This window comes from Zea mays, chromosome 1 (assembly GCF_902167145.1).
Source record: "Zea mays cultivar B73 chromosome 1, Zm-B73-REFERENCE-NAM-5.0, whole genome shotgun sequence".
NCBI classification, from domain to species: Eukaryota; Viridiplantae; Streptophyta; class Magnoliopsida; order Poales; family Poaceae; genus Zea; species Zea mays.
In genome coordinates this window covers 254,493,420-254,565,508 of record NC_050096.1, presented here as the reverse complement: position 1 = coordinate 254,565,508, position 72,089 = coordinate 254,493,420, and the positions used below count along the sequence as shown (strand labels likewise).

General features: G+C 46.4%; 1 protein-coding gene across 4 annotated transcripts; it reads right to left on the bottom strand.

The window, feature by feature from the left end:
• Window positions 1-57,550: 57,550 nt before the first annotated feature.
• On the bottom strand, window positions 57,551-64,780 carry LOC103643664 (Transcription factor jumonji (jmjC) domain-containing protein). Of its 4 annotated transcripts, none has more exons than XM_008666829.4 (15): window positions 64,265-64,780; window positions 62,421-62,600; window positions 62,215-62,342; window positions 61,829-61,928; window positions 61,560-61,692; window positions 61,427-61,490; window positions 60,565-61,345; window positions 59,783-60,115; window positions 59,296-59,491; window positions 58,954-59,189; window positions 58,812-58,884; window positions 58,644-58,729; window positions 58,428-58,547; window positions 58,278-58,342; window positions 57,551-58,154 (listed from the first exon to the last, which is right to left on the bottom strand). In XM_008666829.4, the coding sequence occupies exons 1-15, from the start codon at window positions 64,670-64,672 to the stop codon at window positions 57,890-57,892; spliced, it is 3,168 nt and encodes a 1,055-aa protein (XP_008665051.1). In that variant the 5' UTR covers window positions 64,673-64,780; the 3' UTR covers window positions 57,551-57,889. The 4 variants fall into 4 exon arrangements, with proteins under 4 accessions (XP_008665051.1, XP_035820195.1, XP_008665049.1 ...); XM_035964302.1 differs by having other exon boundaries at window positions 59,305-59,491; XM_008666827.4 differs by having other exon boundaries at window positions 62,421-62,615; window positions 64,265-64,778.
• Between the last annotated feature and the right edge of the window lie 7,309 nt (window positions 64,781-72,089).

Below are 72,089 nucleotides of genomic sequence, written 5' to 3'. Positions count from 1 at the left end.
TTTCCAGAGCGACTCGGCTATAATTCACCGGACTGTCCGGTGTACACCGGACAGTGTCCGGTGCGCCAAGGGAGGTCGGCCTCAGGAACTCGCCAGCGTCGGGAAACTCCAACGGCTAGTCCACTATTATTCACCGGACTGTCCGGTTTGCACCGGACTGTCCGGTGCGACTCCAGAGCAACGGCTACTTCGCGCCAACGGCTACCTGCTGCGGCATTTAATGCGCGCACAGCGCGCGCAGGAGTCAGAATCGCCCATGCTGGCACACCGGACAGCCAACAGTACCTGTCCGGTGTGCACCGAACACCAGGGCAGGCCCACAAGTCAGAAGCTCCAACGGTCTGAATCCAACGGCATTGATGACGTGGCAGGGGGCACCGGACTGTCCGGTGCGCCATCGAGCAGACAGCCTCCCAACGGCCACTTTTGGTGGTTGGGGCTATAAATACCCCAACCACCCCACCATTCATTGTATCCAAGTTTTCCACTTCCTAACTACTACAAGAGCTCTAGCATTCAATTCTAGACACACCATATAGATCAAATCCTCTCCAGCTTCCACACAACGCCATAGTGACTAGAGAGAGTGATTTGCTTGTGTTCTTTTGATCTCTTGCGCTTGGATTGCTTCTTTTCTTTCTCACTTGTTCTTGAGATCAAAACTCCATTGTAATCAAGGCAAGAGGCACCAATTGTGTGGTGGCCCTTGCGGGGAAGTTTTGTTCCCGGCTTTGTTTTGAGAAGAGAAGCTCACTCGATCCGTGGATCGTTTGAGAGAGGGAAGGGTTGAAAGAGACCCGGCCTTTGTGGCCTCCTCAACAGGGAGTAGGTTTGCAAGAACCGAACCTCGGTAAAACAAATCTCTGTGTCTCACTTGCTTATTCGCTTGAGATTTGTTTTGCGCCCTCTCTTGCGGACTCGTTCCTTATTACTAACGCTAACCCCGGCTTGTAGTTGTGTTTATATTTGTGAATTTCAGTTTCGCCCTATTCACCCCCCCTCTAGGCGACTATCACAAACGTCGGCCACAAGTGCCTCATGGCAAAGGACGGCAAAAGGAAGAAGGTAAAATCAAGATCCTCCACTAAATATGAAACCTCTAGTGATGAGGATGATGCTAGCAATGAGGAGGATAACTTGCGCGTTCTTTTTGCCAACCTTAACATGGAACAAAAGGAAAAACTAAATGAGCTAATTAGTGTCATCCATGAAAAGGATGATCTCTTGGACTCCCAAGAGGACTTCCTAATCAAGGAAAATAAAAAGCATGTTAAGGTTAAAAATGCTTATGCTCTACAAGTTGAAAAATGTGAAAAATTGTCTAGTGAGCTAAGCACTTGCCATGAGACCATTGATAACCTTAGAAATGAAAATGCCAGTTTAATTGCTAAGGTTGATTCTCATGTTTGTGATGTTTCAATTCCCAATCTTAGAAATAATAATGAAGAATTGCTTGCTAAGATTAAAGAATTAAACATCTCTCTTGCTAGCCTTAGAGTAGAAAATGAAAATTTGATTGCTAAGGCTAAAGATTTTGATGTTTGCAATTCTATTATTTCCGACCTTAGATCTAAGAATGATATGTTACATGCTAAGGTTGTTGAATTAAAATCTTGTAAACCCTCTACATCTAATGTTGAGCATGTTTCTATTTGTACTAGATGTAGAGATATTGATGTTGATGCTATTCATGATCACATGACTTTAATTAAACAACAAAATGATCATATAGCAAAATTAGATGCTAAAATTGCCGAGCATAACTTAGAAAATGAAAATTTTAAATTTGCTAGAAGTATGCTCTATAGTGGGAGACACCCTGGCATCAAGGATGGCATTGGCTTCCAAAGGGGAGACAATGTCAAACTTAATGCCCCTCCTAAAAGATTGTCAAACTTTGTTAAGGGCAAGGCTCCCATGCCTCAGGATAACGAGGGCTACATTTTGTACCCTGCCGGTTATCCCGAGAGCAAAATTAGGAGAATTCACTCTAGGAAGTCTCACTCTGGCCCTAATCATGCTTTTATGTATAAGGGTGAGACATCTAGTTCTAGGCAACCAACCCGTGCTAAGTTGCCTAAGAAAACTCCTATTGCATCAAATGAACATAGTCTTTCATTTAAAACTTTTGATGCTTCTTATGTGTTGACTAACAAATCCGGCAAAGTAGTTGCCAAATATGTTGGGGGCAAGCACAAGGGGTCAAAGACTTGTGTTTGGGTACCCAAAGTTCTTGTGTCTAATGCCAAAGGACCCAAAATCATTTGGGTACCTAAAGTCAAGAACTAAACTTGTTTTGTAGGTTTATGCATCCGGGGGCTCAAGTTGGATACTCGACAGCGGGTGCACAAACCACATGACAGGGGAGAAGAAGATGTTCTCCTCCTACGAGAAAAACCAAGATCCCCAACGAGCTATCACATTCGGGGATGGAAATCAAGGTTTGGTCAAAGGTCTTGGTAAAATTGCTATATCTCCTGACCATTCTATTTCCAATGTTTTTCTTGTAGATTCATTAGATTACAATTTGCTTTCTGTATCTCAATTATGTCAAATGGGCTACAACTGTCTTTTTACTGATATTGGTGTCACTGTCTTTAGAAGAAGTGATGATTCAATAGCATTTAAGGGAGTGTTAGAGGGTCAGCTATACTTGGTAGATTTTGATAGAGCTGAACTCGACACTTGCTTAATTGCTAAGACTAACATGGGTTGGCTCTGGCATCGCCGACTAGCCCATGTTGGGATGAAGAATCTTCATAAGCTTCTAAAGGGAGAACACATTTTAGGATTAACAAACGTTCATTTTGAGAAAGACAGGATTTGTAGCGCATGCCAAGCAGGAAAGCAAGTTGGAGCCCATCATCCGCATAAGAACATAATGACGACCGACAGGCCACTGGAGCTCCTACACATGGATCTATTCGGCCCGATCGCTTACATAAGCATCGGCGGGAGTAAGTACTGTCTAGTTATTGTGGATGATTATTCTCGCTTCACTTGGGTATTCTTTTTACAGGAAAAATCTCAAACCCAAGAGACCTTAAAGGGATTCTTAAGAAGGGCTCAAAATGAGTTCGGCTTAAGGATCAAGAAAATTAGAAGCGACAACGGGACGGAGTTCAAAAACTCACAAATTGAAGGCTTCCTTGAGGAGGAGGGCATCAAGCATGAGTTCTCTTCTCCCTACACCCCACAACAAAATGGTGTAGTGGAGAGGAAGAATCGAACTCTATTGGTCATGGCAAGGACCATGCTTGATGAGTACAAGACTTCGGATCGGTTTTGGGCGGAGGCGATCAACACCGCCTGCTACGCCATCAACCGATTGTATCTACACCGAATCCTCAAGAAGACATCATACGAACTCCTAACCGGTAAAAAGCCCAACATTTCATATTTTAGAGTCTTTGGTAGCAAATGTTTTATTCTTGTTAAAAGGGGTAGAAAATCTAAATTTGCTCCTAAGACTGTAGAAGGATTTTTACTTGGTTATGACTCAAACACAAGGGCATATAGGGTCTTTAACAAGTCCACTGGACTAGTTGAAGTCTCATGTGACGTTGTGTTTGATGAGACTAATGGCTCTCAAGTAGAGCAAGTTGATCTTGATGAGATAGGTGAGGAAGAGGCTCCGTGCATCGCCCTAAGGAACATGTCCATTGGAGATGTATGCCCTAAGGAATCCGAAGAGCCTCCAAATGCACAAGATCAACCATCCTCCTCCACGCAAGCATCTCCACCAACTCAAAATGAGGATGAGGCTCAAGTTGATGAAGTAGAGGATCAAGCAAATGAGCCACCTCAAGATGACGACAATGATCAAGGGGGAGATGCAAATGATCAAGACAAGGAGGATGAAGAGCAAAGGCCGCCACACCCAAGGGTCCACCAAGCAATTCAACGAGATCACCCCATCGACACCATCCTCGGCGACATTCATAAGGGGGTAACTACTAGATCTCGTGTTGCACATTTTTGTGAACATTACTCGTTTGTTTCCTCTATTGAGCCACACAGGGTAGAGGAAGCACTCCAAGATTCGGATTGGGTGGTGGCGATGCAAGAGGAGCTCAACAACTTCACTAGGAATGAGGTATGGCATTTAGTTCCACGTCCTAACCAAAATGTTGTAGGAACCAAATGGGTCTTCCGCAACAAGCAAGACGAGCATGGTGTGGTGACAAGGAACAAAGCTCGACTCGTGGCCAAGGGTTATTCACAAGTCGAAGGTTTGGATTTTGATGAAACCTATGCACCCGTAGCTAGGCTGGAGTCAATTCGCATATTATTGGCCTATGCTACTTACCATGGCTTTAAGCTTTATCAAATGGACGTGAAAAGTGCCTTCCTCAATGGACCAATCAAGGAAGAGGTCTATGTTGAGCAACCTCCCGGCTTTGAAGACAGTGAGTATCCTAACCATGTCTATAAGCTCTCTAAGGCGCTTTATGGGCTCAAGCAAGCCCCAAGAGCATGGTATGAATGCCTTAGAGATTTTCTTATTGCAAATAGATTCAAAGTCGAAAAGGCCGATCCTACTCTATTCACTAAAACACTTGAGAATGATTTGTTTGTATGCCAAATTTATGTTGATGATATTATATTTGGGTCTACTAACGAATCTACATGTGAAGAGTTTAGTAGGATCATGACACAAAAGTTTGAGATGTCTATGATGGGGGAGTTGAAGTATTTCTTAGGATTTCAAGTAAAGCAACTCCAAGAAGGCACCTTCCTAAGCCAAACGAAGTACACTCAAGATATTCTAAGCAAGTTTGGAATGAAGGATGCCAAACCCATCAAGACACCCATGGGAACTAATGGGCATCTCGACCTCGACACGGGAGGTAAGTCCGTGGATCAAAAGGTATACCGGTCGATGATTGGTTCATTGCTTTATTTATGTGCATCTCGACCGGATATTATGCTTTCCGTTTGCATGTGTGCAAGATTCCAATCCGACCCTAAGGAATCCCACCTTACGGCCGTAAAACGAATCTTCAGATATTTTGCTTATACTCCTAAGTTTGGGCTTTGGTACCCTCGGGGATCCACATTTGATTTGATTGGTTATTCGGATGCCGATTGGGCAGGGTGTAAAATTAATAGGAAGAGCACATCGGGGACTTGCCAGTTCTTGGGAAGATCCTTGGTGTCTTGGGCTTCAAAGAAGCAAAATTCGGTCGCTCTTTCAACCGCCGAAGCCGAGTATATTGCTGCAGGTCATTGTTGCGCGCAATTGCTTTGGATGAGGCAAACCCTGCGGGACTACGGTTACAAATTAACCAAAGTCCCTCTGCTATGTGATAATGAGAGTGCAATCAAAATGGCCGACAATCCCGTCGAGCATAGCCGCACTAAGCACATAGCCATTCGGTATCATTTTCTTAGGGATCACCAACAAAAGGGAGATATCGAGATTGCATATATTAATACTAAAGATCAATTAGCCGATATCTTTACCAAGCCACTTGATGAACAAACCTTTACCAAACTTAGGCATGAGCTCAATATTCTTGATTCTAGAAATTTCTTTTGCTAACTTGCACACATAGCTCATGAATATACCTTTGATCATGTCTCTCTCATATGCTATGACTAATGTGTTTTCAAGTCTATTTCAAACCAAGTCATAGGTGTATTGAAAGGGAATTGGAGTCTTCGGCGAAGATAAAGGCTTCCACTCCGTAACTCATCCTTCGCCGACACTCCGAGCCGCTCTCTATCTTTGGGGGAGAGAGCAAAACAAAAGGACTCCTACCTTGGTATAATCTTCACTCTTTTATTTATGCCCAAAGGAGGAGAAATGAACTCTAAGGGCTCTAATGATTCCGTTTTTGGCGATTCATGCCAAAGGGGGAGAAAGTATGAGCCCAAAGCAAAAGGACCGCACCACCACCATTTTCAAAAACTTAGTGTTGAATATTTTCAATTGGTATCCTATTGTGTTCAAAAGGGGGAGAAAATAGTATTTCAAAAATGACATATCAAAACCCTCTTGAACACTAAGAGGAGGATTTCATTTAGGGGAGTTTTGTTTAGTCAAAGGAAAAGCATTTGAAACAGGGGGAGAAAAACTTATTCATTTACCTTTGACCATTTGCAAAAGAACTTTGAAAAGGATTTACAAAAGAATTTGCAAAAACAAAACATATGGTGCAAAGCGTGGTCCAAAATGTTAAAAATGAAGAAACAATCCATGCATATCTTGTAAGTGTTTATATTGGCTCAATTCCAAGCTACCTTTGCACTTATATTATGCAAACTAGTTCATTTTCGCACTTCTATATTTGCTTTGGTTTGTGTTGGCATCAATCACCAAAAAGGGGGAGATTGAAAGGGAATTAGGCTTACACCTAGTTCCTATATAATTTTGGTGGTTGAATTGCCCAACACAAATCTTTGGACTAACTAGTTTGCTCTAGTGTATAAGTTATACAGGTGTCAAAGGTTCACAACAAGCCAATTAAAAGGACCAAAGTTGGGTTCAAAATAGATTGCTAAAGGCATCCCGGAAGCCTCCCTGGTTTGGCGCACCGGACTGTCCGGTGGCGCACCGGACAGTGTCCGGTGCACCAGGGGGCCTCGCGCTAAACTCCTTAGCCTCGGGATTTTCCAAGAGCCGGCACACTATAATTCACCGGACTGTCCGGTGTACACCGGACAGTGTCCGATGCTCCAACCGGTCGCGGCTCTGGAACTCGCCAGCCTCGGGATTTTTCGAAGGCTGCTCCGCTATAATTCACCGGACATGTCCGGTGTGCACCGGACTGTCCGGTGCATCCTCGGAGCAACGGCTACTTCGCGCCAATGGTCGCCTGCAACGGCAATAAATGCGCGCCAGAGCGCACAGGCGTCAGGCTCGCCCATGCTGGCGCACCGGACAGTGAACAGTTCATGTCCGGTGCGCCACCGGACATCAAGGCGGACCCAGAAGTCAGAACTCCAACGGTCAATTTCCAACGGCACTGATGACCTGGCGGGGGCACCGGACATGTCCGGTGTGCACCGGACTGTCCGGTGCGCCATCGAACAGACGGCCTCCACCAACGGTCAAGTTGGTGGTTGGGGATATAAATACCCCAACCACCCCACCATTCATTGCATCCAAGTTTTCCACTTCCCAACTACTACAAGAGCTCTAACATTCAATTCTAGACACACCAAAGAGATCAAATCCTCTCCAAATTCCACACAACGCCATAGTGACTAGAGAGAGTGATTTGCTTGTGTTCTTTCGAGCTCTTGCGCTTGGATTGCTTTCTTCTTTCTTGATCCTTTCTTTGCAATCATACTCACTTGTAATTGAGGCAAGAGACACCAAACTTGTGGTGGTCCTTGTGGGAACTTTGTGTTCCAAGTGATTGAGAAGAGAAAGCTCACTCGATCCGTGAGATCGCTTGAGAGAGGGAAGGGTTGAAAGAGACCCGGCCTTTGTGGCCTCCTCAACGGGGAGTAGGTTTGCAAGAACCGAACCTCGGTAAAACAAATCCGCGTGTCACACTCTTCATTTGCTTGCGATCTGTTTCTCACCCTCTCTCGCGGACTCGTTTCTTTATTACTAACGCTAACCCGGCTTGTAGTTGTGTTTATATTTGTAAAATTTCAGTTTCGCCCTATTCACCCCCCTCTAGGCGACTATCATTAAGCAAGTGTCGAGTTTAGCTCTATCAAAATCTACCAAGTATAGCTAACCCTCTAACACTCCCTTAAATGCTATTGAATCATCACTTCTTCTAAAGACAGTGACACCTACATCAGTAAATAGACAGTTGTAGCCCATGTGACATAATTGGGATACGGAAAGCAAATTGTAATCTAAAGAATCTACAAGAAAAACATTGGAAATAGTATGGTCAGGTGATATAGCAATTTTACCCAATCCTTTGACCAAACCTTGATTTCCATCCCCGAATGTGATAGCTCGTTGGGGATCTTGGTTTTTCTCATATGAGGAGAACATCTTCTTCTCCCCTGTCATGTGGTTTGTGCACCCGCTGTCGAGTATCCAACTTGAGCCCCCGGATGCATAAACCTACAAAACAATTTTAGTTCTTGACTTTAGGTACCCAAACGGTTTTGGGTCCTTTGGCATTAGAGACAAGAACTTTGGGTACCCAAACACAAGTCTTGGAGCCCTTGTGTTTGCCCCCAACAAACTTGGCAACTACCTTGCCGGATTTGTTAGTCAAAACATAAGATGCATCAAAAGTTTTAAATGAAATATCATGATCGTTAGATGCATTAGGAGTTTTCTTTCTAGGCAACTTGGCACGGGTTGGTTGCCTAGAGCTAGATGTCTCACCCTTATACATAAAAGCATGGTTAGGGCCAGAGTGAGACTTCCTAGAATGAGTTCTTCTAATTTTGCTCTCGGGATAACCGGCAGGGTACAAAATATAACCCTCGTTATCCTGAGGCATGGGAGCCTTGCCCTTAACAAAGTTAGACAATTTTTTAGGAGGGGCATTAAGTTTGACATTGTCTCCCCTTTGGAAGCCAATGCCATCCTTGATGCCAGGGCGTCTCCCATTATAGAGCATACTTCTAGCAAATTTAAATTTTTCATTCTCTAAGTTATGCTCGGCAATTTTAGCATCTAATAATGCTATATGATCATTTTGTTGTTTAATTAAAGCCATGTGATCATGAATAGCATTGATATCAACATCTCTACATCTAGTACAAATAGAAGTGTGCTCAACGGTAGATGTAGAGGGTTTGCAAGATTTTAATTCTACAACCTTAGTGAAAGTCGCCTAGAGGGGGGGGTGAATAGGCGGAACCTGAGAATTAAAGCTTTATCCCCCAACTAGATCCCTTGATTAGTGGTTAGAACAAGATATACAAATATCGGAGAATAGAAACTAAGTTCTTGCTTGAAAGGAGTATTGCTAAATAATGCGGGAGAGATAATACAACTAATAAGTTATAGAATAACAAAGCAAGAACCCTTAGATGAGAAGAGCACTAGAACAAGTTCTTTCTTGCAACGTGTTGCTTCACTAAATGGAAATTTAACTTGAAGCAATACCAAATGAAATTAGCAAATAATGGTGCAAGAAAATTTAGAGAGAGGGAAAGCAAACAAATCATAAGCAATAAACACAATGGACACGGGTGATTTGTTTTACCGAGGTTCGGCCCTCGAAGGCCTAGTCCCCGTTGAGGAGTCCACTTAAGGACGGGTCTTTTTCAACCCTTTCCCTCTATCCCCCGATCACACAAGGATCGGTGAGCTCTTCTTCTTTTCAAGGATCACTCTCGATCCCACAAGGACCACCACAATCTTTGGTGTCTCTTGCTAGCTTTTACAAGCCTCCAAAACTTTGGAGGAAGTTCAATGGGAGTCAAAACTCCACGCGCAAATGAACACAAAGATGAAGCACACACTATCTCTCGATGAATCTCACAAGGCACTAGTGCTAAACTCAAATGAGTAGCTCTCTTTTGCTTGCTCTCTCTTTTGTGGCACTTGTGTTGGTTGTAGTGGTCTAAATCTTGTGTATAGGATGGATCAATGAATATATGTGGTTGGGAGGGCTTGAGTATGTCAACTAGATGATTTGGAATGTTGCTTGGACTCCCACCCCTTGAAGTGGCCGGTTGGGGTGGTATTTATAGCCACCATCCAATTTTGTAGCCGTTGGAGAAGCTGCTGGTCGATGGGCGCACCGGACAGTCCGGTGCACACCGGACATGTCCGGTGCCCCTGCCACGTCACCCTATCCGTTGGGGATGGAGCTGGTCGACCGTTGGAGGCTTTTGTCCTCATGTGGCACCGGACAGTCCGGTGCACACCGGACAGTCCGGTGCCTCCCTGATCCTCTGCTTTGACTTCTGCCGCTTGTACTGTTCTGCACTGTATACCGTCAGAGTCGACCGTTGGCGCGAAGATGACCGTTGCTCCGCTAGCACACCGGACAGTCCGGTGCACACCGGACAGTCCGGTGAATTTTAGCGGGGCAGTCTTCGTGAAATCCCGAGGCTGCCGAGTTCCTGAGGCCGCGTTCCGTTGGAGCACCGGACACTGTCCGGTGTACACCGGACAGTCCGGTGAATTATAGCGCGCCGGCCCTGGACTTTCCCGAAGGTGGCGAGTTTGAGTCTGAGTTCCCTGGTACACCGGACAGGTACTGTTCACTGTCCGGTGGCACACCGGGCAGTCCGGTGCGCCAGACCAGGGGTGCCTTCGGTTGCCCCTTTGCTCCTTTATTTTGACTCTTGTCTTATTCTTTTTATTGGTTTTATGTTGAATCTTTGGCACCTGTAGAACATATAATCTAGAGCAAACTAATTAGTCCAATTGTTTGTGTTGGACATTCAATCACCAAAATCATTTAGGAAAAGGTTTAAAGCCTATTTCCCTTTCAATCTCCCCCTTTTTGGTGATTGATGCCAACACAAACCAAAGCAAATATATAAGAGAATAATTGAACTAGTTTGCATGGAATAGGTGCAAAGATTACTTGGAATTAAACCAATATTCATTTCATAAAATATGCACGGATGCTTTCTCTCTTTATTTTATTTAGTATTTTGGACCACGCTTGCACCACATGTTTTGTTTTTGCAAATTCTTTTTGTAAATCCATTTCAAAGATCTTTTGCAAATAGTCAAAGGTAAATGAATAAGAGTTTGTAAAGCATTTTCAAGATTTTAAATTTTCTCCCCCTGTTTCAAATGCTTTTCTTTTGACTTAACAAAACTCCCCCTAAAAGAGATCCACCTCTTAGTGTTCAAGAGGGTTTTGATATACCATTTTTGAAATACTACTTTCTCCCCCTTTTTTGAACACAAAAGGATACCAAATGATAACTACTTTTGGAAAGCACTAAGTTTTTGAATTTGGTGGTGGTGGTGCGGTCCTTTTGCTTTGAGCTCATTTCTCCCCCTTGTTGGCATGAATCGCCAAAAACGGAATCATTAGAGCCCTTGAAGTGCTATCTTCCCCTTTGGTCATAAATAAATGAGTTAAGATTATACCAAAGGCGAAGTCCGGTCTTTTAGCTTTGGGGTCTTACTCTCTCCAAAGACGAAGCCCTTTTCTTTGATGCTCATTTCTCCCCCAAGGAATAGAGAGTTGCTTGGAGTGATGGCGAAGTATGATATACGGAGTGGAAGCCTTTGTTTTTGCCGAAGACTCCATTTCCCTTTCAATCTACGACTTTAGCATGGTAATATACTTGGAAACATATTAGTCGTAGTCACGGTACGGGAATAATAGGATATATGCATTTGTACCAAAATGAAAGAGATATGATCAAGAGATATGTCAATTAAGCATGATCATAGTTCTATACAATATAGATTTCTCCCCCTAAACATGTGCCTTGAGAGGAATACATATTTTGGCCTTAAATGCCAAGGGCACATAATTAGGTTAATGAGAGCAAGTCTATATCATAGAGAAAGTGAAGTGCATTGTGTCATAGTATATGAGTGATGCTCAAGACGGTTTATGCACTTATGAAAGCATGTTGCAAATATTTTAAGCATTTTCCTTTAAAGATTTCAAAGAGACTTAAGGACCATCCACCTTTGGAATAAAGGTAGCTTATCCTCGTTACAAGGTTAAGCTTTAAGCTCTTTGACAACAGAACCACTTCATCTAGTTTTAGCAAAGATGCAATAATGCATGTGTGAAATTTTAAGAGGTTAAACTAGGTATGAAGCAGGGATAAATGCAAAGGACATGCTTTCTCTTCCTTTTATACAATATATGCAAAGAGTGTATATAAGAGGAAGATTTAGGTACAAGTTTAAATGAAAGGAAGTGGTTTTACCCTTTTGTACCTTCTCATAGAGACGCTCTCTTCATTGTGCTTTGTCCTTAGTCTTAGTTGCTTAAGACCTATACTCAATGACAATGTATGGAAATACTTTGCACAAGAGAGAGTTCTACAACTAGTGATCTTTTTCAAGTTATTGTTAGCATATATCAAATGGATCACAAGTTGCATAAATGAATCATGAATTCTCCTTTTTCCTTAGTGCTTATCAAGATAGATGTCAATTAAAATTACCAATTGAAATCAAATTGAAATTACATGAGGCACTAAGAAACATAAGTGATACTCGAAGTTGTTTAATGATCAACCAATATGTGATCAAGAGAGCAACAAGAACATTAAACTTTCGATCAAGCTTAAAAATAGGAGAATCCAATAAGCATGCTACTTTTAGAAATGAAAGCAACAATCCTTGATAAAAGCGATATTACTTTAACAAGTTTGATTGATGTGAAGTAGCATACTATATGAGAAACATTATTCTCATGCAAGAGACTATATGAAATTACTAAGATAAAGCAATAGTCTCAACATAATCAAAATATAATAATGGACTCCCCCTACAGATATGCATCAAATAATTTAAAGAATTGATTTCGATGCATTCACTTTTAAGAACATAAAGGGAGAAGCATTATACATTTTGATCAAGGCTCATAAATTTAGCAATAAACAACTTGAGCCTGGAAATCTCATAATGAAAAAGGATTTAGAATGCTTACAACCACATCATTGATTGTTGTGAAGACCTTATTGTCCAGGTAGATGTTGTTGTCCTTGATGCTCTTTCTTTTTCATTTGAGTGTCCTCCCTTTGTAGTTGTCTCTTTTTCCTCCCAAACTTATTGAAAATACTTAAGAGAGATGTCAATAGCGCAAGGGAGTATATGATGAATGATGATTTCTTTTAGAAAATAAATATGAACAATTCATCATCCATAAGTCACACAGACATGAAGTAAAATCCCTAGCATTAGTGCACATCATAGTAAGAGAGGAATATGCACTATTTAACCATTTGATCAATCATAGGAGTTTACTTCTTCATATTTAGTTTATTAATCATTACTTTGAAAGCAAGTCAATATGAGAACATTTATAGCAAAGGTATGAAATAGATTCTAATGGACAAGTGCATTAATGAGATTGAGGTTGAATGTACATCTTAGCCAATTAAAATTTAATAAAGAATCTATTTCTTCACAAAGACATAATTTAGAGTAAACAGGTATTGATGGGAACTATATTAAAGAGATGAGTTCCCATACCTTTGCTTTTTACCTTTCTTCCTTTGGGTGAAGAGCAACCCATGAGGCTTGTGCACTTTCTTTTGTAGATATTCAAAAGTAAGCTCAAGAGATGCTTTGTTAGTAATACAAGCACTAGTTTCCAATTTTTGTAATCATTTTGGTAAGGAATGAGAAGTTAGATTAACAAAACATGGAAACTCCATAGCATGAACTAGATTATTCATAGATGATGTTATGCTCAATTTTAACTCATAAAACAAGCATAAATAATCCTTTGAGATTATAGGAATAAATCTAAATCATGATTTGGAAAGCGATAAATGTGAAAGAATCATATCCAATTAAGCAATAAGAGATACAACATGAATTATTGGATAGAATTTCCTAGACATGACGAGATACGCATTTCCATAGAGAAACTTATTCTCTACAAGTGAGACTACTTAAATTACTTAGATAAAAATATTAGTCTCACTTTTCTAGCTATAGAGAGAATTTTTCCTTTTATAAGTGTCCTAAGTATTTGAATTTCTTACATGACACCTTATTCTTTTAAGAACATGAAATATCTCTCTATATCTAGAACATGGCAATAATAGAATAGTTAATGTAAAGACATGCCATGTGAACTTGCAACAATTTAAAGACATGTAGATTGTCATAATATAGAATTTGATAAATACACAATCTACCATATGAGAGGAATTTCTTCAAAGAATGATGACATAATTTTAAAACATGCTTAAGTGCTTTCTATTTCTATGTGACTACACAAGACACACGACAATTTAAGATAATTGCACTTAAGAATATAAATGTTACCATCCTTTGATTTTCCTCCATGTTGTAGGCTTTGATATTCCGCACATGATGATTCTTTATTTCCTACAACATTAATATCTTCCCGAGATGATATGAGTTTTGAATACAATAAATTGAAGTAACCTTAGGTCAATCTTGAATATGCAGATCATTTGAAGATTGATAGCTTGATAAGAATTGAATTAACTCCCTCAAGCATCCCAAAGGTTCATACCATCTCCCTCTCCTACAAGGCTTGTCAAGCACATTTTGGTACCCATCGCTTGATGGGTCCGTTAAGGTTAGTGAACAAAGATCTAGGAACCCAAGTGTCCTTTGTGCTAGCGCTTGGTAAACTTGTTACCTTTCTAGCACAAGTTGCAATCTTGGGTTGCCTAGTTATATATGAATCTAATGACAAGTTAGGAGTGGGAATTTTACCAATGGGACAATCTTTGCATTGATGTCCCTTCTTTCGGCATGTGTAGCATAGGCGTTTTCCAAGTTTTGAAGATTTCTTCTTTCCTTGTTTGTTGCTTGCTACATGGTTAGTAAAAATTTTCTTTTCTAACCCTATGCCTCTTTGTTTTAAATGGGGACAAAATCTAAGTAAGTGTCCCTTCTTGGAGCATTTAAAACAAAGTCTATTATCCTTGTTAATAATCAAGCCATTAATATAGGGACATGACCTAATCAAGTGCCCCTCTTCAAAGCATTCACTACACCTCTTAATGTGAAGTGTGGCTTGATCATTACCTTGGATGTTACCTTTTGTGGAGGCGTGGTTGAGGCTTTTGGAGGAGGTGCTGAATTTCTTCTTTTGTTTATTCCTCTTGGCAATCCTCAAATCCTTGACATTTTCTTCAAGGGATGTAGTGCATGCCACGGTTGTTCCCGTCTCAAGCTTCTTCACCATGTGATCACGGTTATCTTGAGAAGGTTGGGCAATGCATTTCCCTTTAAGTTGTGTCAAGCTCTTCTTTAGCCTCTCATTTTCTTCTTTGAGCTTTTGATATGAATCATCATTTGTTCCTGCAGATTCTAGCTCAAAAGAAGATTTGCTTGTCGACGAACAACAAGCATTAGCACATGGTAATATAGTATCAATTTGAATACATGTGCATGAGTGAGGTTGTTGGGATTTTAAATTTTCTATCACAACCTCATGAGCAATGTTTAATATGATATGATCATCTATAAGATTTTCATGAGAACATGGAAGCATATCATATTTATTTTGAAAAGCTAGATTTTCAACTTTTAGCTTTTCTACTTGGTCTTTGAGCAAGGTATTCCTATTTACTAATTGAGCGATACAATGTGAAGCGTTATCTTGCTCAATTGAAATAGTTTCATACCTTTGGACCAAATCAACATGAGAGCACTTTAGCTCCTCATGTTCTTTAGTCAACTCGTCAAAGTGTTGCATCTTTATGGAGAGAATATCTTCTAGCCTTTGACGAGCTTCGCTTTGCTCTCTCGCTCTTTCTAGAAGTTTGAGCATGACTGCCTTATCTTCTTGGCTTAGGCGAGCGTAGAGATGCACAAAGCTTCTTTCTTCCTCCTCATCTTTATTTGTGCTTCCGCTATCATTTTCATTAGCCACACAACACATGTGGGAATCGAAATGGGAAGACAAACCTTTTGGAGAGGTGGATTCATTGTTTGGTCTCCATCGTTCATTTTCTCCTTCTTCCTTGCAAGGGTTAGTATCACAAAAACTAAAGGAAGTAGAGGCATCAAATGAATTATTATGTTTGGACTCATCAAACTTGATTTTAATTCTAGTCCAAATATCATGCGCATCGGGAATGGATTCGTCATAGTTTGATATGAAGGCACGATAATCTTCTTTGCTAAGAGAATTGTTTAAGATGTCAAAAGCTAGGTAGTTTAAGCGATAACATCTTTGATCCTCCTCGGAATTAATTTTTCCATTAAAACTAGAGGGAAAAATACTCTTGTCAATAATTTGTTCTAATTGAGGATGTATGGTTCTAAAGGCATTTATCACACTAGTAGACCATGAATCATAATTAGAACAATCATCACATAATATCTCAAGAGTTACCTCTTTTTGAGTTGCGTTCGTTGGAGGAGTCTTCTTGTTCTTTTGGGATCTTCTACGAGCCATCACTTCGAGTTGTTAGACTCAAGATGAAGTGCCTAGTTCTGATACCAATTGAAAGTCGCCTAGAGGGGGGGGTGAATAGGCGGAACCTGAGAATTAAAGCTTTATCCCCCAACTAGATCCCTTGATTAGTGGTTAGAACAAGATATACAAATATCGGAGAATAGAAACTAAGTTCTTGCTTGAAAGGAGTATTGCTAAATAATGCGGGAGAGATAATACAACTAATAAGTTATAGAATAACAAAGCAAGAACCCTTAGATGAGAAGAGCACTAGAACAAGTTCTTTCTTGCAACGTGTTGCTTCACTAAATGGAAATTTAACTTGAAGCAATACCAAATGAAATTAGCAAATAATGGTGCAAGAAAATTTAGAGAGAGGGAAAGCAAACAAATCACAAGCAATAAACACAATGGACACGGGTGATTTGTTTTACCGAGGATCGGCCCTCGAAGGCCTAGTCCCCGTTGAGGAGTCCACTTAAGGACGGGTCTTTTTCAACCCTTTCCCTCTATCCCCCGATCACACAAGGATCGGTGAGCTCTTCTTCTTTTCAAGGATCACTCTCGATCCCACAAGGACCACCACAATCTTTGGTGTCTCTTGCTAGCTTTTACAAGCCTCCAAAACTTTGGAGGAAGTTCAATGGGAGTCAAAACTCCACGCGCAAATGAACACAAAGATGAAGCACACACTATCTCTCGATGAATCTCACAAGGCACTAGTGCTAAACTCAAATGAGTAGCTCTCTTTTGCTTGCTCTCTCTTTTGTGGCACTTGTGTTGGTTGTAGTGGTCTAAATCTTGTGTATAGGATGGATCAATGAATATATGTGGTTGGGAGGGCTTGAGTATGTCAACTAGATGATTTGGAATGTTGCTTGGACTCCCACCCCTTGAAGTGGCCGGTTGGGGTGGTATTTATAGCCACCATCCAATTTTGTAGCCGTTGGAGAAGCTGCTGGTCGATGGGCGCACCGGACAGTCCGGTGCACACCGGACATGTCCGGTGCCCCTGCCACGTCACCCTATCCGTTGGGGATGGAGCTGGTCGATCGTTGGAGGCTTTTGTCCTCATGTGGCACCGGACAGTCCGGTGCACACCGGACAGTCCGGTGCCTCCCTGATCCTCTGCTTTGACTTCTGCCGCTTGTACTGTTCTGCACTGTATACCGTCAGAGTCGACCGTTGGCGCGAAGATGACCGTTGCTCCGCTAGCACACCGGACAGTCCGGTGCACACCGGACAGTCCGGTGAATTTTAGCGGGGTAGTCTTCGTGAAATCCCGAGGCTGCCGAGTTCCTGAGGCCGCGTTCCGTTGGAGCACCGGACACTGTCCGGTGTACACCGGACAGTCCGGTGAATTATAGCGCGCCGGCCCTGGACTTTCCCGAAGGTGGCGAGTTTGAGTCTGAGTTCCCTGGTACACCGGACAGGTACTGTTCACTGTCCGGTGGCACACCGGGCAGTCCGGTGCGCCAGACCAGGGGTGCCTTCGGTTGCCCCTTTGCTCCTTTATTTTGACTCTTGTCTTATTCTTTTTATTGGTTTTATGTTGAATCTTTGGCACCTGTAGAACATATAATCTAGAGCAAACTAATTAGTCCAATTGTTTGTGTTGGACATTCAATCACCAAAATCATTTAGGAAAAGGTTTAAAGCCTATTTCCCTTTCACTTAGCATGCAACATTTCATTCTTAGTTCTAAGGTCGGAAATAGTAGTATTGCAAACATCAAAATCTTTAGCCTTAGCAATCAAATTTTCATTATCTACTCTAAGGCTAGCAAGAGAATCATTTAATTCCTTAATCTTAGCAAGCAAATCATCATTATTATTTCTAAGATTGGGAATTGAAGCATCACAAACATGAGAATCAACCTTAGCAATTAATTTAGCATTTTCATTTCTAAGGTTGTCAATGGTCTCACGGCAAGTGCTTAGCTCACTAGACAATTTTTCACATTTTTCAACTTGTAGAGCATAAGCATTTTTAACCTTAACATGCATTTTGTTTTCCTTAATAAGGAAGTCCTCTTGAGAGTCCAAGAGATCATCCTTCTCATGAATAGCACTAATCAATTCATTTAATTTTTCTTTTTGTTCCATGTTAAGGTTGGCAAAAAGGGTACGCAAGTTATCCTCTTCATCACTAGCATTTTCATCACTAGAAGACTCATATCTAGTGGAGGATTTAGATTTAACCTTCTTCCTTTTGCCGTCCTTTGCCATGAGGCACTTGTGGCCGACGTTGGGGAAGAGGAGTCCCTTGGTGACGACGATGTTGGCGGCGTCCTCGTCGGAGGAGGACTCGGTGGAGCTCTCGTCGGAGTCCCACTCCCGGCAAACATGGGCATCGCCGCCCTTCTTCTTGTATTACTTCTTCTTTTCTCTCCTCTTTCCCTTCTTGTCGTCGCCCCTGTCACTGTCACTAGATATAGGACATTTTGCAATAAAATGACCGGGCTTACCACATTTGTAGCAAACCTTCTTGGAACGGGATTTGTAGTCCTTCCCCTTCCGTTGCTTGAGGATTTGCCGAAAGCTTTTGATGATTAAAGCCATCTCCTCATTGTCGAGCTTGGAGGCGTCAATTGGTTGTCTACTCGGTGTAGACTCCTCCTTCTTCTCCTCCGTCGCCTTAAATGCCACTGGTTGTGCTTCGGACGTGGAGGGTTCATCAAGCTCGTTGATCTTCTTTGAGCCTTTAATCATACATTCAAAGCTCACAAAATTCCCGATTACTTCCTCGGGAGTCATTAGTGTATATCTTGGGTTACCACGAATTAATTGCACTTGAGTAGGGTTAAGGAAAATAAGCGATCTTAAAATAACCTTAACCACTCTGTGGTCGTCCCACTTCTTGCTCCCGAGGTTGCGCACTTGGTTCACCAAGGTTTTGAGCCGGTTGTACATATCTTGTGGCTCCTCCCCTTGGCGAAGACGGAAGCGACCGAGCTCCCCCTTAATCGTTTCCCGCTTGGTGATCTTGGTGAGTTCATCACCTTCGTGCGCGGTCTTGAGTAGGTCCCAAATCACCTTTGCATTTTTCAACCCTTGCACCTTGTTGTATTCCTCCTTGCTTAGAGAGGCGAGGAGTATGGTTGTGGCTTGGGAGTTGAAGTGCTCGATTTGGGCCACTTCGTCCGTATCATAGTCTTCATCCCCTACGGATGGTACCTGTGCTCCAAACTCAACAACATTCCATATACTTTTGTGGAGTGAGGTTAGATAAAATTTCATTAAATCACTCCACCTAGCATAATCTTCACCATCAAAGGTTGGTGGTTTGCCTAATGGAACGGAAAGTAATGGAGTATGTTTAGATGTACGAGGGTAGTGTAAGGGGATCTTACTAAACTTCTTGCGCTCTTGGCGCTTAGAAGTTACGGACGGCGCGTGGAGTCGGAGGTCGATGTTGATGAAGTATCGGTCTCGTAGTAGACCACCTTCCTCATCCTCTTTTTCTTGTCCCCACTCCGATGCGGCTTGTGAGAAGAAGATTTTTCCTTCTTCTCTTTGTGGTGAGAGGAAGAAGATCTTTTCTCCTTTCGTTTGGAGGAGTCCTTCTTCTTCTCCTTCCTCTTGGTGCGGGACTCTTCCGATGAAGTGCTCCCGTGGCTCGTAGTGGGCTTGTCGCCGGTCTCCATCTCCCTCTTGGTGTGATCTTCCGATATCACTTCGAGCGGTTAGGCTCTAATGAAGCACCGGGCTTTGATACCAATTGAAAGTCGCCTAGAGGGGGGGGTGAATAAGGCGAAACTGAAATTCTCAAAAATAATCACAACTACAAGTCGGGTTAGCGTTAGAAATATAATAGAGTCCGCGAGAGAGGGTGCAAAACAAATCACAAGCGAATAATCAAGTGAGACACGCGGATTTGTTTTACCGAGGTTCGGTTCTCTCAAACCTACTCCCCGTTGAGGAGGCCACAAAGGCCGGGTCTCTTTCAACCCTTACCCTCTCTCAAACGGTCCCTCGGACCGAGTGAGCTTTCTCTTCTCAATCACTTGGAACACAAAGTTCCCACAAGGACCACCACAAGTTTGGTGTCTCTTGCCTCAATTACAAGTGAGTTTGATCGCAAGAAAGAATCAAGAAAGAAGAAAGCAATCCAAGCGCAAGAGCTCGAAAGAACACAAGCAAATCTCTCTCTCTAATCACTAGGGCGTTGTGTGGAATTTGGAGAGGATTTGATCTCTTTGGTGTGTCTAGAATTGAATGCTAGAGCTCTTGTAAGTAGTTGGGAAGTGGAAAACTTGGATACCATGAATGGTGGGTGGTTGGGGGTATTTATAGCCCCAACCACCAAACTAGCCGTTTGGTGAGGTTGTCTGTTCGATGGCGCACCGGACAGTCCGGTGCACACCGGACATGTCCGGTGCGACAGCCACGTCACCAAAGCCGTTGGGTTCGACCGTTGGAGCTCTGTCTTCTGGGCCCGCCTGGATGTCCGGTGGCGCACCGGACATGCACTGTAGATTGTCCGGTGTGCCAGCATGGGCGTGCCTGACCTCTGCGCGCGCAGCGCGCGCATTTAATGCGTCGCAGGTAGCCGTTGGTGCCGAAATAGTCGTTGCCCCGCTGTTACACCGGACAGTCCGGTGTACACCGGACAGTCCGGTGAATTATAGCGGAGCAGCTGAAATGGATTCCCGAGGCTGGCGAGTTCTGGAGGCCGCTCTTCCTTGGAGCACCGGACAGTCCAGTGAATTATAGTGGAGTCGCCTCTGGAATTTCCCGAAGATGACGAGTTTGAAGTTGGTGTCCTCTGGTGCACCGGACATGTCCGGTGGCACACCGGACAGTCCGGTGCATCAGACTAGAGGTGCCTTCGGTTGTCCCTTTGCTCTTTTGTTGAACCCAATACTTGGTCTTTTTATTGGCTAAGTATGAACCTTTGGCACCTGTATAACTTATACACTAGAGCAAACCAGTTAGTCCAAATATTTGTGTTGGGCAATTCAACCACCAAAATTAATTAGGGACTAGGTGTAAGCCTAATTCCCTTTCAATAGTCTTCTCTAAAAGACTATATCCTTTATATTTCCTTTCTCTTTAACAACATCCTCTATACGTAAATACCTATATTGGAGACATATTTTACTTTTGTTTTTTTTTTGTGTATGTGTTTATCATACTCTCAAATATAGTGTACATATTTTAGTTTTGTTAAATCTATTATTTAAAGCATTAGGATGAAGGAGAGGGGAGGAGAGGAGGGAGAAACTATATATATTATCCAACAACAACCCCTAAATTTAGAGAACTGTTTAGAGAACGATGCTAGATGCGTAGAGGACGAGAATCTTCTTTAAAATTTAGGGTAGAGGGTCCTTTACAAGACTTGTTGGAGACAGTTTTATGACGATAGGACTCCCCGACTTGACCTAAGGCCCTTAGTTGGGGATGTCAATTTAACGCACAGACAGTGGCGAAGCCAGAGAAAATATAAAAAAGTACATCTATCTTGTGGATGCATAGAGGTGAGATGTGGGTGATGCTTATATAGTGAAAATTTGATCATATAATTTATTTTTTTTATTTTTAGGATGTATGTGCACCCACTAGCCAGCGACTATCATATAGGGTTTGATTAGTTTACTTTCTTGGTCAGTCTGGTTCACATATGAGAACCAGGCTGCATGGAGCTAGGCTGAGGTGCAACTTGTCAATTTTTTGGTTTTGTTTATCTGTTGTGCCGGATCCAGTACAAATTCTGATTGGTTGGCAGGATGATAAAGGAGACGAAAAATAAAGATATTATATATATCAAGTGATATCTAGTTTTGTCTATAAGCTTATTAGAAACACAAAAGTGAAATCGGTTTTCTAATTGAACACATTGATTAAGAGATATAATAACAAAACTAATTAAAATAATATCTCAATTTTTGTGTCCAACCTATCTGAGTAGATATGGCTAAAATGTCATCCCTCCCTATCTTGGCTCTGGCCACTATTTGTATGAGGACAACCTAGCCTAATGAAAGATGCAGACAACCAAACAGTAGGGTGGATGGTCGAGTTGGGCCTGGCTAGGGGTCTGTGTACGAAACCAATCACACAAATAACTTAGCCCTTGTCTACAGACCCGACAGAGCGAGTACTGGTAAAGATTTTGATTGGGTGCAATCACATCTGATCCGAAGTTTCGTAGGTGTGGACAAGAGTTTCTATTTCAACCCGAGGATTACAAGTATTAAACCCGAAATTTGGTTTATTCTTTATTTTACGCAAAAATGGTAAATATGCAATAGTGATTATTTAAATAACTTACTTGGCTAATGATTCATGAAATATTTTGTTGTTGCTCACCATGAGAAGGCTTTAAAATCTCTAGATAAAACTCAATTATTGTTGATGCTTAATTGCTTCTAGCTAAATTATTATTTAAAAATATATACTGAGTAAAACCCTAAGGGTGACCCGAAAACTACTCGAAAGTCGTTAGGTTTAGATGCAGGTTTGAAATTGTATCCACATATGAGATCACATGCAAGTTTATGAGACTTCACTGATGTGGTCTCAAACAGGTTTTTACTCTACCCAATCAACCCAAACCGAACTCTTCATCTATATCCCCAACGTTGGCTCAGAGGCTCAATAGAAATCAATTTCTTTAAAGGGAACTCAAGGTTACTCGCACAATCTCTACTAGTTTCGACGGCCGTCCTGTGTCACGCGTAAAACGCGTTAGTCTATTCCTCTCCTCCTACCAGTGGACCATTACTCACACAGATAGATCGTAAAAAACACCCAAATCCCTATTAATAGGTCGTTACCCTATATATGGGCCGTGAGAAACCACCTAAACCTAACTCAACATGAAGCTACATGCAGCACAATGCTTCCATATAGTATTATCCCGCTAGATAAAAGAGGACGAGCGAGCTATAAAAAGGGATCGTGTCATACCCGAATTTAAGGATAAATCCAGGCGCGTCTCAAATGTGTGGTAGGACCAAGTCACATACATATGATGACTTATGGTACAGAAATCAATGTCACATCTTTATTATATAATATGAGTTCTGTACAAAATAGGTAAATAAATACACCATATGACGACAACGATCCTTCGCAACCATAGTTGACTGGGAGACGATGGCCTAGACCTCTCCGAACTCATCGTAGCATCATTTATGCTCCTCATCTTGAGTACAGTTCTTGACCTAGTGTGAGTTTAACAAAAGTGAGCTCACATACATTCATCGCTTAACAAGTTGTGGAGAATAATGTGCATGAGCTCACTTACGGTTGAGCTCATGTGAAGTGTAGGCTCATCAAGAAGAACAATTAAGGTTCAACATTGCTTTTGAAGTTGGTCAAAAAATTATTAGCAGTCACTAAGTATAAATAGATATCAAACCAATTAAATAATAAATTCCCACAATGCAATGCAAAATGATAGATTAAATTTAATTCCATAAATTAATCATGCGAGAGTCCTGAGTCGCTCTTGACCGTGAGCATGATTGCTATACCGGTTTTACACTCTGCAAAGTTTGTACCCTTTACCCATAAGTCGTGATACACATCTGCCACGGGGTCATAAATCCCATACACCTATATGGAGGAGGTGAATTAGGGTAGCACTACTAGACCTTTATAAAGTTCCACTAGCTTTTGAAAACCCGCTACGTTTCTTGAGAAGGGGATGATATAAGAATCCCTCGTCCGAAAAGCTATCGCAGCATGATCGATCCGAGAACCTCCCTATACTTGTAGCTCCTCATACTGTCATTGCCCCTTTCGAGTTAGGTAGTCCTCCACTAGCTTGCCAAATTAGTCTGCCAAGGGCGTCCCATACCACCCTTGTGTAGCACTGTTATCTCAGGTTAAGCTTCATGTTCCAATTAACACAATAATCTTATCATGAACAATTACATATATCCATCAAATATAATGAAACATGTAATGAATCATAAGTATCATTAATCCCAAAACCAGGTAGACCAATAGCAAGACTACCCAATAGTTCATTTGTTTGCAAGGTGTAGGGTAAACAAAACTAGGGTAACATATTAGGTCCCATCAAATTAACCTGAGCATGACACAGTGATTATCAGGAACATTATTAGATAAAGAATGTGATCAAGGGCACAACTTGCCTTATACTTGTGACGACCTTGTTGCCCAGATGTTGCCCTAAAAGTTGGGCTCCAGGTTCCTTGTCACCTCGCCTCTACGCGCATCAATACATATAGACAAACATGTAATAGGTAAAAATAACATCACAACAAGGATGGAAACAAGCAACACAATAATATTTTACACTTTTGCTACGAGATCGTAGGTTCTAGAACCACTAAATTCGAAGTTAAATTGGAGTATATATGATTTTTTTAAGATTTATCAAATTAATTTTACACTTTAAAACATTTATTAAAGGCTTTTATAAAATTCCTGGTTTTATTTTATATATTTAAGCTGAAAAAGGTCGATGGGTTGTATTACCTGAAAGCTCAAGGTTTAAATTGCTAAAAACAGGACTCATATGTAATTAATTTTGACTATGGATGGACTGCGGGTTGATTTTAAGGTTTGCTAAGGTTTTTCAACAAAAACGACTCGGTCGTATAACATGTGCTCCACCTGGGTCATCGATGCTCGGATCTAGGGCCCGGATCTGCTCCTTACTATTATGAGATGTTACTCGATTATGGCCACAGGATCATCATCCAACGACCCAAAACTCATCTGCATCAAGATCCAATCGAATTCGTCCGATCGAATATCGACGCACCACATTTTTCTGACCCACGAATTGGTACCACTTAATGTCTTGTTCGGTTATTCCAATTATATGTGTATATTGGGATGGATTTTGACTTGTTATGAATTTAAACCGACTCAATATCACCCAATCCACATGGATTAATGGTGAAACAAAAGCCCTAATCAGGGTCGTTCCCTGGCCGATCCACGGCCTAGGCCATCTCCCTCTTTACCCACAATGGCTGGAGCGGTGGCGCAAGGCCACCCACGGCGATGCCATGGCCGTGCCACGGCAACGCAATGCCCCAGCGCCCAAACCTCATATCCGAACCACTCTAAATTTAGTAGGGAGCAAAACGATCGTTATGGAATAAACTTAAGGGGGGTGAAGTTAGTGACCGAGCCGGTCCAGGGCACGGGCTACGACGAGTCTCCACACGTGGAGTCTCCACACGTGTGAACCAGAAATTCTGGCCGATCCACTCGAAATTTGGATCCCAACGAGAAATTCTGGTGAACCAGGATGCAAATCCGCCTAGGCGGTGCTACGACGAGTCTCCACACGTGCAAGCGACACTCCCTACCCTCCACTCGGAGCCTGAATGGTGGCGGTGATGATTCGCAGCAGCAGCGACTCACCTCTCCTCCCTGCTCCGCTCGCTCGTCGATTCTCGGTTCCCAGCGCTGGTTCACCCCAGGGAGGCATCAAGGCAAGGGATACGATACAAGCATTTCGGCTTGTTCGGTTAGCTCTTAGTCTATATAGATTGAGTGGGATTAGGTGTGTTTAAATCTCAAGTAAATCAAACTTTTTCTTAATTTTTTCCAATCTCATCCAATTCATGAGTGACGGGATTAACCGAACAAGACCTAACTTGTTCCGATGCGGTGGATGTTGTTACGATTCGTTCGTAACGACCCAAGGTGGACCACGGAGCTGGCCAAGGGCAGGTCCCACGCGTAGGTGACCGGAGTGAATCCGCGTGCGAGTCACTGTACCGTGGGTCCCATGCGACAGCGGTACCGGGACAAGTTTGTGTCCACGCGCGCGAATGGATGAGGGCTGGTTGGTCCCGCACGTCGATCACACTGTGGAGCGCTGGCGGGCTGCGTGGGCCACGCGGAGGGGGAATGGAGATGGGTTGGCGGGTGAGGAATGGGTCAATGGGGTAGATCTGGCCCAGGGTGCCGGACAGTCCCCTTTTTATTTCAGTTTTCACTTTCCCAATTTCGAATCAAGTTTGAATTCAAATATTGGATTACACATTTAAATGTAGTTTAAAGTTCAAGCCTATTTAAATGCACAAACCAAAATCTTGACATGGATGAAAGGTTTCTTTTACCTATTTATTACTTAAATAAATGCATTTAAATGAATTATTGATGAAAGGAATATTCACTCAAATAGATAGAAAATCTTTCTATTATTTATTTTTATTTTATGAGTTTCAGAATTATACTAGAAGAAATGTTAACTTTTATTTCTCGATTAACGAAGGAACTTTCTAACATCTTAAATGCATATTTCAGGGTTTACAGGTCGTCCTCCTTTTCAACTCATATCTTTCTAGTCCTTTTGGCTAAGATAAAATGTAATATTTGTTAGGACGAGCGACCTGGCGAGATATAAAAAAGGGAGTCAATCTATTTTTCAACTTAAACCTTACTATCCTTTTTGGCTAAGATAAAGTGTAATATCAGTTTTTTGTGTGACATCCCAATGCACGAGCATTGTACTAGTAGAACTCGAAGTACCTGTGGCTCACTTGTGTGGTCATCTTGCATAAAAGTCCTCAGCATTCTCGGTAATCAACTTGTAATCCAACTCATCCTCTATATATACAGTAGACACATTAAAAATGTTCATTTAATGTAGTGTGATATCCTAGCCCTAGTGGATAGGTATATCCTGGCCCAAGGCTTAATAAAATTAATAGAGTACTCATACAAACAAGATGCATCTTCTTTTTTGGAAGCCTACCTCGAAAGAAAACTGTAGGTTAAGCATGCTTGACCTAGAGTGTAATACCCAAAATGTATACAGTGATACTATATTGGATCTCCTTATTTTATGTACCATATTTGCATCATAAAAAGAGCATGCATAATTAAGAGTGATTAATTAAAACAAATGATACTAAAATAAAATAAAGTGCATCCGTTGGAGTTTTTGCTTGTGCATTTAATACAATAGTAATAAAAGGAATGAAAATATAATACTGATAATGAGGTGGAGAAGTAAAGGAAATGGGAAGAAAAGAAAAGAAAAGGAGAGTATATAATACAAAGAGAAATTATATTTTTAGAATTGGTACCTCTTAATTTTACAATATAATTAAGAATAAGTTTAGCACAAGTTTGAATTCAAATTCAAATTCAAATTGAACTTGGAAATATAGGAAAGAGAATAGAGTGTAAAAAGAAAAGAATAAAATGAACCAAGCCAGAGTGGGCCGGCCGCCACACTTCTCGGCCCAGTCGTTTTCCCTCCACGCGCAGCCCACTATGCTGCCTTCCCTACGCTACTGGCAGCCGGGGCCCACGGGTCAGCTTCCACTGCGCGCGCCACGGACCTGACATGCGGGACCCATGCGTCAGGGGCCTACCGGATACCTCCGCACGAATCGCGCCCACCTCGCGCGTAGAGCTCGCCGGTGATCTCGGCTTCCGTGAACGAACTCACCGCATCATGGCCTCAAAAGCGGTCCCGAGGCCCTTGCTTCCCCTTGTGCGTGTTTTTTTTCCCACCGTCAACCAAAAAAAAACACCGTCGTCGCTAGAAGAATACCGCCGCCGTTGCGGGATTTCGCGCGCCGCTGTCGCACGTCTACCAGGAGGGGAAAAGTGGCCGGACTCACACCTCGGTTGGGTTCGCCGTCGACCTCCGTGGGCGATTCGTGACGCGGACACTCGAGGAACGACGTGGGTCACTGGAATTCCTCTCACCGAGGTCGCAGATCGCCGCTACTCCGCCGCATAGTGCAATCCGAGCCAGCGCCCCCTTCATCGCGTAATCGGGTAAGAAAGCTCTCCCATATGTTCGAATCGACCTCAATTACACACCGGGAAGTCGGAATTTGGGCATAGGCGCGCGGCTCGGCGGCGAATTCCGTCTGGCTGGGTTAGCGCCACCGTGAATCGGGCATCCGCCGTGGGCAGGGGACTGGGCGCATCGTTTCGTGAATGTGGGTTAGCCTCGTGATTCGTAGTAGGCATGTGCTCATGGAGACCGAGTCGGGTGCGTGAATCAGGTGGGGGTTCATCGTGTGGCACGTTGCTGGACTTCTCCGTCGCCTTTGGTGCGCGCCGCCGTGTCCCAGAGAGGCGGATGTTGAAGAAGAGCCACCGTCCGTTGATCCTTGAATGGGCGGCCATGATTAGATATAGGGTCGCAGTGGTGAGAACCGCAGGATCTAGATCCTGTGATCATCGTGGCGTACCGTTTCACTGCTGTGGTAGTCTAACCGTGACCGTGGGGTTCTAATCCAACGGCCGAGATCTGACTGTACCTCCTTCGCTTGCGCACTTTGCATAAGAGTCCTTGGACAATTTAATAATAAACCCGCAGTCCATTGGCCACTATTCCCTGAGTCTAGGTTATCTTGCGCAGAGACCCTTGAGCTTACCGGAAATTGAGGCCCAGTCCAGAGAAGACTAAAAATAGATAAATAATTATAGAAATTAGTTTTTAGTACAAAAACAACTCTAGAAACTTGAGAAATTCATATATAATTCATTTTAGCTCCAAATTGAGTCATTCCAGTTGCAATAATTTTGTATTAATATTTTATACCAACTGGTAACACTGTTTAGCCATGAAACTTGAACTAAAATTATTCATTTGGATTAATCTATTCTAAGCACTAAATAATTTCCGAAGTTCATAACTTGGTAACCGCAACTCCGAATTTAGTGGTTCTTGTTTCTACGATCTCGTAACGTCGCGTAGATCATTATTATGCAGTATATTCTTATGTTTGGTGTGATGTTAATTTTGTCTATATCATGTTTGTCTGTATTGCTACGACTAGCGTGAGGACACGTGTCATCTGAGCAAGTTGGTACCTGGAATCTCAAGTCCCAGGCAAGTTGTGCCCTTGATCACTTCTTTTACCCACTCATGTTCTAATTAATCATAATGATCTGCATAGGTTAATTTTGATGGGACCCAATAGGATACCCTAGTTTGTCTATCTTTATACCTTGTTTACCACTGAACTTTTTGGGTAGTACTTGCTAGTGCTTTATGTGGTTTTGGGTATGAAGATACAATATTCATGATCACACTTTTATTATCTGTTTATTATTACTGTTCATGATAAGATCATTATGTTAATTGGAACATGGAGCGACCACCCGGGAAAACAGTGCTACCACAAGGGTTTAATGGGACGCCCTTGGCTGATTAATTAGGAAAGCTAGTGGAAGACTACCTTACCCGAAAGGGGCAAGGGCAGTAGGGGAGTGGTCAGTGTAGGGAGGCCCTCGGGAGGATTTTGCTGCGATGGCGGTCCTGCAAGGGATTCCTGCATTGGAGCTTCCTATAAACTGTAGCGGGTTTTCTGAAGCTAGTGGAACTTTGTAAAGGCCTCGTAGTGTTACCCTGCCTCGCCTCCTCGGTAGAGGTGTATGGGAAGTCGCGATCCCTTGGCAGATGGGTAACATGACTTGTGGGTAAAGATGCGCCACCTCTGCAGAGTGTAAAACTGGTATACTAGCCGTGCTCACGGTCATGAGCAGCTCGGACCCTCACATGATTAATTTATGGAACTTAAATTCAATTTGTCATATGCATTGCATCGCAGGTGATGTTGTTACTTCTGTTCTACTATTTAATTGGGTTGGTATTTACTTATACTTAGTAATTGCTAATAAAATTTTGACCAACTTTAAAAGCAATGCTCAGCTCTAACCATCCTCTTTGGTAAGCCTTACACTTCACGTGAGCTCCCATCTTTGGCGAGTTCATGCACATTATTCCCCACAACTTGTTGAGCGATGAACGTATGTGAGCTCACTCTTGCTGTCTCACACCCCCCCACAGGTCAAGAGCAGGTACCACAGGATGAGGCGCTTGGAGGATGCTGTGACGAGTTCGTGAGGGGTCTAGGCCGTCGTCTCCCAGTCAACTTTGGGTTGCTGGACCGTTGTCTCCTTATAATGTAATTATTTATTTTGTATAGAACTCCTATTATATAGTAAAGATGTGACATTCGATCCTGTGCCATGATTCATCATATGTGTGAGACTTGGTCCCAGCACACCTGGTGATTATGTTTACGCCCGGGCTTTGGACCCCTAAAACCCGGGTGTTACATAGAGAAATCTAGATGTCGGCGTTTTGAGACCGGGGGGTCCCTAAGCCGATGAGTGAGTGTGCTGCGTGCCCCAGCCCAGATGGGTCGAGCGCGTGGGCGAGCGCGAAGGGGGGAGAGGCGAGGTGGCCGGAGACGGGCGTGAGAGAGGTGGAAGTCCCGCGGCCTTCGTGTTCGTCCCGCGCCCAGGTCGGGTGCGCTTGCAGTAGGGGGGTTTCAAGCGTCCACGCGGGTGAGGGAAGCGAGCGGCCCCAAGAGAGCGCCTGTCCCGTCCTCGGTCCCGCGCGGCCAACCTTCTCTAAGAAGGCCCTGGTCCTTCCTTTTATAGTCGTAAGGAGGGGATCCAGGTGTACAATGGGGGGTGTAGCAGAGTGCTACGTGTCTAGCGGAGGGAGAGCTAGCGCCCTAAGTACATGCCAATGTGGCAGCCGGAGAGATCTTGGCACCCTGCTGGCGTGATGTCGTGGCTGTCAAAGGAGCAACGGAGCTTGGCGGAAGGACAGCTGTCAGAGCGGTCGAGTCCTTGCTGACGTCCACCTGCTTCCGTAAGAGAGCTGAGAGCCGCCGCCGTCATAGAGCTTGGGAGGCGCCATCATTGCCTATCTGGCGGAGCTGGTCAGATGGGACACCGGTCTTGTTCTCTGCGGCCCGAGTCGGCTCGGGGTAGAGTGGTGATGGCGCTCCCTGTTGATGTGGCAGGCCCGCGCCCGAGGCCGGGCGACGTGGGGGCTCCTCCGAAGCTGGGGTCGAATCTGTCTTCCGTTGCCGAGGCCGAGTCCGAGCCCCTGGGACGGGCGAGGCGGAAGTCGTTCGGCAGAGGCCAGGGCGGAGTCCGAGCCCTGGGGTCGGGCGAGGCGGAGTTCGTCGTCTTCCGGGGCCGAGCCCGAGTCCGAGCCCTGGGGTCGGGCGGAGCGGAAGTCGTTCGGCAGAGGCCAGGGCGGAGTCCGAGCCCTGGGGTCGGGCGAGGCGGAGTTCGTCGTCTTCCGGGGCGAGCCCGAGTCCGAGCCTTGGGGTCGGGTGGAGCGGAGTTCGTCGTCTTCCGGGTCTTAGCCCGAGTCCGAGCCCTGGGTCGGGCGGAGCGGAGTTCGCCGTCTTCCGGGTCTTAGCCCGAGTCCGAGCCCTGGGGTCGGGCGGAGCGGAGTTCGCCGTCTTCCGGGTCTTAGCCCGAGTCCGAGCCCTGGGGTCGGGCGGAGCGGAGTTCGCCGTCTTTCGGGTCTTAGCCCGAGTCCGAGCCTTGGGTCGGGCGGAGCGGAGTTCGCCATCTTCCGGGTCTTAGCCCGAGTCCGAGCCCTGGGTCGGGCGGAGCGGAGTTCGCCGTCTTCCGGGTCTTAGCCCGAGTCCGAGCCCTGGGGTCGGGCGGAGCGGAGTTCCCTATGGCGCCCCTGGCGAGGCCTGACTGCCTGTCAGACTCACTCTGTCGAGTGGCACCGCAGTCGGAGTGGCGCAGGCGGCGCTGTCCTTCTGTCAGACCGGTCAGTGGAGCAGCGGAGTGACGGCGGTCACTTCGGCTCTGCCGGGGGGCGCGCGTCAGGATATAGGTGTCAGGCCACCTTTGCGTTAAATGCCCCTGCAACTCGGTCAGTCGGTGCGGCGATTTAGTCAGGGTTGCTTCTTAGCGAAGCCAAGGCCTCGGGCGAGCCGGAGATGTGTCCGCCGTTAAAAGGGGGGCCTCGGGCGAGACGGAAGTCCCTCGAGGTCGGCTGCCCGAGTCCGAGGCTAGGCTCAGGTGAAGCGTGATCGAGTCACTCGTATGGACTGATTCCTTACTTAATCGCACCCATCAGGCCTCTGCAGCTTTATGCTGATGGGGGTTACCAGCTGAGAATTAGGCGTCTTGAGGGTACCCCTAATTATGGTCCCCGACAGTAGCCCCCGAGCCTCGAAGGGAGTGTTAGCACTCGCTTGGAGGCTTTCGTCGCACTTTTTTGCAAGGGGACCAGCCTTCCTCGGTTGCATTTTATTCCGGTGGGTGCGCGCGAGCGCACCCGCCAGGTGTAGCCCCCGAGGCCTCGGAGGAGTGGTTTCACTCCTTCGAGGTCTTAATGCCTTGCGTAACGCTTCGGCTGGTCTGGTTGTTCCCTCATGCGAACTGGCCGTAGCCCGGGTGCACGGTCGGGGCCCAAGTTCTCGGGCTGGTATGTTGACGCTGTCAACGGTTCGGCCGGAGCCAGGTTTGCGAGAGCAGCCCCCGAGCCTCCGCACAGGGCGAGAGGACGATCAGGGACAGACTCGACTTTTTGCATACGCCCCTACGTCGCCTTTCCGCAAGGAGGAGGGGGGGAGTGCGCCATGTTACCCTCGATGGGCACCGAACATGGTGTCTCCAGTGAGCTGTAAGCGGGTAATCCGAGTGGACGTCCGTGCCCCGTTCGTTGGGGGTCGGCTAGGGGCCCAGAGGCACGCCCAAAAGTACCTGCGGGTGATCTGCCGGACCTGGTCCCCTGGCGACGGGGTCCGAGGGCTCGATGCCTCCCTCCGATGGGATTCCGTTACAAGATCGCTCCCGCTGGTCTCGGAAATGTCCTAGGGTACCTCGAGAGCGCAGCCCGAGTCTTGGTTATGTATCGAACGTACCCCTGGTCATCCCTCGCTCAGCGTCTGAGGCGACTGTGAACCCTTCGGGGGCCAGCCTTCAAACCTCTGATCAGTAATGGGCGCGGAGCCCGAGTAGCCTGAGGCGGCCATGGAGCCCTTCGGGGGGCCGGCCTTCGAACCCCTGACCAGTAGTGGGTGTCGGGCCCACGCGATCTGAGGCGACTATTGAACCCTTCGGAGGGCCAGCCTTCGAACCTCTGATCAGTAGGGGGGCTGGAGCTCGGTTCCTTCACAGGGAAGGATCCTTTTCGGGGTATCCCCCTTTCCCGGTCCCTGTTGCAAGAGATAGAGAAAGAGGAAAAAGGGAAAAGGATACGAAATCGAACGACGTGGCGTACCTTTTTTGGCGCGGTTATTACGGCGAAGGCGAAGCGTCGTCCGCTTCTCCTGCCAGAAGCGCCGCCTGTCCCGCCGCGGAGTTAATGCGACGGAGCGAGTGGTTGGCGGGGCCTGAACATGTATGTAATTTCAGCACGGAGCCGTGTTTTTTCCTCATTTTCGAGCACTAAGTCTCGCCTGTTGATTATCTGTACCGCTTCACCAAGCGTGAGTCGCCCCGTGTCAAGTTGACGAGTGAGGTATCCGTATCCCGGAGGCGTAGGAATCCCTCGGCTCGATCGGCCTTGTTGTCTGAGGCTCCTCTAGCTTAGTTAAAGAGACCCCTCGGCCGCTCTTCGACGAGCCGAGGCCAGGGGTAGTGATATCAGTACGAACAGAGGCGGAGTTGGCTCGAAAATGGGAACCTGGTTGGCCGGAGCCTAGCTGGGTTGTCCGTCAGCGGATCCGACGCCGGAGTCGATCAGCTGAGGCCTCGGGTCGGGCTAGCGCCCTTGGAAGATGGTTGGCCGAGGCCCCGGGGGTAGCCGGCCGAGCCGCCTGCTCGGGCCGGATTCCCGGAGAAGTCCCTGGACCGCGCCGTCGTCCGAGGCTGGGTCGGGCCTTGCTGAAGACATCGTCGATGCCGAAGGTGCTACGGCCCCCTTCAGCGTGAAGACCCGAGCCTGCAGGATCAGATCGTCTTGTAGCGTGTGCCTTCTGCGACCGCTGAGGCCAGAAAACACACCGTCGCTGCGCTTGTAAAGCTGCGTCTCTTTTCCCCTTATTCCAAGCATCTGGACTTTCCGTCGGTAACAGGGATGTTTGTGCGGGCGAGAGTTGCTTCTCGCGGAAGGTGATGAGTGAGGTATCCGTATCCCGGAGGCGTAGGAGTCCCTCGGCTCGGTCGGCCTTGCCGCTTACGCGTACCTTCACCCGTCCATGAGGCCCTGTCTCCGACTTAGTCGAGAAAGCTTGAAGGACCACTTTGGCAGAAGAGCTTCCGAACGTGAAGACTTGTCCGGTCCACGGAGTCGCTTTATCCGAACGCGAGTTACTTATCGCAGAAGGTGATGAGTGAGGTATCTGTATCCCGGAGGCGTAGGAGTCCCTCGGCTCAGTCAGCCTTAGCTGCTTACGTGTACTCCGTCGTTTCCAGGATCCGCTTTTCGAAGTAGTCAAAAAGCACGAAAGAAATTCTGCTAAAAAGAGATCTTTTTTCGAGGGAAAAATTCGACGCAGAGGGGGTCTCCCCCCTTTTAGCCCCCGAGGGAGGGTCGGGCTTTGCCGAGGCGAGGCCGACCCTTCCTTGATGACTAAACTTTTGCGTGGGTGCGAGGTATATGAACAACTTGAAAACATCTTAAGGGTAGAAGCGATGTAGCTGTTTGATGTTCCAAGCGTTGCCGTAGACCTCGCCTTGATTGTTGGCCAGCTTGTATGTTCCGGGCTTCAGGACTTTGGCGATGACGAATGGCCCCTCCCAGGGGGCGTGAGCTTGTGCCTCCCTCGGGCGTCCTGCCGCAGCCGAAGCACCAGATCGCCCACCTGGAGGTCTCGGGACCGGACCCCTCGGGCGTGGTAGCGTCGCAGGGACTGCTGGTACCGCGCCGAGTGTAGTAAGGCCTTGTCCCGAGCCTCCTCCAGCTGGTCCAGCGATTCTTCTCGGCTAGCTTGGTTGCTTTGATCGTTGTAGGCCCTCGCCCTCGGGGAGCCGTATTCCAGGTCAGTGGGCAAGATGGCCTCGGCCCCATAGACCAGGAAGAACGGCGTGAAACCCGTGGCTCGGCTTGGCGTTGTCCTCAGGCTCCAGACCACCGAGGGGAGTTCCTTCATCCATCGCTTGCCGAACTTGTTGAGGCCGTTGTAGATCCGGGGCTTGAGCCCTTGTAGAATCATGCCGTTGGCACGCTCTACTTGCCCATTCGACATGGGATGAGCCACGGCGGCCCAGTCCACCCAGATGTGGTGATCTTCGCAAAAATCCAAGAATTTTTTGCCGGTGAACTGGGTACCGTTGTCGGTGATGATGGAGTTTGGGACCCCGAAGCGATGGATGATGTTGGTGAAGAACGCCACCGCCTGCCCAGACCTGATGCTGTTCAGGGGTCGGACCTCGATCCACTTGGAGAATTTGTCGATGGCGACCAGCAGGTGCGTGTAGCCCCCGGGCGCCTTCTGCAAGGGACCGACGAGGTCCAGACCCCATACAGCGAAGGGCCAGGTGGTGGGTATCGTCTGCAGAGCCTGAGCGGGCAGGTGGGTCTGCTTCGCATAGAATTGGCACCCTTCGCAGGTGCGGACAATTCTAGTGGCGTCAGCCACCGCCGTTGGCCAGTAGAAGCCTTGCCGGAAAGCATTCCCGACAAGGGCTCGGGGTGTTGCATGATGGCCGCAAGCCCCCGAGTGTATTTCTTGCAGGAGTTCCTGACCTTCGGCAATGGAGATGCATCGCTGGAGGACGCCCGAGGGGCTGCGGTGGTAGAGTTCCTCCTCGTCGCCCAGCAAAACGAACGACTTGGCGCGTCGCGCTACCCGCCGAGCCTCGGCTTGGTCGAGGGGTAGCTCTCCTCGGTGGAGATATTGCAGGTACGGGGCCTGCCAATCTCGATCAGGCATGGCCCCGCTCTGCCCTTCCTCGACGTCCAGTGCCTCGCCCTCGGGGGCCGAGGGTACCTCGGGCTGTGCCGAGGGTGCCTCGGGCTGTGCCGAGGGTACCTCGGGCTGTGCCGAGGGTGCCTCGGGCTCGGGAGCGTCGTCGATCTTGACAGAGGGTTGATGCAGATCCCGGGAGAAGACGTCCGGGGGAACCGTCGTTCGCCCCGAGGCTATTTTAGCCAGCTCGTCCGCAGTTTCGTTGTAGCGTCGAGCGATGTGGTTGAGCTCGAGCCCGAAGAACTTGTCTTCCAAGCGCCGAACCTCATCGCAGTAGGCCTCCATCTTTGGGTCGCGGCAGTGGGAGTTCTTCATGACTTGGTCGATGACGAGCTGTGAGTCACCGCGGGCATCGAGGCGTCTGACCCCTAGCTCGATGGCGATCCGCAACCCGTTGACCAGAGCCTCGTACTCGGCCACATTGTTGGACGCCGGGAAATAGAGGCGGAGCACGTAGCGTAGGTGCTTCCCAAGGGGCGAGATGAAGAGCAGGCCCGCGCCGGCTCCCGTCTTCACCAGCGACCCGTCGAAAAACATGGTCCAGAGCTCCGGTTGGATCGGAGCCGTCGGCAGCTGGGTGTCGACCCATTCGGCCACGAAGTCCGCCAACACCTGGGACTTGATGGCCTTCCGAGGGGCGAACGAGATTGTTTCGCCCATGATTTCCACCGCCCACTTCGCGATCCTGCCCGAAGCCTCTCGGCACTGGATGATCTCCCCCAGGGGGAAGGATGACACCACAGTTACCGGATGAGACTCGAAGTAGTGTCGTAACTTCCGCCTTGTCAGGATCACAGCATACAGCAGCTTCTGAACTTGCGGGTAGCGGATCTTGGTCTCGGACAGTACTTCGCTGACGAAGTAGACTGGCCTCTGAATGGGCAATGCATGCCCTTCTTCTTGCCTCTCGACTACAATCGCGGCGCTAACCACCTGAGTGGTAGCGGCGACGTAGACCAAGAGGGTTTCTCCATCAGCTAGGGGCACCAAGACAGGCGCCTTTGTAAGGAGCGCCTTCAGGTTCCCGAGGGCTTCCTCGGCCTCAGGGGTCCAAGCGAAACACTCGGCCTTCCTTAAGAGGCGGTACAGAGGCAGACCTCTTTCGCCGAGGCGTGAGATGAAGCGGCTTAGGGCCGCAAGACATCCCATGACCCTCTGTACGCCTTTTAAGTCCTTGATGGATCCCATGCTGGTGATGGCTGCGATCTTCTCCGGGTTGGCTTCGATGCCTCGCTCGGAGACGATGAACCCCAGGAGCATGCCTCGGGGCACCCCGAAGACACACTTCTCGGGATTGAGCTTGACTCCTTTCGCCTTGAGACATCGAAATGTCACTTCAAGGTCGGAGAGGAGGTCGGAAGCCTTCCTTGTCTTGACTACGATGTCATCGACGTAGGCCTCGACTGTGCGACCGATGTGTTCGCCGAACACATGGTTCATGCACCGCTGGTACGTCGCGCCCGCATTCCTCAAACCGAACGGCATGGTGACATAGCAGTACATGTCGAACGGTGTGATGAAAGAAGTCGCGAGCTGGTCGGACTCTCTCATCCGGATTTGGTGATACCCTGAGTAGGCATCAAGGAAGGACAGGGTTTCGCACCCAGCAGTGGAATCCACGATTTGATCGATGCGAGGTAGAGGGTAGGGAACCTTCGGACATGCTTTGTTGAGACCAGTGTAGTCTACACACATCCGTCATTTCCCCCCTTTCTTCCTCACAAGCACAGGGTTGGCAAGCCATTCGGGATGGAATACCTCTTTGATGAACCCTGCTGCCATTAGCTTGTGGATATCCTCGCCTATCGCTCTGCGCTTCTCCTCGTCGAATCGGTGCAGAGGCTGCCTGACGGGTTGGGCTCCGGCCCGAATATCCAGCGAGTGCTCGGCGACATCCCTCGGTATGCCGGGCATGTCCGAGGGACTCCACGCAAAGACGTCGGCGTTTGCGCAGAGAAAGTCGACGAGCACTGCTTCCTATTTGGGGTCGAGCCCGGAACCGATCCGGATCTGCTTGGAGGTGTCGCCACGGGGGTCGAGAGGGACGGCCTTAACCGTCTCCGCTGGCTCGAAGTTGCCGGCATGACGCTTCACATCTGGCACCTCTTTGGAGAGGTTCTCCAGGTCGACGATGAGGGCCTCGGACTCGGCGAGGGCCTCGGCGTACTCCACGCACTCCACGTCGCATTCGAATGCGTGTTTGTACGTGGGACCGACGGTGATGACCCCGTTGGGGCCCGGCATCTTGAGCTTCAGGTAGGTGTAGTTGGGGACGGCCATGAACTTCGCGTAGCATGGCCTTCCTAGTACCGCGTGGTAGGTTCCTCGAAACCTGACCACCTCGAACGTCAAGGTCTCCCTTCGGAAGTTGGAGGGCGTTCCGAAGCAGACGGGGAGGTCGAGTCGTCCGAGGGGTTGGACGCGCTTCCCAGGGATGATCCCGTGGAAGGGCGCAGCGCCTGCTCGGACGGAGGACAGATCGACGCGCAGGAGCTTGAGGGTCTCGGCGTAGATGATGTTGAGGCAGCTGCCCCCATCCATCAGGACCTTGGTGAGCCTGACGTCGCCGATGACGGGGTCGACGACGAGCGGGTATTTCCTCGGGCTCGGCACGTGGTCGGGGTGGTCAGCCTGGTCGAAGGTGATGGGCTTGTCGGACCAGTCTAGGTAGACTGGCGCCGCCACCTTCACCGAGCAGACCTCCCGGTGCTCTTGCTTGCGATGCCGAGCCGAGGCATTCGCCGCATGCCCACCGTAGATCATGAAGCAGTCGCGGACCTCGAGGTACTCTCCTGCTTGGTGATCTTCTTTCTTGTCGTCGTCGTGGGCCCTGCCACCCTCCGCGGGTGGCCCGGCCCTGTGGAAGTGGCGCCGAAGCATGACGCACTCCTCGAGAGTGTGCTTGACGGGCCCCTGATGGTAGGGGCACGGCTCCTTGAGCATCTTGTCGAAGAGGTTTGCACCTCCGGGGGGCTTCCGAGGGTTCTTGTACTCGGCGGCGGCGACAAGGTCCGCGTCAGCGGCGTCGCGTTTCGATTGCGACTTCTTCTTGCCCTTCTTCTTGGTGCCGCGCGGAGTAGACGCCTCGGGAGCCTCTTCCGATGGGCGGCCCTGGGGCTGCTTGTCCTTTCGGAAGATAGCCTCGACCGCCTCCTGGCCAGAGGCGAACTTGGTGGCGATGTCCATTAGCTCGCTCGCCCTGGTGGGGGTCTTGCGACCCAACTTACTCACCAGGTCGCGGCAGGTGGTGCCAGCAAGGAACGCGCCGATGACATCCGAGTCGGTGATGTTGGGCAGCTCGGTGCGCTGCTTCGAGAATCGCCGGATGTAGTCCCGGAGCGACTCTCCCGGCTGTTGCCGGCAGCTCCAAAGGTCCCAGGAATTCCCGGGGCGCACGTATGTGCCCTGGAAATTGCCGGCGAAGGCTTGGACCAAGTCGTCCCAGTTGGAGATCTGCCCCGGAGGCAGGTGCTCCAACCAGGCGCGAGCAGTGTCGGAGAGGAACAGGGGGAGGTTACGAATGATGAGGTTGTCGTCGTCCGTTCCACCCAGTTGGCAGGCCAGGCGGTAGTCCACGAGCCACAGTTCCGGTCTCGTTTCCCCCGAGTACTTCGTGATAGTAGTCGGGGGTCGGAACCGGGTCGGGAACGGTGCCCGTCGGATGGCCCGACTGAAGGCCTGCGGACCGGGTGGTTCGGGCGAGGGACTCCGATCCTCCCCGCTGTCGTAGCGCCCCCCACGCCTGGGGTGGTAGCCTCGGCGCACCCTTTCGTCGAGGTGGGCCCGACGGTCACGTCGATGGTGCTCGTTGCCGAGGTGGCCCGGGGCCGCAGGCGCGGTGTTGCGCGTGCGTCCGGTGTAGACCGAGGCTTCCCGCATGAATCGGGAAGTCGCGGCATGAGGTTCCGAGGGGTATCCCTGCCTTCGGGAGGCAGTGCTCTCAGCCCGTCGGGCCGCAGCGCCTTCCAGGAGATTCTTGAGCTCTCCCTGGATCCGCCGACCCTCGGTAGTTGATGGTTCCGGCATCGCGCGGAGGAGCATCGCTGCGGCTGCCAGGTTCTAACCAACCCCGCTGGATGCGGGCGGCGGCCTGACCCTGACATCGTTGGCGACGCGGTGCTGGAGACCTTGGGGCAGGTGACATATTTCTCCGGCCGAGGGTTGGCCCGCCCATACCTGCCCGACGTCCTGTCGGATCAGCTCAAGCGCTCCTGTTCCCTCGTCGAGCCTGGCCTGCGCCCCGCGGACTTGCTCGAGCTGTGGGTCGTGACCCCCTGCCGGAACGGGGACCACAGCTAGCTCCCGCGGGATGTCGGCGCGAGGCACCGGCCTAGGAAGATCACCGTCCACCGGCATGCCGAGATGGTTGCCTTCGGAGGGATCCCCTAGCTCGATGTGGAAACATTCGCAGCTTGGGCCGCAGCCCTCGTCGTCAAGGCTGCGGCTACCGTCGGAACAGTCGGAGAGGCAGTAGTCACATGCGGTCATGAAGTCCCGCATGGCACTGGGGTTGCCAAGTCCAGAGAAATCCCAACAGATGCTGGGATCGTCATCTTCCTCGGACCCAGAGGGCCCGTAGGTCGAGACGTCCATCAACCGGTCCCAAGGCGACCGCATATGAAACCCCAGTGGGGTTGCACTCGCCTCAATGAGAGCGCCCGCCAAAGCAAGGTTGCTAGGCGGGTTGAGGCCGAGTCGAAATGACGTAAGATGGGGATTAGTCAGTACCTTTTGGTCGACGCGGAGCGACGTAGTCACATCGGGGACTGGTTGCGCCGTCATCTCAGGTACAAGGGCGACGTCCTGCAAGCTCTCCGCGAGCGCGCTGGCGTCGTCTTCTCGCTCGGGATCGGCGTGTCGCGGGGGGACGGCGCTTGCCTTCGTCTCGAACGCGAGGTCGACGCCCGGCGTGCCTTCCGTCGGGGCGTCGGGGGCGTCGATTCGCTCGACGACCGACGAAGCGCGGCCTCCCGCTTGGCCTTGGTTGCCCCGCCTCCTCCTCCGTTGGCGGGGGAGAGGACGGAGCGAGCTCGAATGTCGTTCTTCCACCATGCGGGGAAGATGTCGTCGATTCCGCCGCCGGCGGGCGGGTTGTCGACCGCCATTGTCGTTGTCGCGCGGCGGTGGAAGGAGTATCATGTCGTAGCTGCCGTCGAAGGACATGAACTCAAGACTCCCGAAACGGAGCACCGTCCCGGGCCGGAGAGGTTGCTGGAGACTGCCCATCTGGAGCTTGACGGGAAGCTGTTCGTCAGCACGCAGCAAGCCCTTACCTGGCGCGCCAACTGTCGGCGTTTCGAGACCGGGGGTCCCTAAGCCGACGAGTGAGTGTGCTGCGTGCCCCAGCCCAGATGGGTCGAGCGCGTGGGCGAGCGCGAAGGGGGGGAGAGGCGAGGTGGCCGGAGACGGGCGTGAGAGAGGTGGAAGTCCCGCGGCCTTCGTGTTCGTCCCGCGCCCAGGTCGGGTGCGCTTGCAGTAGGGGGGTTACAAGCGTCCACGCGGGTGAGGGAAGCGAGCGGCCCCAAGAGAGCGCCTGTCCCGTCCTCGGTCCCACGCGGCCAACCTTCTCTAAGAAGGCCCTGGTCCTTCCTTTTATAGTCGTAAGGAGAGGATCCAGGTGTACAATGGGGGGTGTAGCAGAGTGCTACGTGTCTAGCGGAGGGAGAGCTAGCGCCCTAAGTACATGCCAATGTGGCAGCCGGAGAGATCTTGGCACCCTACTGGCGTGATGTCGTGGCTGTCGGAGGAGCAACGGAGCTTGGCGGAAGGACAGCTGTCGGAGCGGTCGAGTCCTTGCTGACGTCCACCTGCTTTCGTAAGAGAGCTGAGAGCCACCGCCGTCATAGAGCTTGGGAGGCGCCATCATTGCCTATCTGGCAGAGCTGGTCAGATGGGACATCGGTCTTGTTCTCTGCGGCCCGAGTCGGCTCGGGGTAGAGTGGTGATGGCGCTCCCTGTTGATGTGGCGGGCCCGCGCCCGAGGCCGGGCGACGTGGGGGCTCCTCCGAAGCTGGGGTCGAATCTGTCTTCCGTTGTCGAGGCCGAGTCCGAGCCCTTGGGTCGGGCGAGGCGGAAGTCGTTCGGCAGAGGCCAGGGCGGAGTCCGAGCCCTGGGGTCGGGCGAGGCAGAGTTCGTCGTCTTCCGGGGCCGAGCCCGAGTCCGAGCCCTGGGGTCGGGCGGAGCGGAAGTCGTTCGGCAGAGGCCAGGGCGGAGTCCGAGCCCTGGGGTCGGGCGAGGCGGAGTTCGTCGTCTTCCGGGGCCGAGCCCGAGTCCGAGCCTTGGGGTCGGGCGGAGCGGAGTTCGCCGTCTTCCGGGTCTTAGCCCGAGTCCGAGCCCTGGGTCGGGCGGAGCGGAGTTCGCCGTCTTCCGGGTCTTAGCCCGAGTCCGAGCCCTAGGGTCGGGCGGAGTGGAGTTCGTCGTCTTCCGGGTCTTAGCCCGAGTCCAAGCCCTGGGGTTGGGCGGAGCGGAGTTCGCCGTCTTCCGGGTCTTAGCCCGAGTCCGAGCCCTGGGTCGGGCAGAGCGGAGTTCGTCGTCTTCCGGGTCTTAGCCCGAGTCCGAGCCCTGGGTTGGGCGGAGCGGAGTTCGCCGTCTTCCGGGTCTTAGCCCGAGTCCGAGCCCTGGGGTCGGGCGGAGCGGAGTTCCCTATGGCGCCCCTGGCGAGGCCTGACTGCCTGTCAGACTCACTCTGTCGAGTGGCACCGCAGTCGGAGTGGCGCAGGCGGCGCTGTCCTTCTGTCAGACCGGTCAGTGGAGCAGCGGAGTGATGGCGGTCACTTCGGCTCTACCGGGGGGCACGCGTCAGGATATAGGTGTCAGGCCACCTTTGCGTTAAATGCCCCTGCAACTCGGTCAGTCGGTGCGGCGATTTAGTCAGGGTTGCTTCTTAGCGAAGCCAAGGCCTCGGGCGAGCCGGAGATGTGTCCGCCGTTAAAAGGGGGGCCTCGGGCGAGACGGAAGTCCCTCGAGGTCGGCTGCCCGAGTCCGAGGCTAGGCTCGGGTGAAGCGTGATCGAGTCACTCGTATGGACTGATCCCTGACTTAATCGCACCCATCAGGCCTCTGCAGCTTTATGCTGATGGGGGTTACCAGCTGAGAATTAGGCGTCTTGAGGGTACCCCTAATTATGGTCCCCGACACTAGAGATGGGTGACCGGTCGGGAAGTTTTCTCGGGTGTGCATGAGTGAGGATAAAGTGCGCACAAAAGACTCGTGTTGGTTTGTGGGGACGGTCTATGATCCTAGAGGGCTGCCAGGAGTAAGTACCACTGGTTCGAGAGTGGACAGGGTGTTACAAATGGTATCAGACTCGACCCTCGCAGTTTCATGGGCATGTGTGTGCTAGGGGTTTGGGCATATGACGTATGTGGACTCGGAGTGGTCACATGGCATGGCATATGATGACACTGCACACACAGACGTGGCAAAGAGAGGAGTTTTTGTCTTGGGGTTGACCGACGAGGACATCGGCCTTCTAAGGGGGGTGGATTGTGATATCTTGGCCCCGGTGGATGATGATATCCTGGTCCAAGGCTTAATAGAATTAATAGGGTAGTCATACAAACATGGTGCATCTTCTTTTTCGGAAGCCTACCTCGAAAGAACCTCTGGGTTAAGTGTGCTTGGCCTAGAGCAATTTTGGGATGGTTGACCAGCCGAAAAGTTTTCTCGGTTACGCATGAGTGAGTACAAAGTGTCCATAAAATACTCGTGTTGGTCTGTGAGGACATTCTATTAGACTAGAGGGTTGTCAGGAGTAAGTACCACCGGTCCAGGAGTACATTGGGTGTTACATGTAGATGTAGAGACCTTTGTTATAAATAATGTTGAATAAAATAAAAGGACAATATCATCATTATTTTTATGGAGGATTCTACTTAATTTTGCGTAGAACCCCTCCTCCACTTTAAGTCCTAGCTCCCTAATGCATCGTTCCTTTCCCTCCACTTATATCATCACCACGTTGTCGACGTCGTAAGAACAATACCAGTCTAGAAACCACTGATAAATATTACACATAGAAACTATATTCCAAATAACTATTTTCTCCATTCTTTTTATTTGTCAAGTTTTAGTTAAAAATAAACTAGTGAGTGACACGTATTTTAAAACGGAGGTAGTAGTTTTTATAGGACAATATTTTGTCCAATCATATGTAAGGAAAATGGATTATGTCGTCCATTTATGTTTGGTTCTAGTGTTTGATGATCAATATGACTATTCAGCCCAATGTTTTTTTGCTAGTATACATAATTACATATCAAAGAGGGACATAGGATCACAAAATAGTTTGACTCTTTCTAGTATTTAAATGCCTTCCTTTTCGGTGTTTGATTATAAAGAGGAAGAAATCATAGGACCAAAAACATGCCCAATCCATATCAAATATCAAAACCATAAAATATTCAAATTTTTACTATAGTTGGTATCTATCAGAGGTAATCTCTAGCCAGGTTGCAGAATGCACTTGCCTAATCTTAAGAATGAGGGGGTTGCCTATGGTTTACATGTGGAGACGCGAAAACACAAGAACACACCGAGATTTAGAGTGGTTTGGGCCATCGGAGCATAATACCCTACGTCCACTGTGAGTTGTATTCCTTGAGTGTTTGAGCGTGGGTGTAAATGATTCTAAGTGTGGATTTGAGCTTGTTTTTTTGTAACACAAGTGCTCTCCCTTTTATAGTCCAAGGGTGGCACGTACAAGGGTGCTGAGCAGCCCCGACCGGTGGCCCCAGCGAACTAGTATTAAATATATACTACATGGAGTCGTAAGTGTAACGACGGACATAAATCTTCTCCCTTGGCCTTCGCGCGGATCTTCTGACCTGGCATGCCTCCACCCCATCTGCTGGCTCAAGCCGGCTACGAAGGGGAGTCTGGTATGCTGACGTATGTAGGGGTCGGTCATGCTAACGTGCACAAAAGTTATGGTGATGAAACCGAGCTGTCTCCTCCAGTCGGTGCTAGAGTGGGTGCTTTACCCGAGCCAGCGGTCGTTCATGATGGCGCCGCCCATGCGCGCGGCGCTGAGACACAACTTCCGACCTCGGTAACACACTATTTATTGTGTGAGCCATACCTAGAGTGCTGACACACAACTGCCTATCCCGGTAACGCCCAGAGCAGTCATTCGAGCCTACGCGGCCTACCAAAGCCAGTCCATGCCCTGTGCACAACAGGGCATGCCTCAGCCGCTCGCTTTGAATGTGGGCGACTGAAAGGGAATTAGGCTTACACCTAGTTCCCATATAATTTTGGTGGTTGAATTGCCCAACACAAATCTTTGGACTAACTAGTTTGCCCAAGTGTATAGATTATACAGGTGTAAAAGGTTCACACTCAGCCAATAAAAAGACCAAGTTTGGATTCAATTAAGGAGCAAAGGGGCAACCGAGGGCACCCCTGGTCTGGCGCACCGGACTGTCCGGTGTGCCACCGGACAGTGAACAGTACCTGTCCGGTGCACCAGGGGACTCAGACTCCAACCCCTCGCCCTCGGGAATTCGTGGAGGCCGGCGCGCTATAATTCACCGGACTGTCCGGTGTGCACCGGACATGTCCGGTGCTCCAAGGAAGCTCGGCCCCCGGAACTCGCCAGCCTCGGGTTCGCGTGGCAGCCGCTCCGCTAAAATTCACCGGACTGTCCGGTGTGCACCGGACTGTCCGGTGTGCCAACGGAGCAACGGCTCCCTGCGGCGCCAACGGCTCCCTGCGCTGCATTAAATGCGCGCGCAGCGCGCGCAGACGTCAGGGTCGCCCATACCGGTGCACCGGACATCAAACAGTGCATGTCCGGTGTGCACCGGACACCCAGGCGGGCCCACAAGCCAGAAGCTCCAACGGTCAGAATCCAACGGCAACGCTGACGTGGCAGGGGCACCGGACTGTCCGGTGTGCACCGGACTGTCCGGTGCGCCATCGAACAGAAGCCTCCAGCCAACGGTCAAGTTTGGTGGTTGGGGCTATAAATACCCCAACCACCCCACATTCATTGCCATCCAAGTTTTCCACTTCTCAACCACTTACAAGAGCTAGGCATTCAATTCTAGACACATTCAAAGAGATCAAATCCTCTCCAATTCCACACAAAACCCTAGTGACTAGAGAGAGTGATTTGTCGTGTTCTTTTGAGCTCTTGCGCTTGGATCGCATTCTTTCTTTCTCTTTTGCTCTTGTGATCAACACTCAATTGTAACCAAGGCAAGAGGCACCGATTGTGTGGTGGCCCTTGCGGGGAAGTTTTGTTCCCGGTTGATTGAGAAGAAGGAAAGCTCACTCGGTCCGAGGGACCGTTTGAGAGAGGGAAGGGTTGAAAGAGACCCGGCCTTTGTGGCCTCCTCAACGGGGAGTAGGTTTGCAAAGAACCGAACCTCGGTAAAACAAATCCACGTGTCACTCTCTTTATTTGCTTGCGATTTGTTTTACTCCCCCTCTTGCGGACTCATTTATTATTACTAACGCTAACCCCGGCTTGTAGTTGTGATTATTTTTGTAAATTTCAGTTTCGCCCTATTCACCCCCCCCCCCTCTAGGCGACTATCAATTGGTATCAGAGCCCGGTGCTTCATTAGAGCCTAACCGCTCGAAGTAATGTCGGGAGATCACGCCAAGAAGGAGATGGAGACCGGCGATGACAAGCCCACTACAAGCCAAGGGAGCGCTTCATCTTCATCGGAAGAGTCCCGCACCAAGAGAAGAGAGAAGAAGAAGAAATCCTCCAAGCGGAAGGAGAAAAGATCTTCCTCTTCTCACCATAAGGAGAAGAAGGAAAAATCTTCTCACAAGCCGCATCGGAGTGGGGACAAGCACAAAAGGATGAGGAAGGTGGTCTTCTACGAGACCGACACTTCATCGACCTCCACCTCCGGCTCCGACGCGGCGTCCGTCACTTCTAAACGCCAAGAGCGTAAGAAGTATAGTAAGATCCCCCTACGCTACCCTCGCATTCCTAAACATACACCTTTACTTTCCGTCCCATTAGGCAAACCACCAACTTTTAATGGTGAAGATTATGCTATGTGGAGTAATTTGATGCGATTTCATCTAACCTCTCTCCACAAAAGATTATGGGATGTTGTTGAGTATGGTGTACAGGTACCATCCGTAGGGGATGAGGACTACGACACGGACGAAGTGGCCCAAATCGAGCACTTCAACTCTCAAGCCACAACCATTCTCCTTGCCTCCTTAAGCAAGGAGGAATACAACAAAGTACAAGGGTTGAAGAACGCCAAGGAGATTTGGGACCTACTCAAGACGGCGCATGAGGGTGATGAACTCACCAAGATCACCAAGCGGGAAACGATCGAGGGGGAGCTCGGTCGCTTCCGTCTTCGCCAAGGGGAGGAGCCACAAGACATGTACAACCGGCTCAAGACCTTGGTGAACCAAGTGCGCAACCTCGGGAGCACAAAATGGGATGACCACGAAGTGGTTAAGGTTATTCTGAGAGCCCTTATTTTCCTTAACCCTACTCAAGTACAATTAATTCGTGGCAATCCTAGATATACACAAATGACCCCCGAGGAAGTCATCGGGAATTTTGTTAGTTTTGAATGCATGATTAAGGGCTCCAAGAAGATCAACGAGCTTGATGAGCCTTCCACATCCGAGGCGCAACCCGTGGCCTTCAAGGCAACGGAGGAGAAGAAGGAGGAGTCTACACCAAGTAGACAACCAATTGACGCCTCCAAGCTCGACAACGAGGAGATGGCCCTAATCATCAAAAGCTTCCGGCAAATCCTCAAGCAAAGGAAGGGGAAGGACTACAAATCCCGTTCCAAGAAGGTTTGCTACAAGTGTGGTAAGCCCGGTCACTTTATTGCTAAATGTCCATTATCAAGTGACAGTGACAGGGACAACGACAAGAAGGGCAAGAGGAAGGAGAAGAAGAAGTACTACAAGAAGAAGGGCGGCGATGCCCATGTTTGTCGGGAGTGGGACTCCGACGAAAGCTCAAGCGACTCCTCCGACGACGAGGACGCCGCCAACATCGCCGTCACCAAAGGCCTCCTCTTCCCCAACGTCGGCCACAAGTGCCTCATGGCCAAGGACGGCAAAAAGAAGGTAAAATCAAAGTCCTCCACTAAATATGAAACATCTAGTGATGAGGATGATAAAAATGAGGAGGATAACTTGCGTATTCTTTTTGCCAACCTTAACATGGAACAAAAAGAAAAATTAAATGAGCTAATTAGTGCTATCCATGAAAAGGATGATCTCTTGGACTCCCAAGAGGACTTCCTAATCAAGGAAAACAAGAAACATGTTAAGGTTAAAAATGCTTATGCTCTAGAAAGAGAAAAATGTGAAAAATTATCTAGTGAGCTAAGCACTTGCCATGAGATTTTAGACAACCTTAGAAATGAAAATGCTAATTTGTTGGCTAAGGTTGATTCTCATGTTTGCATTGATCCTAGAAATGGTGATGTTGATTTGCTTGCTAGGATTGATGAATTGAATGCTTCCATCGCTAGCCTTAGAAATGAGAATGAGAAATTAATTGCTAAGGCTAAGGATTTTGATGTTTGCAATACTACTATTTCTGACCTTAGAACTAAGAATGATTTGTTGCATGCTAAAGTTATTGAATTAAAGTCTTGCAAACCCTCTACATCTACTATTGAGCATGTGTCCATTTGCACTAGATGTAGAGATATTAATGTTGATGCTATCCATGATCACCTTGCCTTAATTAAAAAACAAAATGATCACATAGCACAACTTAATGCTAAAATTAGAGAGCATGACTTAGAAAATGAAAAATTTAAATTGGCTAGAAGCATGCTCTATAATGGGAGACGCCCGGGCATTAAGGACGGCATTGGCTTTCAAAGGGGAGACAATGTCAAAATTAATGCCCCTCCTAAGAACTTGTCTAACTTTGTTAAGGGCAAGGCTCCCATGCCTCAGGATAACGAGGGTTACATTTTGTACCCTGCCGGGTATCCTGAGAATAAGATTAAGAAAATTCATTCTAGGAAGTCTCACTCTGGCCCTAATTATGCTTTTATGTATAAGGGTGAGACATCTAGATCTAGGCAACCAACACATGCCAAGTTGCCAAGAAAGAAAACTATTAATGCATCAAATGATCATGCCATTTCATTTAAAACTTTTGATGCATCCTATGTGTTGACTAGCAAATCTGGCAAGGTAGTTGCCAAAATTGTTGGGGGCAAACACAAAGGCTCCAAGACTTGTGTTTGGGTACCCAAAGTTCTTGTATCTAATGCCAAAGGACCCAAAACAGTTTGGGTACCTAAAGTCAAGAACTAAATTTGTTTTGTAGGTTTATGCATCCGGGGGCTCAAGTTGGATACTCGACAGCGGGTGCACAAACCACATGACCGGGGAGAAAAGGATGTTCTCCTCATATGAGAAAAACAAAGACCCCCAACGAGCTATCACATTTGGGGATGGAAATCAAGGGTTGGTCAAAGGTTTGGGTAAAATTGCTATTTCACCTGACCATTCCATTTCCAATGTTTTTCTTGTTGATTCATTAGATTACAACTTGCTTTCTGTTTCCCAATTATGTCAAATGGGCTACAACTGTCTTTTTACTGATATAGGTGTCACTGTCTTTAGAAGAAGTGATGATTCAATAGCATTTAAGGGTGTGTTAGAGGGTCAGCTATACTTAGTAGATTTTAATAGAGCTGAGCTCGACACATGTTTAATTGCTAAGACTAACATGGGTTGGCTCTGGCACCGCCGACTAGCCCATGTTGGGATGAAGAATCTTCATAAGCTTCTAAAGGGAGAGCACATTTTAGGACTAACCAATGTTCATTTTGAGAAAGACAGGATTTGTAGCGCATGCCAAGCAGGGAAGCAAGTTGGCACTCATCATCCACACAAGAACATAATGACGACTGACAGGCCACTGGAGCTCCTACACATGGATCTATTCGGCCCGATCGCTTACATAAGCATCGGCGGGAGTAAGTACTGTCTAGTTATTGTGGATGATTATTCTCGCTTCACTTGGGTATTCTTTTTACAGGAAAAATCTCAAACCCAAGAGACCTTAAAAGGATTCTTGAGACGGGCTCAAAATGAGTTCGGCTTAAGGATCAAGAAGATAAGAAGCGACAATGGGACGGAGTTCAAGAACTCTCAAATTGAAAGCTTCCTTGAGGAGGAGGGCATCAAGCATGAGTTCTCTTCTCCCTACACGCCACAACAAAATGGCGTAGTGGAGAGGAAGAATCGAACTCTATTGGACATGGCAAGAACCATGCTTGATGAGTACAAGACACCGGACCGGTTTTGGGCCGAAGCGGTCAACACCGCCTGCTACGCCATCAACCGGTTATATCTTCACCGAATCCTCAAGAAGACATCATATGAACTCCTAACCGGTAAAAAGCCCAACATTTCATACTTTAGAGTTTTTGGTAGCAAATGCTTTATTCTTGTTAAAAGAGGTAGAAAATCTAAATTTGCACCTAAAACTGTAGAAGGCTTTTTACTAGGATATGACTCAAACACAAGGGCATAAAGAGTCTTTAACAAGTCCACTGGACTAGTTGAAGTCTCATGTGATGTTGTGTTTGATGAAACTAACGGCTCTCAAGTGGAGCAAGTTGATCTTGATGAGATAGGTGAAGAACAGGCTCCATGTATCGCGCTAAGGAACATGTCCATCGGGGATGTGTGTCCTAGGGAATCCGAAGAGCCTCCAAATGCACAAAACCAACCATCCTCCTCCATGCAAGCATCTCCACCAACTCAAAATGAGGATGAGGCTCAAAATGATGAAGAGCAAAATCAAGAAGATGAGCCACCTCAAGATGACGGCAATGATCAAGGGGGAGATGCAAATGATCAAGAAAAGGAGGATGAGGAAGAACCAAGACCGCCACACCCAAGAGTCCACCAAGCAATCCAACGAGATCACCCCGTCGACACCATCCTCGGCGACATTCATAAGGGGGTAACTACTCGATCTCGGGTTGCTCATTTTTGTGAACATTACTCTTTTGTTTCCTCTATTGAGCCACACAGGATAGAGGAAGCTCTCCAAGATTCGGATTGGGTGGTGGCGATGCAAGAGGAGCTCAACAATTTCACAAGGAACGAGGTATGGCATTTAGTTCCACGTCCTAACCAAAATGTTGTAGGAACCAAATGGGTCTTCCGCAACAAGCAAGATGAGCATGGTGTGGTGACAAGGAACAAAGCTCGACTCGTGGCCAAAGGGTATTCACAAGTCGAAGGTTTGGATTTTGGTGAAACCTATGCACCCGTAGCTAGGCTTGAGTCAATTCGCATTTTATTGGCCTATGCTACTTACCATGGCTTTAAGCTCTATCAAATGGACGTGAAAAGTGCCTTCCTCAACGGACCAATCAAGGAAGAGGTCTATGTTGAGCAACCTCCCGGCTTTGAAGACAGTGAGTACCCTAACCATGTCTATAGGCTCTCTAAGGCGCTTTATGGGCTCAAGCAAGCCCCAAGAGCATGGTATGAATGCCTTAGAGATTTCCTTATTGCTAATGGCTTCAAAGTCGGCAAGGCCGATCCTACACTCTTTACTAAAACTCTTGAAAATGACTTGTTTGTATGCCAAATTTATGTTGATGATATTATATTTGGATCTACTAACGAGTCTACATGTGAAGAGTTTAGTAGGATCATGACACAGAAATTCGAGATGTCGATGATGGGGGAGTTGAAGTATTTTCTAGGATTCCAAGTCAAGCAACTCCGAGAGGGCACCTTCATTAGCCAAACGAAGTACACTCAAGACATTCTTGCTAAGTTTGGGATGAAGGATGCCAAACCCATCAAGACACCCATGGGAACTAATGGGCATCTCGACCTCGACACGGGAGGTAAGTCCGTGGATCAAAAGGTATACCGGTCGATGATTGGTTCATTGCTTTATTTATGTGCATCTCGACCGGACATTATGCTTTCCGTGTGCATGTGTGCAAGATTCCAATCCGACCCTAAGGAATCACACCTTACGGCCGTAAAACGAATCTTGAGATATTTGGCTTACACTCCTAAGTTTGGGCTTTGGTACCCTCGGGGATCCACATTTGATTTACTTGGTTATTCGGATGCCGATTGGGCAGGGTGCAAAATCAATAGGAAGAGCACATCGGGGACTTGCCAGTTCTTGGGAAGATCCTTGGTGTCTTGGGCTTCAAAGAAGCAAAATTCGGTCGCTCTTTCCACCGCCGAAGCCGAGTACATTGCCGCAGGACATTGTTGCGCGCAATTACTCTGGATGAGGCAAACCCTGCGGGACTACGGTTACAAATTAACCAAAGTCCCTTTGCTATGTGATAATGAGAGTGCAATTAAAATGGCCGACAATCCCGTCGAGCATAGCCGCACTAAGCACATAGCCATTCGGTATCATTTTCTTAGGGATCACCAACAAAAGGGGGATATCGAGATTTCTTACATTAATACTAAAGATCAATTAGCCGATATCTTTACCAAGCCTCTTGATGAACAAACTTTTACCAAACTTAGGCATGAGCTCAATATTCTTGATTCTAGAAATTTCTTTTGCTAAGCTTGCACACATAGCTCTTTTGAATACCTTTGATCATATCTCTTTTATATGCTATGACTAATGTGTTTTCAAGTTTATTTCAAACCAAGTCATAGGTATATTGAAAGGGAATTGGAGTCTTCGGCGAAGACAAAGGCTTCCACTCCGTAACTCATACTTCGCCACCACTCCGAGCAACTCTCTCTTCTTTGGGAGAGAAATGAGCATCAAGGAAAAGGACTTCATCCTTGGGAGAGAGAATAATAGCTCAAACGCAACAGGACTTCGTCTTTGGTATAATCTTAACTCACTTGTTTATGACCAAAGGGGAAGATTGCACTTCGAGGGCTCTAATAATTCCGTTTTTGGCGATTCATGCCAAAAAGGGGGAGAAATGAGCCCAAAGCAAAAGGACCGCACCACCACCACCAAATTCAAAAACTTAGTGCTTTCCAAAAGTCTTTATCATTTGGTATCCTATTGTGTTCAAAAGGGGAAGAAAGTAGTATTTCAAAAATGGTATATCAAAACCCTCTTGAACACTAAGAGGTGGATCTCTTTTAGGGGGAGTTTTGTTTAGTCAAAGGAAAAGCATTTGAAACAGGGGGAGGAAATTTCAAATCTTGAAAATGCGTTTGCAAACTCTTATTTATTTACCTTTGACTATTTGCAAAAGATCTATGAAAAGGATTTACAAAAGGTTTTGCAAAAACAAAACAAGTGGTGCAAACGTGGTCCAAAATGTTATATAAGAAAGAAACATTCCATGCATATCTTGTAAGTAGGTTTATTGGCTCAATTCCGAGCAACCTTTACACTTACATTATGCAAACTAGTTCAATTATGCACTTCTATATTTGCTTTGGTTTGTGTTGGCATCAATCACCAAAAAGGGGGAGATTGAAAGGGAATTAGGCTTACACCTAGTTCCCATATAATTTTGGTGGTTGAATTGCCCAACACAAATCTTTGGACTAACTAGTTTGCCCAAGTGTATAGATTATACAGGTGTAAAAGGTTCACACTCAGCCAATAAAAAGACCAAGTTTGGATTCAATTAAGGAGCAAAGGGGCAACCGAGGGCACCCCTGGTCTGGCGCACCGGACTGTCCGGTGTGCCACCGGACAGTGAACAGTACCTGTCCGGTGCACCAGGGGACTCAGACTCCAACCCCTCGCCCTCGGGAATTCGTGGAGGCCGGCGCGCTATAATTCACCGGACTGTCCGGTGTGCACCGGACATGTCCGGTGCTCCAAGGAAGCTCGGCCCCCGGAACTCGCCAGCCTCGGGTTCGCGTGGCAGCCGCTCCGCTAAAATTCACCGGACTGTCCGGTGTGCACCGGACTGTCCGGTGTGCCAACGGAGCAACGGCTCCCTGCGGCGCCAACGGCTCCCTGCGCTGCATTAAATGCGCGCGCAGCGCGCGCAGACGTCAGGGTCGCCCATACCGGTGCACCGGACATCAAACAGTGCATGTCCGGTGTGCACCGGACACCCAGGCGGGCCCACAAGCCAGAAGCTCCAACGGTCAGAATCCAACGGCAACGCTGACGTGGCAGGGGCACCGGACTGTCCGGTGTGCACCGGACTGTCCGGTGCGCCATCTAACAGAAGCCTCCAGCCAACGGTCAAGTTTGGTGGTTGGGGCTATAAATACCCCAACCACCCCACATTCATTGCCATCCAAGTTTTCCACTTCTCAACCACTTACAAGAGCTAGGCATTCAATTCTAGACACATTCAAAGAGATCAAATCCTCTCCAATTCCACACAAAACCCTAGTGACTAGAGAGAGTGATTTGCCGTGTTCTTTTGAGCTCTTGCGCTTGGATCGCATTCTTTCTTTCTCTTTTGCTCTTGTGATCAACACTCAATTGTAACCAAGGCAAGAGGCACCGATTGTGTGGTGGCCCTTGCGGGGAAGTTTTGTTCCCGGTTGATTGAGAAGAAGGAAAGCTCACTCGGTCCGAGGGACCGTTTGAGAGAGGGAAGGGTTGAAAGAGACCCGGCCTTTGTGGCCTCCTCAACGGGGAGTAGGTTTGCAAAGAACCGAACCTCGGTAAAACAAATCCACGTGTCACTCTCTTTATTTGCTTGCGATTTGTTTTACTCCCCCTCTTGCGGACTCATTTATTATTACTAACGCTAACCCCGGCTTGTAGTTGTGATTATTTTTGTAAATTTCAGTTTCGCCCTATTCACCCCCCCCTCTAGGCGACTATCAGCGACGAACTTGCTTCCAGCCACGTGGCGTCTTCAGACCTCTACCAGAGCGGAGAGCGGGGACCAAGAGCGTAGGCTGTCTTGAAGCCCTATTACCCCTTATCTAGGGCCCAGCTGGTGCACGGGGAGGTTCAGGACCCTCCTGCGGGGGTTCGGACGACACACGTGGAGGTTTGGGACCCACCTACAGGGGTTCGGATTCATGGTAGTAGTCATTGGGCATTTTCACCCCTTGGGCACATGGAGACACCGGACCCATGGGCTCGACTTCTCAGATACTTGGTACGCAGCTAGAGGCAACTACGTGGATATCTGCCTTAACACAGTAGGAGAGGGTACCCCAGTTAAGGGGTACCAACAGTATTTAACTTAGTAGCATTTGTGGAAGTCGTGTTTGGAAAGGGGGAGACAAATACAGTTAAGTTTTTTTAGGAGGATGTCACCCTATTTTGCGAAATAGTCCATTAAAGGGAGGAAGTGGATTATAGAGTTAAAGGAAGGCTTAAGTCCATAATATGACACAATAGGGACATTTAGCAAAGGCAAGATAATTTTCATCTGAGGTTTCCAAGTGGTATCTTTTAAATATCACAATAAATCATGTCTTTGTATTTGCATCCTAGCAAGTAGAGGGCATCTTATATTTTACCATTTAATTACTTGCTTGCGTTGGTTATGTTATCATTAATCGCCAAAAAGGGAACATAGTAAGTAAAATGGACCAAGACCCACTAATAGTTAAGTTTTGGTGTTTGACGATCAACATAACAATTTGAACTAACAATATTTGCTAGTGTTTTTTGTTATAGTTCAAAGGATCAAAAGTAGACTTGACCGAAGGCAAAGTGGCGATCCAGATGATCAACACCGAGAATAAGACATTACAATACATAATTGAAGACATTCAAGTATATGCAAGAGTATAAATCACAAGATAGAAGAAACCTCAACAAAGATATGTGAAGAAAATGAAATAGACTACCCAATAGTATTGTACGTGGCTAGTGATGCACTAGATAAACCATCAGATATGAGTCGTATTGTATCGAAGAAGGGTTTCTACAACAGAGTACACTAGACACACATGTGTGCATCGGACATCACACCGGATGGGGCACTAGATACGACACTTCAAAAAAACTAGCATATTTGGGAGATCCATAAGCCAATGGACATGTCTATTGTGCCATCGGATGCCCTACTAAATGGGGTACTTAGAGAGGTTGCGAAGCAAAAAAAAGGAAGGGCTACAATGCATCGGACATCTCCAGTACAACACCAGCCAAAGCACCAGATGCCCTAACTCACACAACCGGCAATAACTTGTTCCAAAGGTTAGCTAACACGGATAGGCACTGTAGGATGTGATGATTGCACCGAATATGTCCGATGAGTGCACATTTTTTGTCATTTCCAATGGCTAGTTTTGGGCTTGAGGGCTATATATACCACCCAACTAGCCATTTGAGAAGTGTGAGAGGTGAGAAGCATTACAAGTAAGATGATGCTCATTCCTAGTATCTCTAGATACACAAGTACTCAAAGATCATTTGGTAATTAGTGTATATAATTTTGTGAAGTGCTTTTGTTAGTTAGATCGTTGCATATAGTGCTTGCTCTAGGTTTTGTCATAGTGTCAGAAGTGAGGGTTAGACACCTCTTATCCCTTGGTGCTTGCAAGCACCATAGTAGTAGTTGTACGGATGGGTTATAGTCTTGCAAGATCACACCAATTGTCTTATGGTTTGATCATCATTGTGTACTAAAGGGAACAAGGCTCATGGTATTTTAGTCGGAAACTCAATAGTGGAGATGGTGGAGAGCATCCGAGAGAGGCCAGAACTGGAGCACCACTTGCGTGTGAAGACCCGGGGCTATCCATGAAATTACCCAACCAAGGGCTTGGTCCTCGTCTGGGCATCCTTACGAGGGGCTCCATCGAGAACTAGGAGAAAGCTTGTGTGCTTCTCAATAACTCGATGAAAATAATAGAGTTGTCAATGGGAATTTGTATCACTATTGCACTTAAACTTTGGCATTTATATTGTGCATATTGGTTGTGTGCTTTACCTTTCTATCTTAGTTGATAGGTTTGGAACCTGAGCTCATAATTCTATGTTATAGATAGCAACACTTAGTTAAAATCATAATTGTGCATAAGATAGTTTATTTATTACGTAAGTTTTGAATAGGTGAGAAATAGAGGTATTAGTTTAGTAAAAGAAATAGATTGCATGATTCAACTTCCTCCTCTTACACATTATCATTTTTATCAGATAGGATTAGAACTTAGATTTCATAACTCTTTTACTATGGAGATAGCAATAAACATAGCAAAAATTGTTGTTGATATTACTTTTTTACATAGGTTTCGATAATGTAGAAAATAGATATCTTAGTTTAGAAGTGGAATTTGAAGTTGTCTAATTTACTTCCCCTCTTAGGCATCATGGTAGGGACCTAGATAACACCTCCAAGAAAAAAATGGGGACCCTCACACACTTTACACTCATGAACCATGACCTAGGGATGGCAATAGGAAATTCCCTGCCGAAAAATAGCTCTCCATGTCTGTCTCGTGACGAATAATTTCACCGCAAGGATCCCACGAACGCTTATGTGGGACATTTCTTCTCCATCCCTGTTCCCTGTGGGGATAAATCCACAACAGGGATCCCCGTACCCGCTTAAATTATAATTAGAACATGAGTCCTTTTATTAATGCAAAACATTGCCACTTATACACATTATAAGGTATAAGAAATCATTATGTGTACATCAAAAGAACATATTTGTACAATAAGTGATCTCTTAACAAGGTAATTATTTATCTTTATCATTAACTATTAAATGAAATCATCTTCACGTGCAATTTTAACGATCTCATGGTGAACGGGGATATGGAATGCTACTTCCCTGTTTACCCGTCATGGGAAAAAATCCCATTTACATTCCTTTGTGAAAAGAAACTTTCCCATCCCCTTAGAGCATGTTCGGTTGCAAGGCCCTTCTATTCAATTTTGACTAAAAGATGATATAATCCCCTCCAATCCTATTCAATCTCTCCCTAACGAACAAGCCGAAAAATTCCCCTTAGGAAATCTGAAATCAGAGCCCATTGACATCTCTTCTCTACACTCAGCTAGCAAATCTGGTTGACATGCTATGGACTGCACCATAACTTGCTTCGTTTTTCAACTAAGAATGCTCAGCCTCAGCCAATGGATTGGATATGTAAAATCAGAATCCAGAGAGTTCAAATGACCACATCTATTCAGGTCAATTACCAACATCAGCATCAGACATGCTGAACAGCAATTCACCATAGCCCGCTACATGAAGAGTCTGGTACAACGAGCATCTAGCATATTATTCTTCCAAAACGGTGTCAACCGGCAATCGCCACATATGAACAAAAGCAAGACGCCATAATGGCGCCCAGGGGTGACGAAATGCCTGGTCTATTCTACAATCTAGAGTCTACACTTACAACCTGGTACCAAAATAACCACGTCAAGGTTGGGTCGGTACAGCCCTTACGCCTTCCATCTTCCCAGTCAGCAGTGAAACAATCAACCACCTACACGATTGCCAGAGCCTTTCAGGAGATTGCGCTGCCTTTTAGGAGGCTTCACATCAACAGCGCCAGCGCCATCTTTGGACTTGCCGTATCCCCTCTTCCGACCTCTTTGGCGGCCGCCCTTCTTTCTGTGCCTATCGCCAGCAGCTTCATCGTTGGACTTGCGACATGGGCGGCCACGCTTCCTTTTAGGCTTCTCCTGTTCTTCAGCTCCAGCCTTTTTTTTGTTCTTGAGTTGGGCAAACCAACTCTTCGACCTGATGGATTCAATCACACGGCAAGCAGTGATCAGAATGCCTCGAATTTCCAACGTTTTCTTTGCAACTTCAGATCTTCCGTAGCAAAATTTCAACACTAGGCTACTGCAAGCTGCTACTTACCACTCCGAGGAAGGATCCAAGAAATTTACTACTTGGTTCAGAGCATGAAGAGCAATCTTCTTGATCTGGAGACAATAGTCCAGGTAAGCCGTCATATCAGATAGCGCATCATAAACAGAGACCAAGTAACTGAAAATATAGCATGCCAACCTCCAGCTTATCCTCTTTAGCCCTGTGATCAGGTGGAAGCCGCCTAAACTCTCCAGTCAGTTTCATGCACTCGTTGACGCTTTCTGGGGAGACAAAGTCCATCGCAACCTTAATGCAAGACTGCACAAACAGAAAGGCTTCTGTTTAAGCAACGAGATACATTTGTTGAGAAGGTGCGATAAAGAGGAGCACAAATTAAGGTCTGTATAGTCACACCTTCAAGTTCCTCACTTGGTGAGGACATCCAGCAGGAATGAAAACCGCTTCACCAAGCTTCTGCTCAAACGTCCAGGGTTCAACACCTATAGCAAACATGCCACCACATTAGAGATGGGGCAAAATAGCACAAGGCACTGCATTTGTAAGGTATGAATAGTTGACTACCATATTCTTCCTTGAGCTTTCTCTTATGCTCCTCGGTTAAGTAGAAAGTCTGATCGTGAATTGGGTGAATAACCTGCACCATTTGCATGACCATTAGTCAGCATAAGAAAAACAGAGCAAATAAGTGCAAGGAAAATAATACCTGCTTCACAGGATTGCAAAAGATGTGCCGGAATTCCGTGGCATGTTTCCTAAGATAATCTTGTATCTTGTCAGAATCTTCTCTTCGGAAAATATCCCATAAGGCACCACCGGTTCTCTCCCCGTTATGCATCCCAGCATAACTTCTATCCTTGTCAATGTAATCTGAACACTGGCCTGCCCCACTTTGTACCTCAGATTCATTATTAACAGGTGGTACATCATTGACGTCCAAACCTGCACAATGAAAACAAGAATGTTGTAGATTATAATCAATTGTGAGACAATTTTCATAACCAAAGGTAAACAATTAACTCATCATCAGAAATTTCTTTATAGGTACCATAGTTACATGAGGTCTTTGACATTTCATCAGCACTTATATTCCTGGAATCAGTAAAAGGTGATGATAGGTTTAGTTCTGAAACACCATAAAGTTCCTGAAGATCTTGTTCTTTCATTTTCTTTCTGGTTTCCTCTATCTTCTCAAGTTGATAACGCGCATAGGGCACTTGTGCTGTGTGTGTCAATATATTTACCTGACCAAAAGACATTTGAAACAATTAATGACTGCCATGATAATCTAGTGAACCCTAAGCAACAGACAAAAAAAGAAAGAATCATCAACTGATACCAACCAAATGAGGATACAGACACCGCTTGAAAAAGATCAGGTTAGAGAAAGCAACATACAGAAAGTGAGACACAGGTTGCCCAGTATAATATATAGCATTGCACAAGTTAATTTTATTCTATATTGAAGGTACAAGACATAACCATACATGTTACAAAATGAGCAAAAACAAGGGATCACCATTAACAGCACATACCGCATCAGACATGTCACAGTGAAGCTTGGTCACAGAATCACCCCTGCCTAACTCTTGGTAAAATCCATAAGCGATGTAAGTTTTTGGTCCAAGATCTGGCTTCAATGCACCATCAGGTAGCTTGACTGTAAGATTCAGCGGACCATATCGAGGATCAGTGTACTCAGGAAATGGCAATGCACTGATAAACTCAGCACCATGGCGAGGCAATCTCTGATCAAAAGAACTAGATGGCGGCCAGTCCTTTAGCTTAAGCATCTCAGGCCAGTGTGTCATGTGATGCGTTCTGCCTTTCATATATCCCACAAAAAACATGTGTATGTTAATTTCCACCTGCAACACAAAATTGTGTATTGCAGTGCTTAATATTTTTTAAATACCTGTTGACAACAGAGCTGTGAGCAGTCTATCTGCATGCATACAGGTAACACAATTCCATCAAAATTGAAATAGAATTCAAATCCATTGATAATTCAACATTGTACTTTACTTGTAGAGCATGTCCTGTTTCTTGTCATGGTAATAAAGAAATCTTCTAGAAGAGTTGTACGACCATGAAAATCAGCATGGGACAAAGATATGCAGCAGAGCACAAAGGGACCTAGGGAAGTCTACAAAAATCAGCTAGGGAAATGAACATCTCTCTAAATGCACCTAGGGAAGTCTACAAAAATAAGTAACAGCACATCTAAGAGGAATACAAACGGAAACATTTAAATATATACATAAATATAAAAGGTCACAGGATGCACTCAAACATTCAATGAAATATAACTCCTGACCTCACACCAATCAAGGCAATCTAATGCCCTGACAGCAAAGTGCTCATCTTCTACGTCACCATTAGTCTTTTTCTCTCGCAATGCCCGCCACATAACTAATGGTTCCCAACTTAGACCAGAAGTCAAATGCAGAACATCAGAAACAATAACTGGTTCGCCTTTTGTCCAGTGCATCTGAAAGTGCGCCAAGTCATCCTCCTTGATAGCAGTGGCAACTGGGCAGTAGAGATGGTTATCACTTGAGCCTTTCGTATTTGCAGTCTCTCGCACGTCCTGAGTTCTTATGTTTCCTGAATGGTCATAACAAGGGCACTGGTCACTTCTTTTGGCTACTGCTTTTGCAAATACTTCGCTCCTCATAATTCTGTCAGCTCGTTCTTCTAAATTTGAAAGCATCTTTTCTGGAAAAAAACACTTGAGATCCAAAATCGAACCGCCACAGCCTCCTAGCTCCTTTGGTGGGCAAGGTATGCTACCATCACTTTCTGCTTTCCACAGCTCCAGAGAGTTATTTGCCCCCTCACTAGAACCTACTACATTGGAAGGCTCATTCTCCAGGGATGAGCTGTGCCTCCTCATGGAGAACCTTTTACTCCCATCCTTTGAGTTAGTAGTACCAAAAAGATATGCTCGGCCTCTATCTTCAGGCTTTACTCTCATTATCTCTTCTCCTCCAGGAATCTCACCTCTGCGGATCTCCACACAGCAGTCAAGGCACAGATCATAAAAGCAGTACTTGCAGCTTCTGTGAAAATCAACTATAGAAGTTTTGCAATTATTGCTGCATTGGAAGAACAAGAACAGAAATCAGATGCTTGCTGCTGTAAGATTGCGGCAGAACAGAAAGAAGGAAAAACCGAACCAGTAGACACGCTCATCTAGATTATATTCAGCTTGTTCCAACTTCATCTCATTCACCAAAACACCTGCAATAAAAACAATTCAGCATGAACAGGAACTTGTGGCATGTAACAATAGAAGTCAGAACAGAATACCTTTTATTTTAGCCTCCAATTTCTTCTCCTCCATCTGCTCCTGTCGCAGTTTTCTCAACCAGGGAAGCAACAAGCGCACAACATTGCAAGCATAAGAGATTTGATTTTCTTCAGAAATTTCCTTCTTTGGAGGCTGCTTCATGTGAAATGGTAAGTCATTAAGCAAGACTGGAAAGGAAAATTTTGAAGAAAAAATATTTAATAAGCAGAACTGAGAAGAAATGTAGAAGAGGCAAAAAAAATAAGGAGATGGGATGCTAGGCATGCACCTCTTCAACCCCTCTCATTCTAAGGCATCCTTTGCAATTACAGTTCTTGCGACAATATGGGCATTTTGCAGCAAATTCGTCTTCTGACAAGTTAGGATACCTGTTTAGTAGCTAAGACAAATTAGCATTTCACAATACACTAGATCAAATAACATAGCCACATGAAATGAATACTAGAAAGAAATACATTTTTAAGCACAGTAGGCAAAAGCAGTTGCATAAAGCACAAAAAATAACAGATGTGTATATTATAAATTGGTAAGCTAAACCATGTGTATATAATTTATATATGCATGTAAATGTCATATTACAAAGAAACTTATGACGACTAATCATGTTAGTAGTGTAGAATCTGTAGACACCAAGATAGTGAGCGATTGACACACCATCTTTCAATGCATGGCACACAGAAGCGCTTATTTCTGCATGAATTACACCAGACCACCCTCCCTTTATCATTCCTCTGGCACTGGTGGCACATCAGGGCATTATCCCCAGTCAACATCTTCCTTTTCTAGACAATTGAAACAACACTTACATTCATCAAATAGTTACAGAAAACTATTCCACAAGCAGATCATGAGTTGCTTACCCCATTAGTTTCAGCACAATCTTTATCCTTGGAGGGTGATGCCTTCTTTTGTTCTTCACCCTCTCTTTTCGACCTTTTTGTGACAGAAACCTTCCCTGCACCTCCCTTCTTCCTCTTTTTTGCAGTCTGTAAAACATCGCCACTCCTTGAGTCCTTGGACCTAACTGTCTCAACATCATCCTGAAAATAAATGGACTTAAAGCCCACAATATTTTTTGAATACACCAGAAGCATTAAAAGTGGGGTGCTACAGCAAAGGTGGCAACTGAATTGCAAGGAAATTATTTTTAGCATCCTATGGCCCAAGAAGCAAAACGATGGGACATTCAAATAAAATTGGAATATAAACACAAAACTAAGTTGTTACAGCAAGGTAGCACAAAATTTTCTTTATTTTCTATATATAACAAATGGCAGAAACAAAAAGGAACATACAAGAGAGGAGTAAATTACACGAATGGATAATCGCTGCACAAGTGGTAGTTGCAAGTAAACAAGGTCAAAAACAAATTTACTAAGGGCATTGAGGTTTTGATTTATACAGGGCCAAATTTGAGAACAAAACCTTTCCGCATAGAAATTAGCCCACTACATTAAAAGAACACAGCCGACAAGAATTAAATCAATATCCAATACAATGGCAACTAAATGTATTTCAGAGAATGAGACACAAGACACTGTATAAGCAACATAAATACGCTGTAAAAAAGGAATAAGAGAAATTCCTGATACTGTTTTTTGGGGTGGGTGAGTGGGGGGTATGGGGGGGCAAGATAAATCTGCCAAAGTTAGAAGCCTTTCCTTTACTATAAATCGTAGTAGAGCAAAGAATTGTCAAAAGGTATCCCTCGAGTGACTGAACAATACTTGGTTTCTTATCTTATATAAGGCAACGTTTGTTTTCCTCCAAAATTATATAAGTTAGATTGTGGTAAAAGGATAGGAAGGTAAAATATAACTTTAAGACCACAAATAAGCTAAAATAAGTTAGTATTGCTTATTTGTCATCCCAAAATAATATTTCATGCTGATATACTTCCACCATAAGCTAACTTACATAATCTAGGAGAGAAACAAACACACTTTAAGTATGGATTGTCTTTTAGTTTATTTAAAGAAAAAAAAACAGTATTTAATGCGCTAATCATTCGTCTAAGAAACAGTAAATACTATGAAATGATAAGGACCATATACTGTGCACCGTGGCGGTCCTAATATTTTAGGGGCCCGAGAAGAGGTTTTAAACATAGGCCCTTCAAATTATTTTTAATATATAAATGTTACTAATTAAACACTCAAAATACATCTAAAAATATTTATATCAAATAATAAGTAAATAAAAGGATATATATTATAGTATCATCTTGAAATTTTGTTGTAACACATTTAGATATTCATTATTTTGTTGATAGACTATTGGATCACATGACTAGAATTGGACCCCCTCAGGGCCACCACTGACTGTGCATATAAAGTAAGTACTGATGCACATATACCATCCTCAGACCTCAGTGCACGATTGTTTTAAATAAAACATTTCTATATCTGGCTGTTTCGTTCTGCCCTGGTATCAAACACCGTTAGAACCGATTTTAAAGGCCAGAGTTCTATATGTGCATATGTACAGTAGCAATTCATGTGAAAGGATATCATGCGAGAACGATAGGAAGACTAATTTTACGCATTTTTCGTACTCCTGAAAAAAAACGGGGAAACTGGAAACACAAAGACAGCGAGAGGGAGAGAGAGAGAGAGAGAGCAAAACACGTTGCAAATCCCCTATGGAAACAAAAAAAAATGAGGAGACTGAGAAGAAAAAAAAAGGTACAGAGCTATCCCAGCACCTCATCGTCAACATCCGTGTCGCGCTCGCAGAAAACGTTGGTCGTGTGCCTCCTCTCCCTGAGCACCCTGTCCCCGACCGCCACCCCAGCCATCGCCGGCGGCGGAAAGGATCTGTCGGCGCTCCGCGGCCTGCCCCTCCCGCGCCCCTTCGCCGCGCCTTTTCGCCGCCCTCTACTCCCGCGATTCGTCACCCCGCCATCGCCCGAGGTCCCCTCTAGGTCCTCCGGGATGGCCATGGGCAGCGCGAGGGGAGAGAAACGACTGGAGAAATGGATAGGAGGAGACACAACCGGCGATGGAGACGAGGACGTCTTCCATTTTATTTCCTTCCTAACCGGTTTGGGCGCGGGCACGGCGACCGAGGCGTCTCGGTGAGATCCTAGCCGTCCGTGCGGTGACAGGAGCATCCTGTGCGGCCGCAGGGCGCCCCAGCTTTCGAATTTTGAGGTTGGGGGAGACGGCCAGTGGAGGGAACCGGGAAAAGGGAAAAAAGAGCGCGGAGACGAATCCTGCGTGCGCCGCGCCGTGGTTTGCGTTTCCAGCCTATAGATGTGCGCCTTCATCATTCATGTTTGGATACAATAGGCACGTTTGCGACCTTGGTCCGATGGTCTGGCTGTGCTCGCGGATGCAACGCATGTGTTTGTGTGGCCTAACTTGCTTTGAAGCTTGGTTCTGCACGTGTAAAAGTGACTCTTTAGTCTGGCTCCTAGGAAACGAAGGCAGGCTCCGTTTTTTTGAGCTCGGTTGCTCGTGTCGCAAACTAGCTGCTCGTGGCCCGAACCAGCTGCTCGTGGCTGCTCCCAAGAAACAAAAGTGGCTCTTAACATGGCTGCCTACGTGTAGCAAACATCGGCTCACTTGAGTCAGGCTTATTTGGTACAAGTGCACAAACAAGATATGTTGTAGCAGTTGAGATCGGCTAACTTCAGCCTGGACCACATGAGCGGGCTGAGCCGGCCAGATACGCGTCGCAAACACGCCCAATATTTCTCGAAATCATGATTTTACAATACAATACTATATTTTGTAATTTTCATAATAATATCCTAGTTTTGATCAGCTCTAAAAATACTGTAATTTTAAGGAAACATTTTTTAGATACAACATTATAAAGCATAGTATTAAGTAAAAGCTAGCCATAAGTTTCTAGTACTTCAAAAATACTATGGTATCTATAATATTGTGGTTTTAAAAAACAAAGTTTTCAATAATACAACCAAACACTTTAGGCCCTGTTTGGGAACACTTTTTTCATATGTTGTAATATACTTTAGTCATGATACTACTGCAGTTTACAATACTTCTGTTTTCGAATACTACAGCATCCAATACTTCAAGGTGTTTGGGAAAAACATTGGTTGATACCAATCGAGCAGAGCGGGACCAAGTGTCGACGCTCTCTTTACGGAGAAAAACATTGGTTGAGAGTTGAGACCAAAGTTTCCAAAACTCTAAAGCAAATGCAGTATTAACAATATTACAGTTTAGTATATATAGATATTTTAGATGAATTCTCAAATACCTCAAAGTATATAATACTATATTATTGCTCAATACTTAAGTATTGCTTCAATACTATAGAAAAACTTTGTTCTCAAACACCCCTTATAGCATAAAAATACTATGGTTTACTGAAAAACATGGTGTTCTTTATAAACTAAAAAAAATTATTTTACTTTTAAACATGCCCTCAGCCTATTGTCTTCAATGGTTGCTTCTTCACGCCTCCCTCTCCTTAGGTTGTTTGCACTCGGATACTTTATCACCTGTACGCTATCATGCAGCAGGAGCACAAAAACGCTATATACAATGTGATAGTTGCCTAGAGGGGGGTGAATAGGGCGAAACTGAAATTTACAAAATTAATCACAACTACAAGCCGGGTTAGCGTTAGAAATAATAACGAGTCCGAGAGAGAGGGCGCAAAACAAATCGCAAGCAAATGAAGAGTGTGACACGCGGATTTGTTTTACCGAGGTTCGATTCTCGCAAAACTACTCCCCGTTGAGGAGGCCACAAAGGCCGGGTTTCTTTCAACCCTTACCCTCTCTCAAACGGTCCCTCGGACCGAGCGAGCTTCTCTTCTCAAATCAAAACCGGGAACAAAACTTTCCCGCAAGGGCCACCACACAATTGGTGCCTCTTGCCTTGATTACAATGGAGTTTTGATCACAAGAATAAGTGAGAAAGAAAAGAAGCAATCCAAGCGCAAGAGCTCAAAAGAACACGACAAATCTCTCTCGCTAATCACTAAAGCCTTGAGTGGAATTGGAGAGGATTTGATCTCTTTGGTGTGTCTAGAATTGAATGTCTAGCTCTTGTAAGTGGTTGAAAAGTGGAAAACTTGGATGCAATGAATGGTGGGTGGTTGGGGGTATTTATAGCCCCAACCACCAAACTAGCCGTTTGGTGGGGCTGACTGTCGTATGGTGCACCGGACAGTCCGGTGCGCCAGCCACGTCACCAAAGCCGTTGGGTTCCGACCGTTGGAGCTCTGACTTCTGGGCCTGCCTGGATGTCCGGTGGCGCACCGGACATGTACTGTAGAGTGTCCGGTGCGCCAGTATGGGCGTGTCTGACGTCTGCGAGTACTGGCGCGTATTAATTGCTGTTGCAGGCGACCGTTGGCGCGAAGTAGCCGTTGCTTCGATGTCACACTGGACAGTCCAGTGTACACCGGACAGTCCAGTGTACACCGGACATGTCCGGTGAATTATAGCGGAGCAGCGGTTGCGAATTCCCGAGGCTGCCAAGTTCTAGAGCCGCGTCCTCTTGGAGCACCGGACACTGTCCGGTGTACACCGGACAGTCCGGTGAATTATAGCGTGCCGGCTCTAAAAATTCTCGAGGCTGAGGAGTTCAGCGCGAGGTCCCCTGGTGCACCGGACACTGTCCGGTGCGCCAGACCAGTGAGCCTTTCGGGATGCCTTTAGCTCTCTATTTTGAACCCAATATTGGTCTTTTTAATTGGCTTGTTGTGAACCTTTGGCACCTGTAAAACTTATACACTAGAGCAAACTAGTTAGTCCAATTATTTGTGTTGGGCAATTCAACCACCAAAATTATTTAGGAACTAGGTGTAAGTCTAATTCCCTTTCAATCTCCCTCTTTTTGGTGATTGATGCCAACACAAACCAAAGCAAATATACAAGTGCATAATTGAACTAGTTTGCATAATGTAAGTGCAAAGATTGCTTGGAATTGAGCCAATATAAATACTTACAAGATGTGCATGGATTGTTTCTTCATTTTTAATATTTTGGACCACGCTTGCATCACAGATTTTGTTTTAGCAAATTCTTTTGTAAATCCTTTTCAAAGTTCTTTTGCAAATAGTCAAAGGTAAATGAATAAGATTTTTACGAAGCATTTTCAAGATTTGAAATTTTCTCCCCCTGTTTCAAATGCTTTTCCTTTGACTAAACAAAACTCCCCCTAAATGAGATCCTCCTCTTAGTGTTCAAGAGGGTTTTGATATATCATTTTTGAAATACTACTTTCTCCCCCTTTTTAACACAATAAGATACCAATTTGAAATTTACCAATTGAAAATCTCCAATTTTAAAATAGGTGGTGGTGCGGTCCTTTTGCTTTGGGCTCATACTCTCTCCCCCTTTGGCATGAATCGCCAAAAACGGAATCATTAGAGCCCTTAGAATTATTCTCTCCCCCTTTGGTCAGAAATAAATGAGTGAAGATTATACCAAGGGCGGAGTCCTTTTGCTTTTGACTCTCCCCCAAAAGATGGAGAGATGCGCGGAGCGACGGCGAAGGATGAGTTGCGGAGTGGAAGCCTTTGTCTTCGCCGAAGACTCCAATTTCCTTTCAATACACCTATGACTTGGTTTGAAATATACTTGAAAACACATTAGTCATAGCATATAAAAGAGTCATGATCAAAGGTATATAAATTAGCTATGTGTGCAAATTAGCAAAAGAAGTTCCTAGAATCAAGAATATTTAGCTCATGCCTAAGTTTGTTAAAAGATTGTTCATCAAGTGGCTTGGTAAAGATATCGGCTAATTGATCTTTAGTATTAATGCAAGAAATCTCGATATCTCCTTTTTGTTGGTGATCCCTTAAAAAGTGATACCGAATGGCTATGTGTTTAGTGCGGCTATGCTCGACGGGATTATCCGCCATTTTGATTGCACTCTCATTATCACATAGAAGAGGAACTTTGGTTAATTTGTAACCATAGTCCCGCAGGGTTTGCCTCATCCAAAGCAATTGCGCGCAACAATGGCCTGTGGCAATGTACTCGGCTTCGGCGGTAGAAAGAGCGACCGAATTTTGCTTCTTTGAAGCCCAAGACACCAAGGACCTTCCCAAGAACTGGCAAGTCCCCGATGTGCTCTTTCTATTAATCTTACACCCCGCCTAGTCGGCATCCGAATAACCAATCAAATCAAATGTGGATCCGCGAGGGTACCAAAGCCCAAACTTAGGAGTATAAGCCAAATATCTCAAGATTCGTTTTACGACCGTAAGGTGAGATTCCTTAGGGTCGGATTGGAATCTTGCACACATGCAAACGGAAAGCATAATGTCCGGTCGAGATGCACATAAATAGAGTAAAGAACCTATCATCGACCGATATACCTTTTGATCGACAGATTTACCTCCCGTGTCGAGGTCGAGATGCCCATTGGTTCCCATGGGTGTTTTGATGGGTTTAGCATCCTTCATTCCAAACTTGGTCAGAATGTCTTGAGTATACTTCGTTTGGCTAATGAAGGTGCCTCCTTGGAGTTGCTTGACTTGGAATCCTAGAAAATACTGCAACTCCCCCATCATCGACATCTCGAATTTTTGTGTCATGGTCCTACTAAATTCTTCACATGTAGATTCGTTAGTAGACCCAAATATAATATCATCAACATAAATTTGGCATACAAACAAATTATTGTCAAGAGTTTTAGTGAATAAAGTAGGATCGGCCTTGCCGACTTTGAAGCCATTAGCTATAAGGAAATCTCTTAGGCATTCATACCATGCTCTTGGGGCTTGCTTGAGCCCATAAAGCGCCTTAGAGAGCCTATAAACATGGTTAGGGTACTCACTGTCTTCAAACCCGGGAGGTTGCTCAACATAGACCTCTTCCTTGATTGGTCCATTGAGGAAGGCACTTTTCACGTCCATTTGATAAAGCTTAAAGCCATGGTAAGTAGCATAGGCTAATAATATACGAATTGACTCAAGCCTAGCTACGGGTGCATAACCTTCGACTTGGGAGTATCCCTTGGCCACAAGTTGGGCTTTGTTCCTTGTCACCACACCATGCTCGTCTTGCTTGTTGCGGAAGACCCATTTGGTTCCTACAACATTTTGATTAGGACGTGGAACTAACTGCCATACCTCATTCCTAGTGAAGTTGTTGAGCTCCTCTTGCATCGCCATCACCCAATCCGAATCTTGTAGTGCTTCCTCTACCCTGTGTGGCTCAATAGAGGAAACAAAGGAGTAACGCTCACAAAAATGTGCAACACGAGATCTAGTAGTTACCCCCTTATGAATGTCGTCGAGGATGGTGTCGACGGGGTGATCTCGTTGGATTGCTTGGTGGACTCTTGGGTGTGGCGGTCTTGGTTCTTCATCCTCCTTGTCTTGATCATTTGCATCTCCCCATTGATCATTGTCGTCATCTTGAGGTGGCTCATCTCTTTGATCTTCTTCTTCATCATTTTGAGCCTCATCCTTATTTTGAGTTGGTGGAGATGCTTGCGTGGAGGAGGATGGTTGATCTTGTGCATTTGGAGGCTCTTCGGATTCCTTAGGACACACATCCCCAATGGACATGTTCCTTAGCGCGATGCATGGAGCCTCTTCATTACCTATCTCATCAAGATCAACTTGCTCTACTTGAGAGCCGTTAGTCTCATCAAACACAACGTCACAAGAAACTTCAACTTGTCCGGAGGACTTGTTAAAGACTCTATATGCCCTTGTGTTTGAATCATATCCTAGTAAAAAGCCTTCTACAGTTTTATGAGCAAATTTAGATTTTCTACCTCTTTTGATAAGAATAAAGCATTTGTTACCAAAAACTCTAAAATATGAAATATTGGGCTTTTTACCGGTTAGGAGTTCATAGGATGTCTTCTTGAGGATTCGGTGTAGATACAACCGGTTGATGGCGTAGCAGGCGGTGTTGACCGCCTCGGCCCAAAACCGATCCGAAGTCTTGTACTCATCAAGCATGGTTCTTGCCATGTCCAATAGAGTTCTATTCTTCCTCTCCACTACACCATTTTGTTGTGGCGTGTAGGGAGAAGAGAACTCATGCTTGGTCCCCTCCTCCTCAAGAAAGCCTTCAATTTGTGAGTTCTTGAACTCCGTCCCGTTGTCGCTTCTAATTTTCTTTATTCTTAAGTCGAACTCATTTTGAGCCCGTCTCAAGAATCCTTTTAAGGTTTCTTGGGTTTGAGATTTTTCCTGCAAAAAGAATACCCAAGTGAAGCGAGAATAATCATCCACTATTACAAGACAATACTTACTCCCGCCGATGCTTATGTAAGCAATCGGACCGAATAGATCCATGTGGAGTAGCTCAAGCGGCCTGTCGGTCGTCATGATGTTCTTGTGTGGATGATGGGCACCAACTTGCTTTCCTGCTTGGCATGCGCTACAAACCCTGTCTTTCTCAAAATGAACATTGGTTAGTCCTAAAATGTGCTCTCCCTTTAGAAGCTTATGAAGATTATTCATCCCAACATGGGCTAGTCGGCGGTGCCAGAGCCAACCCATGTTAGTCTTAGCAATTAAGCATGTGTCGAGTTCAGCTATATCAAAATCTACTAAGTATAGCTGACCCTCTAACACACCCTTAAATGCTATTGAATCATCACTTCTTCTAAAGACAGTGACACCTACATCAGTAAAGAGACAATTGTAGCCCATTTTGCATAATTGAGATACAGAAAGCAAGTTGTAATCTAATGAATCTACAAGAAAAACATTGGAAATAGAATGGTCAGGTGATATAGCAATTTTACCCAATCCTTTGACCAAACCTTGATTTCCATCCCCGAAAGTGATAGCTCGTTGGGGATCTTGGTTTTTCTCGTAGGAGGAGAACATTCTCTTCTCCCCAGTCATGTGGTTTGTGCACCCGCTATCGATGATCCAACTTGAGCCCCCGGATGCATAAACCTACAAAACAAGTTTAGTTCTTGACTTTAGGTACCCAAACGGTTTTGGGTCCTTTAGCATTAGAAACAAGAACTTTGGGAACCCAAACACAAGTTTTGGAGCTCTTGTGTTTGCCCCAACATACTTGGCAACGACCTTGCCGGATTTGTTAGTAAAAACATATGATGCATCAAAAGTTTTAAATGAAAAGCTATGTTCGTTTGATGCACTAGGAGTTTTCTTCTTAGGCAACTTAGCACGGGTTGGTTGCCTACAGCTAGATGTCTCACCCTTATACATAAATGCATGATTAGGGTCAGAGTGAGACTTCCTAGAATGAATTCTCCTAATTTTGCTCTCGGGATAACCTAAGAACATGACTAGGTATGTGTCTGTATGTTCCCACGAGACAGGGGAACATGGTGAGTGTCGGGGACTTGTTCTCAAATGCTTTGAATTAAGAACAAGGCAACACAGAAAGAAGTTAATGATTAATGCCCTTCGTCCTTCGAAGTATTATTTCCCTTAGGATATAACGATCTTCGGACGAAGGTCATGAAGGACATACCTTCATCATCATAATTTACATTGATGAAAGAAGAAGCATATGGAACATGAGAAATAACATCATTTATGTATCCTTATTATATAATCATGGATGAATAAGAACAATATTAAATTACATTTGT

Bases quoted from the DNA above. Each gene is read 5' to 3' on its own strand.
- LOC103643664 (XM_008666827.4), bottom strand. From the start codon at position 64,672: ATGCTCCTGTCACCGCACGGACGGCTAGGATCTCACCGAGACGCCTCG. The intron at 61,693-61,828 runs GTGCATGCCTAG...CACATGAAGCAG, and splicing joins GAATGAGAGGGGTTGAAGAG to CCTCCAAAGAAGGAAATTTC. The intron at 59,190-59,295 runs GTACCTATAAAG...TTCATTGTGCAG, and splicing joins AAAGACCTCATGTAACTATG to GTTTGGACGTCAATGATGTA.